This window comes from Amblyomma maculatum, chromosome 8, assembly GCF_055883805.1.
Source record: "Amblyomma maculatum isolate TAMU_Amacu chromosome 8, ASM5588380v1, whole genome shotgun sequence".
Taxonomy (NCBI): Eukaryota; Metazoa; Arthropoda; class Arachnida; order Ixodida; family Ixodidae; genus Amblyomma; species Amblyomma maculatum.
In genome coordinates this window covers 44900905-44972993 of record NC_139351.1, presented here as the reverse complement: position 1 = coordinate 44972993, position 72089 = coordinate 44900905, and positions in this window count along the sequence as shown.

Genomic DNA, 72089 nt, shown 5'->3' with positions numbered 1-72089 from the left:
CGAAATTAGATATTCTTTTGAAGACAAACTATGTATATAATAGTAAGTATATTAGAGCGTAAGCTCTTCCGCTCGAGGACGAGAAAAAACCTTTAACACATATTATCCCTATCTTCCTGAGCCGGCAGTCCAGTACCCCATGTGCCGCTACGATCCTGCAGACTCGCCAGTGGAGCGAGTCTGTGCTGTCAGACCGGTGTCAGGAAGAAATGCGAACGCTTAGCCCATAGCCTCTTTGACCACAACTTTCTCAACCCAATTGATCAGTCGGCTTTTATTCGTCGTCTCCGCGCTCGCAAATGCCTCTTCAATAGAAGAGAGAGAGCGCGAAAAGGTATGGATGATGCACCGGGAGGTGGTGCTGTGCACGCCCAAACTGAAAAGCTCTGTGTGAAAATTAGTGAAATTAGTGAAAATTAGTGTGCTGTGCTCTTGAAAGCTGGACAATTTCGCTAGGTAGACGGTGGGCACGAACAAGGTTACGATACGTGTTTGAATTAGACGCCATGTCAGAGCTTCCACCTTGGTGTTTGTTGGGTGAGGTCGTGACAGTGTTCTTCATTGTGTACGGTAATAATGCGTAATGTCTATGTAAGAGTACAAAGCCACGCAGGCAACTTCTGCGTCAGTTTCGTCTTCCGCCTTCCCCTCATCCGCCTCCTAGATAGCACGTGGAAGGTTGCTCCTCGGGCTAGCTCGTGCACACTCTCATTGCCTGAAAGAAGGTTTGACCGACCGTTGGTCCAAACGACGCTGACGTTCCGGAAAATGACAATATATATCGGTTACAGCCCGCACAAAAGCCGCGTAATATAACGCATTCTTCGCGAAGGTAAGATACACAGCTCTTGAATATCTAAATTTTTCTGTATGTTGGACTGATATGGCACTCATCATGGATGTCCATGTTATAAGAAACGAGTGCTACTGCAATGGGGACCTCCTCAGACGTAAAACAGCGCTCATATCCTGAATAGAGCCTGCAATCCTAATCTAGCCATTTGCGTCTCTAACGGCTAACCCCGTGGCGTCCACGTCAACATACAGGTCATTTTTCTGAGAGGCACACTGACGCAGGAGGACCTTGGCTCTTACTGTCCTACTACCAGCATGTAACGCGATAAGAATCTTTTTTAAAGTTGCCCGACTATGCCCTTAGACGCCAGTTTGAGTCACATGGCGTCGTACCACAACTGTAACGTAGAAGTCTGCTTTCGGTAGCCTATAGAAGGTGACACAGAACAGCCGGGCCCACTCTAGTTTCTCGAAGGCGAGTCAGCTGGCCTATCCTTTAGGCTCTCTTCAGCTCTTCTGCCGTGTTGTGCGACAGAGCTGAGCAGTTGGTGTGTCAGGATCTAGGAAGGCAGGCCGAGGGCTCTCTTTACCGCAGTTCCTAAATGGGTATTCAGGTGGTTCATTTCGCTTCAAATTAGTCGTTTATATGCTGCATTAAGCGTCATATGGCTCATTAACGGCCCTTTCGCGATTCGAATGGTGTCACCTTTCTTAAACCCTGTCTGTTGAAAGTGCGGTGAATCATGTAGGCTCTCTGCGCAAATTGAGTTTTGAGAAGCTTATAGCGTACGTCGCTCGGCCGTTAGACTATAGGTACAAGAAAAACACCTTCAGCCTGTACACTCTAAGGTTAGGAGTTCCTCCGAAATGTAACTGTAATTGCGGTCGACTATTTGGAGCTTCGCCCGCGTGTATATAACAAGCAATTCGGACTTCTGAGTCGCGTTAAGACCACTCGCAATCACGTAACGTTGAGTGACCTCTTTGGCTTCCTGAACACTGTTTTCGTTGTTGCCTTCTTCGTCTTCCTTCATCCATATCATGATGTCATCGGCGTAGAGGATATAGTGCACATCTGGAATGCTAGAAAGAGGCAGGGGAGTCCAGCCATCGCCACATTGATCAAAGTGAGCTAGAGCACCGAACCCTATGGAGTGGCTGGTCTTGTAAGAGGGGTTAGCCGAAAGCGCAAATCTCTGGCTCCCAGGCTGGCAGTTCAACAAGAGAAGAAGACCCCACATAATCACAAGAGCGCCGGCCAGAATGTGACCTCGCTAGCCCGACCCAGATGGCATCCTATGATATATTGTCAAAAACGCCTTCAAATGTAATGCCAAGACAGCAACCGCCCGGATCCTGCTGGGATGATCGACCATTTCTTTTCTGAGTTGAAGATGCAAGTCTGGTGTCGAGAGATGCGGCCAGAACTAGAGTCAGGGAAGATATTCGTTTCAAAATGTCGGTGGAGCCTCTTAGGCACGAGTGCCACGGGCTTTCTGATTCACAAAGACAGTGATATCGGGCAAAGATTCTGGAGGGAGAGCGGCTTGCCTGTTTAAAAATTAGGCTTATGATAGCCTAGCGCCATTCTCAAAGCAGTTCATCTGTCCTCCACACTTTGTTGTAATAATCTGCCGGGCAGTAGTTCAGCAACAGTCAAGGTTCTGGAGCACCATGTACAAAATGATGTCTGCTCAATTTGCTGTACTCTGCCTCAGGCTCACTAGCACCGCTCTAACTTCCGGTTCCGTGATGTTGTCTAGAGGGGTAGCGTTCGTTCTTATAGGAAATGCTCTTATACTACGGTCCAGAACCCATCAGTACGTAGCAGGCCCCCAGTGCAGGTAGCAGTGATGCGGTCTTTTACTTTCATGTGTAGGAGCTTGAGTACCACTTTAGAGACTTTAGAGCTCGGTGCACGGAACCCAGCCACGAGACATGAAGCAATACACGACGCTCTTCAGGGCAACATATTACGGGCCTAGTTAGGATCTCACAAAACACTAATGAGCTCATGCATTTTCGTGACATCCCTCAAAGAAAACAGACGCGTTCTCGTTTTGTAGCTTCGGGAGGTGAAGATAAAGTGGATTAAATATCCATCGACAAATACTGCTTCTTTACCGGAAAACTCAATAACTAAATACAAAAACACTGTCAAACTCGTTGCCGGTCTGTCAATGCCAAAACACCAACCGAATATACGTAAAACGGAACGTAGGAATTCTTTTGGGTGTTAATAATCGGTTTAGACGGAGTTATGATCCCGGGTAATTTCGCTCCATCGACAGGGTGCTGCTGCCATAAGCTGGCATCGTATCATTAGTGCTAAAGTTGTCACAAACACACACTAGCTATTTCAAATCTTAGGCAGTATATGTCCAGTTGCCTCTGATACATCACGATTTCGCCGCTTTTATTTGGTTCTATAATTTCCCCTGTGGCCACCTTCGCTTACCGGCGTTTAAGTGGCACACAAAATATTCAAAACTTGACTATGCTTTCTGATACTCAAAAATATTTGTTTCACTGGTCCGCTCAGAAACAGACGGCGCTTCCCTTTCCGAAAAATCAAATATCGTAGCACAAAACAGGTTCTGAATCTTACTAGGCTATCAAAATTTCTAATCGACGCACATTATTCGGAAGACTATATATAAGTTCCTCTAGTACGCACCTTAAATGGATCAACCATTACGTCGTCGTCCATCTTAAGGATCCACTTGACGGTGGGACAGTGGTCGGCTACCCAGCGCATGCCTCCCAGGAACTTGGGCGTTATGTTGAATTTCCCGTCTTCAATCGGAAACACCACCAGGTCTCCTGTCATGTCCGCCTCCAGATCGAGCCATGCGTCCAGATCCGTTTTATTGGTACGCCGTCCTACGAAGAACACTCCCGCCATGCTTAAATTACGCGCTATCGCCTCTTCGAACAGCGTGTCCCGTAGCGCTGCCCTGCGTCCCCACTCGTATGCGCAGGCGTGCACGAAAACAAGCAGGTCTAGCGGTCGGCGACAGCGCTGCGCCACGGCCCAGCCTCCTCGGTGCGCTAAAAGCGGCTCGGTCCAATTGTCGTCTTGGATGACACCCCCGGCATTGTACATCCAACCCATTCCGAAGCGTCTGAACATCTCGGCCGAGAAGGGGCTTGGAAACATCGCTGGTGAACATACCATGAACACGTAGAAGAACACTCCGCACGCCAGAACTCCCAGTGTTGTCGCCCTCAAAGAGCGCAAGCGTATCAACTTCGCCACGCCATCCTTTTCTGTAGTCATGGTAGCAATGACCAGAGTCACCAGTAATGACGCATAAACTGCCGTTGCAGAAAAAAAGCTTGACTTTTTATCAAGGTAGACTTCTTCTTCGTGTAACTGAACGAGCGGTGCGCGAGGAGAAGCGCGTGCAGCAGAGCAGCACCGGTCTCTGTGTGGCCTATAGTTTTTGGAAGCTTTGGATAGTTTTCGTGAAAAATTACTTAGGAAATTCTTATCTTAAACTTGGATAATCGACTCGCAAATCTCCACATAAAAATATTAGTAAACACCAGTTGCATTCCATGATGATATGGAGAGAAGGTATACCGCAAAACGTTTTAAGATTTAACTGGAGAAAAAGTTGCCGACGATTAAGATACTTTCTAATGCGAAATTTGAGTGTACCTCATCAGCAGTTTTACCTTTAAATAGACTGAGACAAAGATTCGAGCAAGACATGCATGTACGATACTGTCACTTTTAATGTTTCACACATATTCCTTGAAGAAATACTACACTAACAGTTCTTGACTTCATGAAGGAAGCTTTTTGTTGCTCCCATGTCCGCTGCCTCGTGCGGACGTGGGAGGAAATAGAGAAGAAGGAAGAAGAATAGGGAGAGAAAGACGCGCGTCGTTTTCAACAGGCAGATTCCTATCCTAGGTAGGACTTCGTTATTTTTCTTTTCCTTTTTTATTTTTTCAGGTTCTAGTTAAACACCCATGTGAACCATATATATATTTACAATGTACAATGTATCCTGGCCAATCCCCTGCCGGGGGTATATGCAATTTTGTTTGAGGTCATCATCATCATCATCAGCCGTCATCCGAAAACTAAACGGTAGTGGGTGCAATGACGGTCCACGACAGATAAAAATATGGACGCAAGCTAGCCCCCGCCGCAAGCGGTAGTGACCTACCAGTCCCAGACCCGTAGGGCCAGGAGCAGCCACACTCCCTGAAGGAGGCTTTGAGATCGTCGAAGCCTTCCACTAGGCTACTTCTTTCTCTATTTTTAATGCGAAAACATTACTTCGCTATGTTCTCAGATTTGTGTCCACGGACCGTGTCCGCAGACAGTGTCCGCAAATTGTGTCCGCAAATTGTGTCCGCAAATCATGTCCACAGGCCTTGTCCGCAGAACGTGTCCGCAGAACGTGTCTGCAAAATTGTGTCCGCAGCCGTTATAATTGAGAAGTGGTAGAGGTTAATCAGTGACGTCAATGGATAGAGGGTTACTTATTGTTGCTGAAAAACTAAAAAGGCCAATTAGGTAATTAGGTAATTAATTAGAATAACTGGATCGTAGGAAAGGAAAGCCGCCATATTTGCCACACTTGTTCTGCGGACACCTGAATCGCGCATATAGGAAGGGAGGAAGGTGGGAGTGAAAGCGGAAAGAGGGAAAGGGGTGCCGCAGTGGATATAACGTCAAGGATCTGACATCACGCAACCGGAAGTAGAGCCTAAAAAAGGGGATATGGAGGAATTGGCGCGCAATTCGAAAGCACCAAAGACTAAAATGGGCAAACAAGAAGTGAATTAAGCAACTAGAAGCAACCAGAAGCAACCAGAAGCAGTATCCGTGCTTTCGCATTATTTCAACGCAGAATCTGCAGTGCTCTTATTTTTTGACTGCCCCCTTTCTACTTTTTTTACAGCTTGATGAAGATGTCCGCGCAGAATTGTGGCAGATCCAACGCCTTTTTTTTTTACATCAACCAAATTTAAGAGAGAGAGAGAGAAACAACTTTATTTGCCCCAGATGTCGTGAATTAGGGCAGATGGGCCCTGTGTGTCCCCAGGTGGAGGCGACATCCTGGGCCACTGCAAGTTATGTGTTCTTGCCTGGCTTGGTAAGTAGGTGGTGCCAGCTTTCTGCAGAGGGAGTTGTCAGGAGGGCCTTTGCGGGGGGGTATTTTCGCATCCCCAGAGGATGTGCGCCTGAGTGACGGGTTCTCCGTTGTTGAAATTTGGACATGCGGGGTCGTATTCCCCGTTAGTAATTAATGATAGCCTGGAGTGACTAAGAATTGAGTTTGTCTGTAATCTGCGGAGGAGGGTGGCTTGTGCTTGGCCGAGATCGGGGTGGGGTGGAGGAAAAAGGCGTCGCGTTACTTTGTGAAAAATGGTAATTTCGGTGAAAGTCGGGGGGGGGGGGGGGGGGGGGGGCTACAGCGAGTGCGTCTGGATGCGTGAGACCAACCGCCCGGGTTAATCCTCGGGCAAGTTGGTCGGCCCCATCGCTTCGAGAGTTGCCCGCGTGGGCGGGTACCCAGACTAGGTTAATTTTGTGGTCCGGAGTGCAGCAGCGCAGGATGTGTGCAGAAGGAAGACAAATGTACCCTGCCGAGAAATTTCGAATTGCCCATTTTGAGTCACTGAGGACGTAAGCGTACGCGGGTGAGCGATGGCCAACGCTATCGCTGTTTCCTCCGCTGCGGTGGGGGAGAAGGCGCGCACCATGGCGGCGGAGATAAGGACAGATTGCGGTGTGGTAGCACAGGCCGCATACGTTGTTGCATCTTGCCTTGCCGCGTCCAAGTATGTTGCGTGTTCGTCGGTATGGTAGGTGTCATTGAATGCTCTGGCTTAGTGCTGACGGCGCGAGTCGTGCCGGCTAGGGAGCCTGTTTTTTGGTAGTGGTTTGACAACGAGGCGGCTGTGTACACATGTCGGGAGGCGTCTGTGGGATGGGGTTTGCCTATTGTGTTGACGTTTAACCGGTCAAGGATGAGACGGCCGTGATTTGTCCTCTAGAGGGGATGAATGTGGGTTGAATTGATAATTTCGGAGATAGTGTTGTAAATGCCCAGTTGGAGGTTTTGCCGAGGCCGACAAGCACGTTGCACGTATCCCGACTGTATCACATACATTTACGCACTTAATACGTGCCCGCCATGCCGGGGGCATGATGTTGGCTTTGACTGACAGGAAACCTCAGGCGAAACCAGTGAATTTTGAAAGGCTGGGAGTTAAACTCGCGACGGACATAGTGGGGGCCGTAGCACCGTGAGACATCACTTCGACCTGCGAAAAATGTCAGCGTGACGATCGTAGCGTTTCAGCGTCATTTTAGACTGCCGACAAATCTATTACGCTGGATGTGCGACGAACTAACGACGACTTAGATCTCCGAAGCCTACGTGGCAGGCATCATACGGAGTGGAAGAACGAGTCCTCTGTTTTCCATGCCTGTGTACGACCGTTATATTACGGAAACTTAGCACAAACCGGTGCATTAGGGACCACCAACCCACTGAACTCCACAGTACAAGTGACGTTTATAAACAACTCATTGACGACATTGCGCAGAAGCGGTGGTGCACTCAGTTTGCAGACTCCTGGCCGAGTATGCTTGTACTAAGCAGCTTCCTTTCTACCTGTAACACGGCGGAATTTCTCAGACGTGTGGACAGTACATGAATATTACTACAAACCTTTTTTTAGATATAAACAATAAAAAGACCAATGAAATATCCGGGTTTCCATATGTGACATAGGAAGATAATTGAGAGTGGAGCAGCCATGCAAGTTGAAGCACTAATTATTTGAAAGAAGCGTAGATGTAGAACCAAATTAACAAAAATTATTACAATGACGAAGGTTTTTATAAACCATATACAACCTACCGCCTACTAAGGTTTCGAATAGATCATCCTAAACATGAGGAGCTTTTCAACACCGAAGATGACTTTAGACACATAATAAACAAAAGGGTGTTTAAAACAGCCTAGCTTCCTACCTTTGCTCTGAACCCGTAAAGCAGATGTGCATTCACCCCTGCTCCGCCACCAAAATGGACGGTACGCAGAGTGGTACACACTTGACAGCGGAAGGCGAAACTTCAAAGCAATCGTTTCATTAAAATACGCACGCAGTCTGCAGGCCACGTAGCCAGGAGAGGTACCGCCTCCTGTAGAATTTTTGCGTAAAATGAAAGGCTGCTATCTGGTCACGCAGTCTCAGCGTTCTCTTGCGGCACAAACCAAGTTGAAATAAGTTAGATTATTCTGAACCGCATTCAGGGCATACCTTGAACAGTATAAAATAAATACAAGCTATCATAAAGAGCGTACTAAACATGCGTTAAATACATTTCTAAAATTCACTTCCCCAAATCACGCACTCTGTGGAACGATCATTATCATCGCCATCACTATCCTCAGCCTGAATATACCCACTGCAGGGTGAAGGCCTCCCCCATATTCCTCCAATTAACCCGGTCCTGTGCGAGCTGCATCCACTTGACACCTGTGAACTTAACCTCATCCGCCCACCTAACTTTCTGCCGTCCCCTGCTACGCTTTCCTTCCCTTGGAATCCAGTTTGTTACCCTAAGCGACTATCGGTTATCCTCTCTTCGCATTACATGTCCTGTCCATGTCCATTTCTTCTCAATTTGATTTAGAATGTCGGTAAATTCATTTATTTCTCTGACCCACTCTGCACATTTTCTATCTCTTAACGTTATCCCTACCATTTTTCTTTCCATAGCCCTGTGCGTTGTCCTCAACTTAAGAAGAAGCCTCTGGTTATGCTCCACGTTTCAGCTCCATAGGTGAGTACCGGTAAAGTGCAACTGTGGAGCGATACACACGTGAAAGAATGCACTAAAGGCGTAGCCACGCACATCATCCCTCACAAAGCCTATGAGACACGTTCAAGTAATGATGCGCAAATAGTGACAATAGATGAACTAATGAAACTGCAAAAGCGTGCTCATAGCATTGAATTTTACGTCTTGATACTTATATTTCACTCTTCTGATGGCGTCGCCAGAGCTCGCAGAGATCCCGTATTAAGCCACACCCATGGCACCCCGCATGAACCTCTGTTCACTCTCGCTTATTTTTTCAAATAACTCACTGGCTCCTTGTTATTAGTACTGTGTGAGTGGGGCATACAAATGAAATAACAAAATGTAAGAGCAAATACAACAAATAAAACAAAATGTTACACAATGGTTACCCGAAAGTATTGAACACAAGACACTAATCGGAAAGAAACAGTTTTACAAAGTTTAAAATAAGGCTACAGAGGACAAAACACGATTATTAGTTGAAGCTAACGAGAGGGTAATAATGTGGATTTTGTACAATGTCAAAATATTATTATTCTAGACGTACTTTTTTGATGATCGCGTTAAATGTGTCGTTGCCTGCCACTGCTCAATTGCTGTAAAAGGAGCTGTCATTTTATCCTCACTAATTCAATCAACTCACGGCGACGGAAAAAAAAATAGTTATTCCAATCAGCTTCTTGACCAGCCTGATTACACCCATTGCAGGACCCATACTTTTACAGTCAATCCGTTCCCGTGTCAGAAGCATTCATTTGGTCCCCGCAAACATTCTCATATTATCCGCCGACCTAGCTTTCTGCCGATGCCTGCTACGCTTTTCTTGCCTCAGAACCCTGTTGGTTACCCTTACCGACCAATGGTTATCGCCTACAGTTTACCTGTTCTTCCCCTTATCATTGTTAAATCCTTATTTCAACTAGATTGTCATTTGTTCACTGACGGATTTGGCGTTCTTCGTTTCTCTTAAAGTGGTGACACCCGGACAGTGAATGAATGCATGACGCAGTGCTGACTATAACTGGCTATTTTGTTGTGACGCGACGCATTATATATAATATATATATATATATATATATATATATATATATATATATATATATATATATATAAAAAAAAATTTGTGGCAAAGAATGAGGAACAGCTGCTAGATTTGCACGCGTAACAAAGATAACAAAGGTGAAAAAGATAGGAGATACAAATGCTGACATGGGAACAAATAAAAGGAAGAGGGAATCAAAATATGACCCCATAAGCAGTAAATACGCAACAAACGACAATATGCGATGACAAAATCCAAAAAGCGGCGATAGAAAGCTAAAAATGGCTTTAAAAGAGGAATGAAAATTAAAAGCAACATAATAGCCAAAAGGCCATTAACAGCAGAACTGAAACTATCAATACCAAAATGCAAATAAAAGCTGAAGGATGAATTCGGTATTCTTAAACAATAAATTACCGTCTGCCTGGCTCAAATAGCCTAATTCCAATTTTTATAGAACTAGCTAGGAGACAATTGAGTAAACACACCCACGATAGCTCTAACAAAATGAGAATAGACTATATGAGCCAGGCACAGTGTAATTTCGTGTTTAGGATCCCCGAATGCATCCTTTACCTCTTTTGGCAATAATTGTTTCGTTCTGATTTTAATGGTCTTTTTGACACTTGTATTCCTTTAAATTTTTATTGTCTTTCTAATGGCCTTTTTAGCCCTCAACAGAATTGTTTTCGCATTGTTATTTCATTGTTATTTGTTAATCTTTTACAACCTATTGCCGTCATCCTTTTATTCGTCCTTCCATTTCTTTTTAATTGTTCCCCGGTACAGCATTGTTATCTCGTTTCATTTTGTTGTCTTTGTTATCTTCCTGTTGCGTGCAAACCCAGCACCTCGTCCCCAAATTTTCCTGTCCAATATTTAAATATTATGTCGCTCTGTAATAAAACAACCAGTTAAAGTCAGCGCTGTTTGTCCTATTTTTCACTGTCCATGTCTTAAGGATGCTCCGTTTCTTCTAGTCTTAAAGTAGCATCTACCATTCCCGTTTCATACCTATGGCATTGTCTAATTTAAGCAGGGCCATTTCCGTCGGCCTCCACATTTCTGTCAAGCAAGTTAGTGCGGGTAAGATACCACTCATATGTACTTTCCTCTTGAGGAGTACTGGTAACTTGGCTTTCATAATCTGATAATACGAAACGCGCTTCCGCCAGAAGGATTTCTTATGTTATCTTTCTCTTACATGGTCCGGATGAGCAGCTATTACCAATCGATAGTAGACGTATATCCCTTCTTGTGCCTGGCTATGTTTTGTAAACTGTTGTTCCTTACGGAGTCTGTTGAGCATTACTTTAGTCTTCCGCGGGTTATTTTAGGCCTACCCTTCTGCTGTGCTCGCTGTGGAAATTCGCCCTTTGCAATTCGTCCTTTCAATTCTTGAGTAATGACACGTAGCGAATACAACATGATGGAAGCGCGACAAAAGGCAATCAATATATTAGGTACGACAAAAAACGGTAGTGATCTGCAACCTTTTTGAAACGCGGGTGATTGAGTACCAGGTGATGAATCCAGGCAGAACTACTTGCATCACCTCTCAATTTATGCACCATGCAATCACGTCCTTCAGATGTCTTCAACATTTATTTTCCAACCAACCAAGAAAGCATATGACTGCGTGATTTTTTTGTGGTGCTCTTGCTGACTTGCTTTGTACTTGGTCCCTTGCGAAGCGCGGCCTTTGTATCATTAAAAATTATTGCGTAAGACGCTGTCGCAAGCCTCGGAGACAGGTCCAGGCGCTGGTGCTTCTTTAGGCCACGTTTCCAGAGTAGCAGCCCCCATAAGCTTCGCCGACCCATACTTACTCCGTATTTGGTATCATCGTGTATGACGAAGCATTTGCCCTCGTAGAGGCAGCTGCTTAGGTTCGGATTAAACACAGCCCTTGGCCAAAAGTTTATATGGCCGACAGCTTGTGCCAACGCCAAGTCCCCGGTAACGAATGCGTCGTCCTGCGAGACCAGGTGGTAATTGTCGAGTGAGAATACATACATTTCCCTCCCATCCTCACAACTCTGCAAAGTCATCGAACAGAAATAGGGCGCTCAATATGTCCAGCTGTGTCCCTTGATACCACATCCAGAGGCAAATGCGCATTAAGATACTTTGGGATCATAAATTTTCCTTATATACGGCCCCATGCAATGATTTCATTGTAGCTGAAAAGATAAATCCATCCCGATAGTAAATTTGATATTGCCACAAATCTCCGAAAGCGCGTACAGTACAAGATACACGACTGAATGCGGTAACTTGTAAGTAGTGCATCCGAATTCCTCATCGTGGTATTTTCGTGAGGAGTGTAGATATTTACCCTTCCTTGCGATAATCGACACACCCACAAACTGCAACAAAATGATGAAAGGAGCATGAACAGCACTCTCCACTCCATAACCTAGAGAAGTCGGCTGTCAACTGAAAAAATCTGTATGCAAACGCTCAAATGTTCGGGTTCTTTTTTTCCCCAGCGCCACCACACGTAATGGGAAAAAGGCAAAGGGGGCATGAACAGTTTACACTAGACGAAGAGTTGGTGGCTGTACCCGAGCCTTTCCTTTCTACCTATCACCCTAAATCCTTTCAATCTTTCTTATCCGCACAGTGCACTGATAACGTACGAAAAACAAGGGTGTAGAAAAACGTGTATCCCATCCGCCACAGCGCAGCAGAGCCTCACAATTCGCAAAAACTCCAGTCCAGTTCCAGCATGAGAGCAAAAGTAGGTTGTTGTTTTGTTTTTTTTAATGGGAATTAACAACAGAAAGCGACTCAAGCTATGAGAGGCGCCGTAGTGGAAACTGGAAACTTCGGCCACCTTAGGTTTTTTAACGTGCACTGAAATCGCAAAGCATTTGATTCAGTTGAATCCTCGGCGGTGGCGCAGGCATTGCGAAATCAGGGGGTAGACGAACCGTACGTGAAAGTGCTGGAAGAGGTATATCGTAGCTGCACAGAAACCACAGTTCTGCATAAAGAAAGTAAAAAATTTCCATAAAGAGAGCTGTTTGGCAGGGAGGCACGATCTCCCCAGTACTATTGACAGCTTGCTTAGAGGAAGTGTTCAGAGACTTGGAATGGGAGCAGTTAGGGATAAGGGTAGGTGGAGAATACCTCAGTAATCTGCGATTTGCTGATGGCATTGCCTTACTAAGTAACTCAGGGGATGAACTGCAAATAATGATTGATGACCTAGAAAGGAAAAGTAGAAAGGTAGGCTATAAAATCAATATACAGAAGACTGAGGTAATGTTCAACAGCCTCGTGAAAGAACAGCAGTTTACGTTAAGTAGCAAAGCACTGGAAGTAGTTGGCGAATATGTCTACTTAGGACAGGATAACCGCCAATACGGGCCATGAAAAGAAAATACCAAGAAGAATAAGATTGGGATGGAGCGCATTTGGCAAGCACTCGCAGATTATGACTAGCAGCTTACCGGTATTGCTCAAGAGGGAATTATACAACAATTGCATCTTACCTGTACTCACCTAAGGGGCTCAAACGTGGAGGCTAACCAAGAGGGCTCTACTTAAGTGGAGGAAAACTGAGATGGCTATGAAACGAAATATGGTAGGGGTAACATTAAGAGATAGGAAGCGTGCAGAGTGGGTCAGAGAAATAACTCTTTTTACTGACATTTTGGTGGAAATTAAGAAGAATAAATGGCCATGGACAGGACATGTAGTGCGAAGAGAGGATAATCGATGGTCGCTGAGGGTAACAAACTGGATTCCAAGGAAAGGAAAGCGTAGCAGGGGGCGGCAGAAAGTTAGGTGGGTGGATGAGAATAAGAAGGTCGCAGGGGTCAAGTGGATGCAGCTAGCACAGAACCGAGTTAAGTGGATAAATATGAGAGAGGCATTTGCCCTGCAGTGGGTATAGTCAGGCTAATTATGAAGATGATGAAATCAGAGTATAAGGCCATCTTGTTTTTCGGCTCCATCCAAAAGCGGCCTTTGCGGCCCGGATTCGATCCCGCATCCTTCCGTACAGCAGTGGAGCGGCCTAAATATCGAGCAAGCGGCGGGCGGAATCTCAAGGGTCTAAACGGAAATCGCACAGTGAGAAGTCGTTCTGGCTCCGATGACGCAAACGTTAAAGGTGGCATGCTCTCAACTATTTCTGCACCTCCTGTACGGCACATCTAGCCGCTCATCGCCCCCTGATTCTGATTTCGGCCAATAAAGTCTGCGGTAATTATCGCCTGTCCTCTCTTTCTCTCTCTCTCTCCTACTGAAAAACCATAAGTTCTACGGGGCAATAACCTCATAAAATCTCATTGAATCGCATGGAGTCTGGTACGGTGCACATCATTATCATAAAATATCGTACATAGTTTATGATAAAGTACAAGAAAGTATGAGAACCTATGCAATTATTGCGACTTGTACGTGATTTCTTATGTGAAGTGAGTGAGATTGTGTGAGAAAATGTGAGGTTATTCCCCTTACAGTTTTTTCAGTATTTTCGATAAGTACGCACTTACCTTTCATAAACACTCACTCTCGCCTGAGGAATTTTATTGCTGCAATGACACTTCCTATTTCTACTTTTTCCGCGAGCTGTGACCAAATGAAATTCAATTCATAATTCGGTAGTAATCAAGCCTATAATCCAGAAATTTCTGGAACTTGACTAATTTCCTACATTACCGCCCAATACGCGCTAAAGCGTGGTAACACATCGTTTCTATTGCATCAAAGTTATCCTGAACATTGTCGTCCTTGCACCCGATTCTTCTAGAGTCACCCTTTACATTTTGTAACTGCTTACCATTCCTTAACAGTCACATCCGAAATCTGCCTTTCTTGCACGCTCCGCTGTAAAATCCCGTTAGGTTTACAGCAAGCAGCAATAAAATTATTAAAAAAAGAACCCAGCGAGCAAAACCTTCAACTTAGAGTCGTGAAACAGCTTGGTAAAGAAATGACACCTATTTCCTTGCCCGTAAGTTAGATGCCATCTTACGTACACTTAATCAGTAGAATACCCATGTCGCTAGTTGTGCAGCTAACTGGCTCCGTGAGTATAATATTTGCATATTGAGCAACATTCTGGAAGTCATGTCTTTCACGTTTTTAGCCGTTGGGCATGTGCCCCAGCTGATATAGTGACGGCTGACGCCCTCGGCTGAGAATTGAAGCGGACAAGATCACCAATGCCATCCATCCATATACAAAAGCGCTTAAATCTTTTTTCGTGGAGCCTCTCACTAAACATGGAAATGCCGGCTCACCAAGATTGCCGTGAATAAGTAAGTGCACCATAAAGGCCGGTGTGGGCGCTGTATGCAATTAGTTTTTCGATGTCTTTCAGATAAAAACAATTCTGTTTAATGGCGTTAATTCTCTCCTCAAAAAAAAAAAGAACTATATTGGTGTTAACCACATAACAGAACTTCTCCTTTTCTAGGATATATCTACGGTTCTATTACACCCCGCCGGATTGGCGCAGTGGTTACGGCGCTCAACTGCTGTTCCCAAGGACGCAGGATCGAATCCCGGCCTCGGCGGCCGCTTTTCAATGGAAGCGAAAAGCAAGGCTCCCTCCCGTGTGCTGCGCGATGTCAGTGCACGTTAAAGAACCCCCAGGTGGTCTAACCTTCCAGAGTCCTTCACTACGGCGTCTCTCATAGCATGAGTAGCTTTGGGACGTTAAACCCCGCAAACCAAACCACACTACAGGTTAACAAAACCATTTTAGATGAACAAATATGGTTTTAATGTTCTTGCTATTCCAGACATGGCATGGGGGGGGGGGGGGGGGGGGGGTCGTTTTAGAAAATATGCCTAAATTGAGCGCTTTCTGAACTTAATTTTAAAAAATGCTCGTCTTCCTCGCGGTGGTCGGGTTCGAACCCGGGAACTCTGGCACAGTAGACGGGCGTCTTACCAATGCGCCACCCCCGTGGGGCTTATGAATGTAGTCAATGTTGCATTTATGACAACGGGGCTGAGAAAAATACCATAAGGCGTCTGCAGTTCTCACCGTTGGGTGGGTGTGAATCACATAGGCTGCCCTTAGAAGGTCCCGCATGACTTCAAAGGTCATTAGGACAGACAAGCCGGAACAGTACACGAAGTATCTGTCTCCTGGGAAGTCCTTTATGGGCACGTAGTAACGGCTGTTTGGTTCCCGGATCACATTTCCACCCATGATATTACAGTGGAGAGATCGTGACTGCGGTTCCACCGTTGTCTCGAAGTAGCTCAGAACCTGGAATAATAATAATAATAATTGGTTCGCAGGAAGGGAAAAGCGCAGTGTCTGTCACCATTGCTTCTGTGGGCACCTGAAGCACGCCCTAAGGGAAGGAAGGAAGGTGGGAGTAAAAGGTGAAAGAGAGAAAGAGGAGCCATAGTGGAGGGCTTCGGAGTAATTTCGACCACCTGGGGATCTTTAACGTGCGCTCACGGAGGCTGGGACAGTAGGACACCGCCGCTTTGATTAGTGACCTGTTTGATTAACGCAATACATAGGTCAAACCCACAGTCCCATCAGAATCAGATTCAATAAACACAGCACACACATCAAGTCACTACCTAACCTTCCTCTATCCAAACACACTAACAAAAACAGATCATAAATTTGAAAAACTAAAAGTTACTCCACTATAAAGCAGCTTCAGTACTAATTGTAAGCGGAAGCAATGGGAGTCGTATTTTATTGACAACTTTAACGCAGTGGAGTGCGGCAGAAATGTACAACCGGAAAACCTTTCGGCCTTTGAGGGTCACTAACCCACTGCATTCCAAATAACAAATTCACTGTGAAGGTAACCTTAGACCTGTGCACCTGCGCTTACTTAACTGCCTTCACAAAGAGATACAGCTGACGCAGTCCTCTGAGATCATACCAAAAGTGTTTTGTCAACTTTTATCACCAATCCTTCACTCCCATTATTCTCCTACCCGCACCGCGTTTGTTATCTTTTCTTCACTTTTCTCTTTTCTCTTCTTTTTTGCTACTCTGCATGCGCTCTCTTTCCCGGTTTTCCCTCTTTCCTCGCATTAAACAGATCCCCATTGTCCTTTTCTTTTTCTTCTCTTTTAAACTTTCTGTCAAACTTGCAATTTTCAAACCTTTAAAACAGAAATTCAAGCAATATAACCACAGTCTTGCGAAAGACCGGACTGTCCTCTTGCACGCAGTTCTTAACGCAGTTCTCTTGCACCTGTTTTCTTCATCACTTTGTTGTTGAGTGTTTACATCACTTATTCGTCGCGCAGTTGCTCCCTTTTGAATGCATATTTTTCATTCTGCATTATCACTTGTGTCCCGTTATTTTCTTCATTTTTATCTACTTTTATTGTACTTCTGGCCTTTCTAGCAATGTTATTTGTCATCTGCGCCCCTGCAAAAATGCTTTGGGTAGTGGAATGTTCTTAGAAAAACAAATAATTCTGGGTATTTTTGGTCAATAACAATAAATTAATCCTAATTGAATCACAGAAAAGGAAAGGCGCAGTATTTCTCACATTACTACTGTGGACGACTTACCCGCGCCGTACGGCAAGGAAGGTGAGAGTGAAAGCGGAAAGAAAGGGGTTCTGCAGTGGATTAATCCGGAGTAATTTCGACCACCTGTTGATCTTTAACGTGCACTGATATCGCACAGCACATGGACACCACTTCGTTTGCTGTACGACGTCAGTGCACATTAAAGATCCCCAAGCGGTCGAAATTAGATATTCTTTTGAAGACAAACTATGTATATACTAATAGTAAGTATATTAGAGCGTAAGCTCTTCCGCTCGAGGACAAGAAAAAAACCTTTAACGCGTATTATCCCTATCTTCCTGAGTGGAGCCAGCAGTCCAGTACCCCATGTGCCGCTACCATCCTGCAGGTTCGCCAGTGGAGCTGTTTCTGGTGTTGCGGGTCTGTGCTGTCAGACCGGTGTCAGGAAGAAATGCGAACGCTTAGCCCATAGCCCCTTTGACCACAGGTTTCTCAGCCCAATTGATCAGTCGGCTTTTATTCGTCGTCTCCATGCTCGCCAATGCCTCTTCAATAGAAGAGAGAGTGCGAAAAGGTATGTATGATGCACCGGCAGGTGGTGCTGTGCACGACCAAATTGAAAAGCTGTGTGTGAGAATTAGTGAAATTAGTGAAAATTAGTGTGTTGTGCTCTTGAAAGCTGGACAATTTCGCTAGGTAGACGGTGGGCACGAACAAGGTTACGATACGTGTTTGAATTAGACGCCATGTCAGAGCTTCCACCTTGGTGTTTGTTGGGTGAGGTCGTGGCAGTGTTCTTCATTGTGTACGGTAATAATGCGTAATGTCTATGTAAGAGTACAAAGCCACGCAGGCACCTTCTGTGTCAGTTTCTTCTTCCGCCTTCCCCTCATCCGCCTCCTATATAGCACGTGGAAGGTTGCTGCTCGGGCTAGCGCGCGCACACTCTCATTGCCTGAAAGAAGGCTTGACCGACCGTTGGTCCAAACGACGCTGACGTTGCGGAATATGTCAACATATATTGGTTACAGCCCGCAAAAAAGCCGCGCAATATAACGCATTCTTCGCGAAGGTAAAATACACAGCTCCTGAATATCTAAATTTTGTGTATGTTGGACTGATATGGCACTCGCCATGGGTGTCCATGTTATAAGAAACGAGTGCTACTGCAATGAGGATCTCCTCAGACGTAAAACAGCGCTCATATCCTGGATAGAACCTGCAATCTTAATCTAGCCATTTGCGTCTCTAACGGCTAACCCCGTGGCGTCCACGTCAACATACAGGTCATTTTTCTGAGAGGCGCACTGACGCAGGAGGACCTTGGCTCTTACTGTCCTACGACCAGCATGTAACGCGAGAAGCATCGTTTTGAAAGTTGCCCGACTATGACCTTAGACGCCAGTTTGGGTCACATGGCGTCGTACCACAACTGTAACGTAGAAGTCTGTTTTCGGTAGCCTATAGAAGGTGACACAGAACAGCCCGGCCCACTCTAGTTTCTCGAAGGCGAGTCAGCTGGCCTATCCTTTGGGCTTTCTTCAGCTCTTCTGCCGTGTTGTGCGACAGAGCTGAGCAGTTGGTGTGTCAGGGTGTAGGGAGGCAGCCCGAAAGCTCTCTTTACCGCAGTTCCTAAATGGGTATTTAGGTGGTTCATTTCGATTCAAATTAGTCGTTCATATGCTGCATTAAGCGTCATATGGCTCATTAACGGCCCTTTCGTGATTCGAATGGTGTCACCTTTCTTAAACCCATTGTCTGTTGAAAGTGCGGTAAATCATGTAGGCTGTCTGCGCAAATTGCGTTTGGAGGAGCTTATAGCGTACGTCGCTCGGCCGTTAGACTACAGGTACAAGAAAAGCACCTTCAGCCTGGTCACTCTAAGGTTAGGAGTTCCTCCGAAATGTAACTGTAATTCCGGTCGACTATTTGGGGCTTCGCCCGCGTGCTCATAACAAGCAATTCGGACTTCTGAGGCGCGTATTTAAGGCCACTCTCAATCACCTAATGTTGAGTGACCTCTTTGGCCTCCTGAACACTGTTTTCGTAGTTGCTATCCACGTCTTTCTTCATCCATATCAAGATGTCATCGGCGTAGAGGATATAGTGCACACCTGGAATGCTAGAAAGAGGCAGGGGAGTCCAGCCATCACCACTTTGATCAAAGTGAGCTAGAACACCGAACCCTATGGAGGGGCTGGTCTTGTAAGAGGGGTTAGCCGAAAGCGCAAATCTCTGGCTCCCAGGCTGGCAGTTCAACACGAGAGGAAGACCCCACATAATCACAAGAGCGCTAGCCAGAATGTGACCTCGCTAGCCCGACCCAAATGGCATCCTATGACATATTGTCAAAACCTCCTTCAGATGTAATGCCAAGACAGCAACCGCCCGGATCCTGCTGGGATGATCGACCACTTCTTTTCTGAGTTGAAGATGCAAGACTGGTGTCGAGAGATGCGGCCAGAACTAGAGTCAGGGAAGATATTCGTTTCAAACTGTCGGTGGAGCCTGTTAGGCACGAGTGCCACGGGCTTTCTGATTCACAAAGACAGCGATATCGGCCAAAGATTCTGGAGGGAGAGCGGCTTGCCTGTTTAAAAATTAGGCTTATGATAGCCTAGAGCCATTCTCACAGCAGTTCATCTGTATTCCACACTTTGGTGTAATAGTCTGCCGGGCAGTAGTTCAGCAATAGTCAAGGTTCTGGAGCACCATGTACAAAATACTGTCTGCTCCATTTGCTGTACTCTACCTCAGGCTCACTAGCACCGTTCTAACTTCCGGTTCCGTTATGTTGTTGTCTAGAGGCGTAGCGTTCGTTCTTATAGGAAATGCTCTTATACTACGGTCCAGAATCCGTCAGTACGTAGCAGGCCCCCAGTGCAGGTAGCAGTGATGCGGTCTTTTACTATCATGTGTAGGAGCTTTAGTACCACTTTAGAAATTTTGTTTCTGGAGTTGGATGGATCATGGTGACAGTAGAGGGATGACCACGTTTTGGCTGTACCGAGTCTTCCCTGCAACGTGGCTCTGAGACAGTGCCACTTGCAACTCATTAGCTCCTCAGTGTAGCGTTACTTCAGCGATGCGTTCGCGTAACTTGCGATTCTGTCGCTGTTTCCGTCCTTTTTGGGCCTCATGGATGAGGAAGAGGGGTGGGTCGATCGCAAAGGCTTTTTGGCGCTATCGGAACTCGAGCTGCGCCGAATCCTACTCCTCCATTTCCAGCAATCATTTCATCTTCATCACTCTCACAGTCCGCTGCAGAAGCCCGACCAATATCAAGGCATCCGCGCCGGTCAGCATGGCCCTGACCTCGCTGGGAACGTCTGTGGAAGGAGCAGGTGTCCCTCAAAGGAAACAATCTCCCCTCTTCCATCACCGTTTCTCTCACAGCAGTCTGTCCTTGGTCATTCTACCGGCTCTTTTGTCACCACAAGTGGTAAAGCGGCAGCATGCGTCTGCCGCTGCGTCGGCAGCTCGGACGCGCACGCACAAAACGCGACCGCGGAGCTCTCTGCTTCTTTTGTCGGAGCTCGGTGCACGGAACCCAACCACGAGACACGAAGCAATGCACGACGCTCTTCAGGGCAATATATTACGGGCTTAGATGAGATCTGAAAGAACATTAATGAGCGCATGCATTTTCGTGACATCCCTCAAAGAAAACAGACGCGTTCTCGTTTTGTAGCTTCGGGAGGTGAAGATAAAGTGGAATAAATATCCATCGACAAATACTGCTTCTTTACCGTAAAACTCAATAACTAAATAAAAAAAAACACTATCAAACTCGTTGCCATTCTGTCAATGCCAAAACACCAAGCGAATCTACGTAAAACGGAACGTACGAATTCTTTTGGGTGTTATAATCGGTTTAGACGGAGTTACAATCCCAGGTAATTTCGCTCCATCGACAGGGTGCTGCTGCCATAATCTGGCATCGTGTCATTAGTGCTAAAGTTGTCACAAACACACACTAGATATTTCAAATCTTAGGCAGTATAGCTGTACCTAAGCTTCAGCCAAAATGTTTCAATATTCGCGTGGTTGTGTCGTTTCAATGAAGGCAGAACTCAAGACAACGTTTGCGCTCAGCAGTCACCACAAGTTGAAAAAACCCCTAGGTCCAAGTTGCCTCTGATACATCACTATTTCGCCGCTTTTATTTGGTTCTATAATTTCACCTGTGGCCACTTCGCTTACCGATGTTTAAGTGGCACACAAAAATTTCAAAACTTGACTATGCTTTCCGATACTCAAAAATATTTGTTTCACTTTTCCGCTCAGAAACAGACGGCGCTTCCCTTTCCGAAAAATCAAATATCGTAGCACGAAGCAGATACTGAATCTTACTACGCTCTCAAAAATTTCTAATCGACGCACACTATTCGGAAGCCTATATATGAAGTTCCTCTAATACGCACCTTAAATGGATCAACCATAACGTCGTCGTCCATCTTAAGGATCCACTTGACGGTGGGACAGTGGTCGGCTACCCAACGCATGCCTCCCAGGAACTTGGGCGTTATGTTGAATTTCCCGTCTTCAATCGGGAACACCACCAGGTCTCCTGTCATGTCCGCCTCCAGATCGAGCCATGCATCCAGATCCGTTTTATTGGTACGCCGTCCCACGAAGAACACTCCCGCCATGCTTAAATTACGCGCTGTCGCCTCTTCGAACAGCGTGTCCCGGAGCGCTGCCCTGCGTCCCCAATCGTACGCGCAGGCGTGGACGAAAACAAGCAGATCTAGCGGTCGGCGACAGCGCTGCGCCACAGCCCAGCCTCCTCGGTGCGCCAAAAGCGGCTCGGTCCAATTGTCGTCTTGGATGACACCCCCGGCATTGTACATCCAACCCATTTCGAAGCGTCTGAACATCTCGGCCGAAAAGGGGCTTGGAAACATCGCTGGCGAACATACCATGAACACGTAGAAGAACACTCCGCACGCAAGAACTCCCAGTGCTGTCGCCTTCAAAGAGCGCAGGCGCATCAACTTCGCCACGCCTTCCTTTTCTGTAGTCATGGTAGCAATGACCAGAGTCATCAGTAATGACGCGTAAACTGCCGTTGCATAAAAAAGCTTGACTTCTCACCAAGGTAGACTTCTTCTTCGTGTCACTGAACGAGCGGTGCGCTAGGAGAAGCGCGTGCAGCAGAGCAGCACCGGTCTCGGTTGCCTAAAGTTTTTGGAAGGTTTGGACAGAGGTTGCGTGGGAAATTACTTTGGAAATTTATATCTTACACTTGTGTAGTCCACTCACAAATCTCCATATAACATTATTAGTAAACACTGGTCGCTATCCCGGTTGATATGGAGAGAGGGTATATCTCAAAACGCTTTAACTGGAGAAAACGTTGCCGACGATTTAGTTACTTTCTAATGCAAAATTTGAGAGCAGCTCATCAGCTGTTTCGACTTTCGATACGCTGGAGCAAAGATTCGAGCAAGACATGAATGTACGATACTGTCTCTTTTAATTTTTCACATATATTCCTTGAAGAAATACTCCACTAACAGTTCTTGACTTCATGAAGGAAGCTTTTTGTTGCTGCGAATGAAGGAAGAAAACGAAAATGCACGAGCCAGCTACTGGCTCGTAGTCGAGCAACTCCCGCTGCCTCGTGCGGACATGGGAGGAAATAGAGAAGAAAGAAGAAGAATAGGGAGAGAAAGACGCGCGTCGTTTTCAACAGGCAGATTCCTATCCTAGGTAAGACTTCAATATTTTTCTTTTCCTTTTTTATTTTTTCAGGTTCTAGTTAAACACCCATATGAACCACATATATATATTTACAATGTGTATCCTGGCCAATCCCCTGCCGGGGGTATATGCAATTTTGTTTGAGGTCATTATCATCATCATCATCAGTCGTCATCCGAAAACGAAACGGTAGTGGGTGCAATGACGGTCCACGACAGATAAAAATATGGAGGCAGGCTAACCTCCGCCGCAAGCGGTAGTGACCTACCAGTCCCAGACCCGTAGGGCCAGGAGCAGCCACACCACCTGAAGGAGGCTTTGAGGTCGTCGAAGCCTTCCACTAGGCTACTTCTTTCTCTCTTTTTAATGCGAAAGCATTACTTCGCTATGTTCACAGATTTTTGTCCACGGACCGTGTCCGCAGACCGTGTCCGCAAATCGTGTCCGCAGGCCTTGTCCGCAGAACGTGTCCGCAGAACGTGTCTGCAAAATTGTTTCCGCAGCAGTTGTAATTGAGAAGTGGTAGAGCTTAATCAGTGGCGTCAATGGATAGAGAGTTACGTAATGTTGTTGCTGAAAAACTAAACAGGCCAATTAGATATTTAGGTAAATAATTAGAATAACTGGGTCTCAAGAAAGGAAAGCCGCAATATCTGCCACACTTGTTCTGCAGACACCTGAATCGCGCATAAAGGACGGGAGGAAGGTGGGAGTGAAAGCGGAAAGAGAGAAAGGGGTGCCGTAGTGGATATGACGTCAAGGATCTGACGTCACGCAGCCGGAAGTAGAGCCTAAAAAAGGGGATAGGAAGGAATTGGCGCGCAATTTGAAAGTACCAAAGACTAAAATGGGCAAACAAGAAGTGAATTAAGCAACTAGAAGCAACCAGCAGCAACCAAAAGCAGTATCCGTGCTTTCGCATTACTCCAACGCAGAATCTGCAGTGCTCTTAATTTTTGACTACCACCTTTCTACTTATTTTTTACAGCTCGATTAAGATGTCCGCGCAGAATTGTGGTAGATCCAACGCCTTTTTTTTTGCCTCAGCCAAATTTGAGAGAGAGAGAGAAACAACTTTATTTGCCCAGATGTCGTGAAATAGGGCAGATGGGCCCTGTGTGGTCCCCAGGTGGGGGCGACATATTGGGCCACTGCAAGTTGTGTGTTCTTGCCTGGCTTGGTAAGTAGGTGGTGCCACCTTTCCGCAGAGGGAGTTGGCAGGAGGGCATTTGCGGGCGGGTTATTTTCGCATCCCCAGAGGATGTGCGCCTCAGTGACCGGTTCTCCGTTGTTGCAATTTGGACATGCGGGGTCATATTCGCCGTTAGTAATTAATGATAGCCTGGTGTGACTAAGAATTGAGTTTGTCTCTAATCTGCGGAGGAGGGTGGCTTGTGCTCGGCCTAGTTCGGGGTGGGGAGAAGGAAAAAGGCGTCGCGTTACTGTGTGAAAATTGTATAAAAAAGTAGAGCCGAACAAGAGTAAATAGGGTACGCCTCAGGTCGCAGATGAGCCAACGTTTCGACAAGTGGACTTGTCTTCGTCTGGGCATAGCGATCATCACTGGCAGGGGTTTAAATACGCTTTTGCTTCCGAAGAAGAAAAGCTGGGGAGGGGAAAGTGGGTGCGAAAGAGTGGGGAGGAGAGGATGGGTGAGAATAAAGTGGGTCATGAAGTGGGGAAAATAAAAAAAATACATTTTGAGTATGTACTTATCAGCCATGGAACCAGGAATTCTGTAGCCTGCAAAAGAAGTAAAAGCGGCAGTACCAGGAAAAAAAAAAGACTACTATGCCGGTTAGGTGATTAGTCACCACTAAAGACGGTTTGGTGAAGATACACCTTACAAAGGGAGGCTATGCAAAGGGCCCTGATAAGGCATATATCTAAGGGGACAATTCTTGGGGGGACAAATTACAAAATTGGTAATTTAGGTGAAAGTCGGGGGGGGGCTTCAGCGAGTGCGTCTGGGTGCATGAGACCGACCGCCCGGGTTGTTAATCCTCGGGCAAGTTGGTCGGCCCCATCGTTTCTAAGGTTGCTCGCGTGGACGGGTATCTAGGTTAATTTTGTGGTCGGCAGTGCAGCCGCGCAATATGCGTGCAGCAGATGTACCCTGCCGAGAAATTTAGAATTGCTCTTTTTGAGTCACTGAAGACTGTACGCGTACGCCGGCCAGCGAAGGCCAGCGCTATCGATGTTTCTTCGGCTGCGGTGGGGGAAGAGGCGCGCACCGTAGCAGCGGAGATAAGGGTAGACTTCGGCGTAGTAACACAGGTCACATAGGTTGTTGCATCTTGCCTTGCCACGTCCACGTATGCTGCGGGTTCGTCGGTATGGTAGGTGTCATCGAGTGCTCTGGCTTAGTGCTGACGGCGCGCGTCGTGCCGGCTAGGAGGCCTGTTTTTTGGTAGCGGTTTGACAACGAGGCGGCTGTGTACACATGTCGGGAGGCGGCTGTGTGATGGGGTTCGCCTATTTTGTTGACGTTTAACCGGCCAAGGATGAGACGGCCGTGATTTGTCCTTGAGAAGGGATGAATGTGGGTTGTCTTATGTGATAAGTTCGGAAAGAGTGTTGTAAATGCCCAGTTTGAGGTTTTGCCGAAGCCGGCAAGCACGTTGCACGTATCCCGACTGTATCACATACATTTACGCACTTAATATGTGCCCGCCATGCCCGGGGCATGCGTATTGGCTTCGACTGACAGGAAACCTCAGGTGAAACCCGTGAATTTTGATAGGCTGTGAGTTAAACTCGCGACGGACATAGTGGGCGCAGTAGCACCGTGAGACATCACTTCGACCTGCGAAAAATGTCAGCGTGACGATCGTAGTGTTTCAGCGTCATTTTAGACTGCCGACAAATCTATTACGCTGGATGTGCGACGAACTAGACGACGACTTAGATCTCCGAAACCTTCGTGGCAGGCATCATTCGGAGTGGAAGAACGAGTCCTCTGTTTTCTATGCCTGTGTACGACCGTTATATTACGGAAACTGTTAGCACAAACCGGTGCATTAGGAACCACCAACCCACTGAGCTCCAGAGTACAAGTGACGTTTATAAACCGCTCATTGACGACATTGCGCAGAAGCGGTGGTGCGCTCAGTTTGCAGACTCCTGGCCGAATATGCTTGTACTAAGCAGTTTCCTTTATACCTGTAACACAGCGGAATTTCTCAGACGTGTGGACAGTACATGAATATTACTACAGACCTTTTTTTAGATATAAACAATAAAAAGGCCAATGAAATATCCGAGTTTCCATATGTGACATAGGAAGATAATTGAGAGTGAAGCAGCCATGCAAATTGAAGCGCGAATTATTTGAAAGAAGCGTAGATGTAGAACCAAATTAACAAAAATTATTACAATGACGAAGCTTTTCATAAACCATGTACAACCTACCGCCTACTAAGGTTTCGAATAGATCATTCTAAACACGAGGAGCTTTTCAACACCGAAGATGACTTTAGACACATAATAAACAAAGGTGGGTTTAAAACAGCCTAGCTTCCTACCTTTGCTTTGAACCTGTAAAGCAGATGTGCATTCACCGCTGCTCCGCCACCGAAATAGACGGTACGCAGAGTAGTACACACTTGACAGCGGAAAGCGACACTTCAAAGCAATCGCTTCATTAAAATACGCGCGCAGTCTGCAGGCCACGTAGCAAGGAGAGGCTCCGCCTCCTGTAGACTTTTTACGTAAAATGAAAGCCTACTATCTGGTCACGCAGTCTCAGCGTTCTCTTGCGGCACAAACCAAGTTGAAATAAGTTACAGATTATTCTGAACCGCATTCAGTGCATAGCTTGAACAGAATAAAATAAATACAAGCTATCATAAAGAGCGTACTAAAATGCGTTAAATACATTTCTAAAATTCCCTTCCCCAAGTCACGCACTCTGTGGAACAATCATTATCATCGCTATCGCCATCCTCAGCCTCACCATACCCACTGCAGGGTGAAGGCCTTCCCATATTACTCCAATTAACCCGGTCCTGTGCGAACTGCATCCACTTGACCCCTGTGAACTTGACCTCATCCGCCCACTTAACTTTCTGCCATACCCTGCTACGCTTTCCTTCCCTTGGAATCCAGTTTGTTACCCTAAGCGACTATCGGTTATCCTCTCTTCGCATTACATGTCCTGCTCATGTCCATTTCTTCTTAATTTGCTTTAGAATGTCGGTAACTTCATTTATTTCCCTGACCCACTCTGCACGTTTTCTATCTCTTAACGTTATCCCTACCATTTTTCTTTCCATAGCCCTGTGCGTTGTCCTCAACTTAAGAAGAAGCCTCTGGTTATGCTCCACGTTTCAGCTCCATAGGTGAGTACCGGTAAGATGCAACTGTGGAGCGATACACACGTGAAAGAATGCACAAAAGGCGTAGCCACGTACATCATCCCTCACAAAGCCCATGAGACACGTTCAAGTAATGATGCGCAAATAGTGACAATAGATGAACCAATGAAACTGCAAAAGCGTGCTCATAGCATTGAATCTTACGTCTTGAAACTTATATGTCACTCTTTTAATGGCGTCGCCAGAGCTCGAAGAGATCCCGTATTAAGCCAAACCCAGGGCACCCCGCATGAACCTCTGTTCACTCTCACTTATTTTTTCAAATAACTCGGAGTACTGTGTGAGTGGGGCATACAAATGAAATAACAAAATATAAGAGCAAATACAACAAATAAAACAAAATGCTACACAATGGTTACCCGAAAGTATTGAACACAAGGCACTAATCGGAAAGAAACAGTTTTACAAAGTTTAAAATAAGGCTGCAGAGGACAAAACACGATTATTAGTTGAAGCTAACGAGAGGGTAATAATGTGGATTTTATACAATGTCAAAATATTATTATTCTAGACGTACTTTTTTTGATGATCGCGTTAAATGTGTCGTCGCCTGCCACTGCTCAATTGCTGTAAAAGGAGCTGTCATTTTATCCTCACTAACTCAATCAACTCACGGTGATGGAAAGAAAATAGTTATTCCAATCGGCTTCTTGACCAGCCTGATTACACCCATTGCAGGACCCATACTTCTACAGTTAATCCGTTCCCGTGTCAGAAGCATTCAATTGGTCCCCGCAAACATTCTCATATTAAACGCCGACCTAGCTTTCTGCCGATGCCTGCTACGCTTTTCTTGCCTCAGAACCCTGTTGGTTACCCTTACCGACCAATGGTTATCGCCTACAGTTTACCTGTTCTTCCCCTTATCATTGTTTAATCCTAATTTCAACTAGATTGTCATTTGTTCACTGACGGATTCGGCGTTCTTCGTTTCTCTTAGCGTGGTGACACCCGAACAGTGAATGAATGCATGACGCAGTGCTGACTATAACTGGCTATTTTGTTGTGACGCGACGCATTATATATGATATATATATATATATATATATATATATATATATATATATATATATATATATATATATATATATATAAAATTTTTTTGGCAAAGAATGAGGAACAGCTGCTAGATTTGCACGCGTAAGAAAGATAACAAAGGTGAAAAAGATAGGAGATACAAATGCTGACATGAGAACAAATAAAAGGGAGAGCGAATCAAAATATGGTGTCCCTCAAGGTTCGGTAATAGGCCCGCTTTTATTCCTAATATACATTAATGATATAACTGATAATATTACTTCTACAGTTCGGCTTTTTGCCGATGATTGTATAATCTACAGAGATATAAGCAGCCCTAACGACACATTTACTTTGCAATCTGACTTAGACAAGCTAACGGCATGGTGCTGCAACTGGCAGATGCAAATTAATGCAGAAAAGACTAAACATATAAAGTTTTCCATAGGTTCAAAGTCTTCTCCTAATATCTACACTATAAATAATGGTTTAATAGACTCGGTCTCCTCGATTAAATACCTTGGCGTCTACCTAAATTCTACATTAACATCGACTGACCACATAGAGCAAATTACGTCTAAAGCACAAAAGAAACTTGGCTATCTCAAGCGTCAGTTATATCTCGCCGACAGGGACACCAGACTTGAAGCTTATAATTTCCTTGTATGTCCTTCTCTGGAATATGCATCAATAATTTGGCACCCTTATCAAATCACCCTAACTAACATTCTTGAATCCGTCCAAAATAAAGCTGCTCGATTCATCTTCGTCATCCTATTCACGATATCAAAGCGTTTCATCTCTGAAGGAAACACTCAACATGCCATCCCTATTAGTGCGCAGAAAAATCACCTCTTTATTGTATTTTCATACACTTTATCATAATAGCACTCCGTTCACCCGGTCTCATATTTCTGCAGCCCCTCATACGTCACATCGCGTTGATCATGCCCATAATGTTAAACCCAGTTTTGCCCGGACGGAAAAGTACAAACATTCACCATTAATCTTATCAATAAAAGAATGGAATGAGCTGCCACCCAGAATCGCCACGATAACAGAATCATCTTTATTTCAGTCAGTATTGAAAACCTACCTTGAATCATTACACTCACGGTAAATGTTTTGAACCACTCTGCCGTCTCTTTTCCTACCATCTTTTGCATGAATTTTCCCCGCGATTGCATTAAACTCAGTTTCTAGGATATAATGCTATGTTATCTCTGGGTGTGTTGTTTATGAGTGCTACTTCACCATCTCGATTGCTCTGTTTGTTCTTTTTTGTTGTTTGTTTGTTTGATTGATTATTTCTTTAACAACGAATTGTATACTGGCTTATGTCCCCCCCCCCCCTATGTAATGCCCCCAGCGGGCCTTTAGGGTATCTGAATAAATAAATAAATAAATAAAATATGACCCCATAAGCAGTAAATACGCAACAAACGACAATATGCGATGACAACATCCAAAAAGCGATAAAAAGCTAAAAATGGCTTTAAAAGAGGAATGAAAATTAAAAGCAACAAAATAGCCAAAAGGCCATTAAAAGCAGAACTGAAACTATCAATACCGAAATGCAAATAAAAGCTGAAGGATGAATTCGGTATTCTTAAACAATAAATTACCGTCTGCCTGGCTCAAATAGCCTAATTCCAATTTTTATAGAACTAGCTAGGAGACAATTGAGTAAACACACCCACGATAGCTCTAACAAAATGAGAATAGATATATGAGCCAGGCACATTGTAATTTTGTGTTTAGGATCCCTGAATTCATCCTCTACCTCTTTTGGCAATAATTGTTTCGTTCTGATTTTAGTGGTCTTTTTGACACTTGTATTATTTAAATTTTTATTGTCTTTCTAATGGCCATTTTAGCCCTCAACAGAGTTGTTTTCGCATTGTTATTTCATTGTTATTTGTTAATCTTTTACAACCTATGGCCGTCATCCTTTTATTCGTCCTTCCATTTCTTTTTAATTGTTCCCCGGTACAGCATTGTTATCTCGTTTCATTTTGTAATCATTGTTATCTTCCTGTTGCGTGGAAACCCAGCACCTCGTCCCCAAATTTTCCTGTCCAATATTTATATATTATGTCACTCTGTAATAAAACGACCAGTTAAAGTCAGCGCTGTGTTGTCCTATTTTTCACTGTCCATGTCTTAAGGATGCTCCGTTTCTTCTAGTCTTAAAGTAGCATCTACCATTCCCGTTCCATACCTATGGCATTGTCCTTTAATTTAAGCAGGACCATTTCCGTCGGCCTCCACATTTTTGTCACGCAAGTCAGTGCGGGTAAGATACCACTCATATGTACTTTCCTCTTGAGGAGTACTGGTAACTTGCCTTTCATAATCTGATAATACCAAACGCGCTTCCGCCAGAAGGATTTCTTATGTTGTCTTTAACTTACATGGTCCGGATGAGCAGCTATTACCAGTCGTTAGTAGACGTATATCCCTTCTTGTGCCTGGCTATGTTTTGTAAACTGTTGTTCCTTACGGAGTCTGTTGGACATTACTTTAGTCTTCCGCGGGTTATTTTAGGCCTATACCCTACTGCTGCGCTCACTGTGGAAATTCGCCCTTTGCACTTCGTCCTTTCAATTCTTGAGTAATGACACGTAGCGAATACAACATGATGGAAGCGCGACAAAAGGCAATCAATATATTAGGTAAGAGAAAAAACGGGAGTGATTTGCAACCTTTTTGAAATACGCGTGATTGAGTACCAGGTGGTGAATCCAGGCAGAACTACTTGCATCATCTCTCAATTTATGCACCATGCAATCACGTCCTTCAGATCTCTTCAACATTTATTTTCCAACCAACCAAGAAAGCATATGACTGCGTGATGTTTTTGTGGTGGTTTTGCTGACTTGCTTTGTACTTGGTCCCTTGCGAAGAGCGGCCTTCGTCGCATTAAAAATTATTGCATAAGACGCTGTCGCAATCCTCGGAGACAAGTCCAGGCGCTGGTGCTTCTTTAGGCCACGGTTCCAGAGTAGCAGCCCCCATAAGCTTCGCCGACCCGTACTTACTCCGTATTTGGTATCATCGTGTATGACGAAGCATTTGCCCTCGTAGAGGCAGCTGCTTAGGTTCGGATTAAACATGACCCGCGGCCAAAAGTTTTTATGGCCGACAGCTTGTGCCAACGCCAAGTCCCCGGTAACGAATGCGTCGTCCTGCGAGACCAGGTGGTAATTGTCGAGTGAGAATACATACACTTCGCTCCCATCCTCACAACTCTGCAAAGTCATCGAACACAAATAGGGCGCTCAATATGTCCAGCTGTGTCCACTTGATACCACATCCAGAGGCAAATGCGCATTAAGATACTTTGGGATCATAAATGTTCCTTATATACGGCCCCATCCAATGATTTCATTGTAGCTGAAAAGATAAATCCATCCCGATAGTAAATTTGATATTGTCATAAATGTCCGAAAGCGCGTACAGTACAAGATACACGACTGAATGCGTTAACCTGTACGTAGTGCATCCGAATTCCTCATCATGATATTTTCGTGAGGAGTGTAGATATTTACCCTTCCTTGCGATAATCGACACACCCACAAATTGCAACAAAATGATGAAATGAGCATGAACAGCACTCTCCACTCCATAACCTAGAGAAGTCGATTGTCAACTGAAAAAATCTGTATGCAAACGCTCAAATGTTCGGTTTTTTTTTTCTCCCCAGCGCCACCACACGTAATGGGAAAAAGGCAAAGGGGCATGAGCAGTTTACACTAGACGAAGAGTTGGTAGCTGTACCCGAGCCTTTCCTTTCTACCTATCACCCTAAATCCTTTCAATCTTTTTTATCCGCACAGTGCACTGATAACGTACGAAAAAACAAGGGTGTAGAAAAACGTGTATCCCCTCCGCCACTCCGCAGCAGAGCCTCACAATTCGCAAAAACTCCAGTCCAGTTCCAGCATGAGAGCAAAAGTAGGTTGTTGTTTTTTTTTTTTTAATGGGAATTAACATCAGAAAGCGACTCAAGCTATGAGAGGCACCGTAGTGGAAACTGGAAACTTCGGCCACCTTAGGTTTTTTAACGTGTACTGAAATCGCAAAGCATTTGATTCAGTTGAAACCTCGGCGGTAGTGCAGGCATTGCGAAATCAGGGGGTAGACGAACCGTACGAGAAAGTGCTGGAAGATATGTATAGTGGCTGCACAGCAACCATAGTTCTGCATAAAGAAAGCAACAAAATTCCCATAAAGAAAGGTGTGAGGCAAGGAGACACAATCTCCCCAGTACTATTCACAGCTTGCTTAGAGGAGGTATTCAGAGACTTGGAATGGGAGCAGTTAGGGATAAGGGTAGATGGAGAATACATCAGTAATCTGCGATTTTCTGATGACATTGCCTTGCTAAGCAACTCGGGGGATAAACTGATAATAATAATTGATGACCTAGAAAGGAAAAGTAGAATGGTAGGCTTAAAAATCAATATACAGAAGACTGAGGTAATGTTCAACAGCCTCGGGAAGGAACAGCAGTTTACGTTAAGTAGCGAAGCACTGGAAGTAGTTGGCGAATATGTCTACTTAGGACAGGATAACCGCCAATATGGGCCATGAAAAGAAAATAACAAGAAGAATAAGATTGGGATGGAGCGCATTTGGCAAGCACTCGCAGATTATGACTAGCAGCTTACCGGTATTGTTCAAGAGGGAATTATACAACAATTGCATCTTACCTGTACTCACCTAAGGGGCTGAAACGTGGAGGCTAACCAAGAGGACTCCACTTAAGTCGAGGAAAACTGAGAGGGCTATGGAACGAAATATGGTAGGGGTAACATTAAGAGATAGGAAGCGTGCAGAGTGGGTCAGAGAAATAACTCTATTTACTGACATTTTGGTGGAAATTAAGAAGAATAAATGGGCATGGGCAGGACATGTAGTGCGAAGAGAGGATAACTGATGGTCGCTGAGGGTAACAAACTGGATTCCAAGGAAAGGAAAGCGTAACAGGGGGCGGCAGAACGTTAGAGGGGCGGATGAGGTTAAGAAGTTCGCAGGGGTCAAGTGGATTCAGCTAACACAGAGCCGAGTTAATTGGAAAATTATATGAGAGGCCTTTGCCCTGCAGTGGGTATATTCAGGCTAATTATGAAGATGATGAAATCAGAGTATACGGCCATCTTGTTTTTCGGCTCCATCCAAAAGCGGCCTTTGCGGCCCGGATTCGATCCCGCATCCTTCCGTACAGCAGTGGAGCGGCCTAAATATCGAGGAAGCGGCGGGCGGAAGCTCAAGGGTCTAAACGGAAATCGCACAGTGAGAAGTCGTTCTGGCTCCGATGACGCAAACGTTAAAGGTGGCATGCTCTCAACTATTTCTGCACCTCCTGTACGGCACATCTAGCCGCTCATCGCCCCTGATTCTGATTTCAGCTAATAAAGCCTGCGGTAATTATCGCCTGTCCTCTCTCTCTCTCTCTCTCTCTCTCTCTCTCTCTCTCTCTCTCTCTCTCTCTCTCCTTTCTTCGCATAATATTGTATAGGCAATTGCTTTTTAGATAAGTACGCACTTACCTTTCATAAACACTCACTCTCGCCTGAGGAATTTTATTGCTGCAATGACACTTCCTATTTCTACTTTTTCCGCGAACTGTGACCGAATGAAATTCAATTCATAATTCGGTAGTAATCAAGCCTATAATCCAGAAATTTCTGGAACTTAATTAATTTGCTACATTACCGCCCAATACGCGCTAAAGCGTGGTAAAACATCGTTTCTATTGCGTCAAAAAGGGAAGGGAGGAAGGTGGGAGTGAAAGGGGAAAGAGAAAGGGGAGCCATAGTGGAGGGCTACGGAGTAATTTCGACCACCTGGGGATCTTTAACGTGCGCTGACATCGCACAGCACACGGACGCTACTTCGTTCTCCTCCATCGAAACGCAGCAGCCGTAGTCGGGTTGGAACCCGGGAACTCCGGCACAGTAGTCGGGAGTCTTACCAATGCGCCACCCCGGTGGGGCTTATGAATGTAGTCAATGTTGCATTTATGACAACGGGGCTGAGAAAAACTCTCTCCCCTGATGGGGCTGGTACAGGTGGGTCACCGCCGCTAGCAGGGGCAGGGGCTAGCCTGGCACCGGATTTTTTCTGTTGTATGCCGTCATTGCACACGCCACCGCTGGTGGTGGAAGACGGCTGTTGTTGCGGCGCGCGTCTCTTTCCCTCTTCCTTTTCTTTCTTCTCTATATTCTTTTCTATCTGCACGAGGCAGCGGAGGTGGCTCAGCTACAGAGCCAGTAGCAGGCCAGTGCATTTTCTTTTCCTTCTTCCTACAGCCACATCAACATCAACATCAATACCATAAGACGTCTACAGTTCTCACCGTTGGGTGGGTGTGAATCACATAGGCTGCCCTTAGAAGGTCCCGCATGACTTCAAAAGTCATTAGGACAGACAAGCCGGAACAGTACACGAAATATCTCTCTCCTGGGAAGTATTTTATGGGCACGTAGTAGCGGCTCTTTGGTTCCCGGATCACATTTCCGCTCATGTCATTACAGTGGAGAGACCGTGACTGCGGTTCCACCGTTGTCTCGAAGTAGCTCAGAACCTGCAATAATAATAATAATAATAATTGGTTCACAGGAAGGGAAAAGCGCAGTGTCTGTCACCATTGCTTCTGTGGGCACCTGAAGCACACCTTAAGGGAAGGAAGGAAGGAAGGTGGGAGTAAAAGGGGAAAGAGAGAAAGAGGAGCCATAGTGGAAGGCTACGGAGTAATTTCGACCACTTGGGGATCTTTAACGTGCGCTCACGGGGGTTGGGACGGTAGGGCACCGCCGCTGTGATTAGTGACCTGTTTGATTAGCGTGTTTGGATAGAGGAAGGTTAGGCAGTGGCTTGGTGTGTGCGTGGTGGTTATTGAATCTGATTCTGAAGAGAGTGTGGGTTTTAGCTTGTATTGCATATGGCAGTGGCCACATTCCAGTAGGTATACAACGTTGCCCATGTCGCAGTTAAGGTTGTATTTAATATCATTTTTGAAATTGAAATGTGCGCTGTCAACCTGTTTTGCTGTCTGCATCTTTTTGCACAGCTCGCATCGACTTTTGCTACAAGGTAGGCAACCTGCGGGAGCCGGTTTATTTACTATAGTGTGGACTACGTAATTTTGAAATTTTTTGGCCGTCTGTACGTTACTCGTGGAGAATGTGGGAGAATATTGGAGAGTCCGTGATTCTGCTCAGTAATAATAAAGTACTTCTTAAAATTTTATTCATGTTAAGGACGTTATTCGTAAAGGTTAATATCAGCTTTAAGGGATGAGGATTCGTAGGCGCAACATGACGTTTGCTGACAATATTCTCGCGACTTAATTTGGTAACCTTATTACCAGCGTCGTTAAATATATAAGCCGGATAGTGTTGGCTCTTAGGGAACCGCAGCAAATGCTCTAAAGGACCTGGGAGTAGGGAATGGATGGTTTGCACTGTCGTTGATGACAGCTTTTAATATGAAGGTATTGTTGTCTGTCAGCGCGTGTTTTGTAGACGCTAGTGAGTAGTGTGCCCCCTTCTGCTTGGATCGTGAGGTGCAGAAAGTTTATTTGGTGGGCGGAGTAGAGGTGTGTGTGTGAAATATATAGTTGGATAGGCGTTGTTGAATGCTGCAGTATACTGGTTTAGGTTGTTTTCCGTCTCTGTCCATATCATGAATATGTGGTCGAAGAATTGCTTGTAACACGCAAGCTTCAACGGATTTGAGGAAAGGAAATTTGGCTCGATCTGATGCATAAATATATTGGCGTAATTTGCGGGGTGGGGGGCATTTTAATTCCCATGGCCGTGCCGCTCGTTTGAAGGTAATAGCTATTATTAAATTCGAATGAGCTTAGTTTCAATACTAACTTGGTGAGTATCATGCCGGCTCTCAGGCTACGGGAATCTGCACTGCTGTGTTCTTCGTAAGCTGTGTCTAGAGCCTGGATGCCATCATCGTGTGGAATATTAGTGTAGAGGGAAACCACATCTAGGGTTACAAGTAGCGTGCCTTCGGGAACTTTTACTTTCGATAACTTACTTTCGAGAAAGTGACTGGTATCGCGTATGTGGGACGGTGGAGTGAGGGGTATGTGTTTGATTAGGGAGTCTATGTGCGCAGAGATGGGTTTCGTGAGCGTGCCGATGCCGGAAGATTGGTGGACGTGGGTTTTTTTTTTCATGCACTTTAGACAGCATGTAGAACCGGCCTCGAGAGGGATTGGATACTGTAAGCGCCTTGTCTATTCGAGTTATTATTTCTCCTTCCTGGGTTAGTTGGTTCAGAGTGGTCGTTATAGTATTTTGATGTTCGGCGGTTGGGGTCTACAAGGAGGGATTTGTAAAATTGGATATTGTTAAGTTGGCAGTTTCCTTCCTGTATGTATTTTTATATACAAAATTACTATGCCCCCTCTTTTGTTCGCAGGGTTGATACCAACATCGTTTCGTTTGTTCGAAGGATCTAAGGCATAACGTTAGCTTTTGAGAGGTTTGGGGCTCCGTGCGGTTGTTTTGAGAAAGCGTGAAATATATCTTGTTCTACAGTAATTAAAGCACCTCCCACAGGTTGCCGACTTGTGGCGAAAGTCGATGCCAGTTGTGCAAACACATGCAGACAACAAAACAGGCTAACAGCGCACATTTCTCTTTCAAACATGACATTAAAGAAAACCTCAACTGCAACTCGGGCAACATTGTATACCTACTGGAATGTGGCCACTGCCTGAAGCAATACATAGGTCAAACCCACAGTCCCATCAGAATCAGATTCAATAAATACCGCACACACAAGTCACTACCTAAACTTCCTCTATCCAAAAACACTAAAGAAACATATCATAAATTTGAAAAACTAAAAGTTACTCCACTATAAAGCAACTTTCGAACTAATTGTGAGCGGAAGCAACGGGAGTCATATTTTATTCACAAATTTAACGCAGTGGAGTGCGGCAGAAATGTACAACCGGGAAACCTTTCGGCCTTTGAGGGTCACTAACCCATTGATACAATCCAAATAACAAATTCACTGTGAAGGTAACCTTAGACCTGTGCACCTGCGTTTACTTAACTGCCTTCACAAAGAGATACAGCTGGCGCAGTCCTCTGAGATCATACCAAAAGTGTTTTGTCCACTTTTATCACCAATCCTTCACTCCCATTATTCTCCTACCCGCACTGCGTTTGTTATCTTTTCTTCACTTTTTTCTGTTTTCTTCGTTTTTGCTACTCTGCATGCCCTCTCTTTCCCGGTTTTCCCTCTTTCCTCGCATTAAACAGATCCCCAATGTCCTTTTCTTTTTCTTCTCTTTTAAACTTTCTGTCAAACTTGCAATTTTCAAACCTTTAAAGCAGAAAATCAAGCAATATAACCACAGTCTTGCGAAAGACCGGACAGTCGATCCTCTTGCACGCAGTTCTTAACGCAGTTTTCTTGCACCTGTTTTCTTCATCACTGTGTTGTTGAGTGTTTACACCACTTATTCGTCGCGCAGTTGCTCCCTTTTCAATGCATATTTTTCATTCTGCATTACACTTATGTCCCGTTATTTTCTTCATTTTTATGTACTTTTATTGTACTTCTGGCCTTTCTAGCAATGTTATTTGTCATCTCCGCCCCTGCAATGATGCTTTCGGGTAGTAGAATGTTCTTAGAAAAACAAATAATACTGGGTATTTTTGGTCAATAATAATGAATTAAACGCAATTGAATCACAGAAAAGGAAAGGCGCAGTATTTTTCACACTACTACTGTGGACGACTTACCCGCGCCGTACGGGAAGGAAGGTGGGAATGAAAGCGGAAAGAAAGGGGTTCTGCAATGGATTAATCCGCATTAATTTGGACCACCTGTTGATCTTTAACGTGCACTGATATCGCACAGCACATGGACACCACTTCGTGTGCTGTATGAAGTATACATTAAAGATCCCCAGGTGGTCGAAATTAGATATTCTTTTGAAGACAAACTATGTATACAATAGTAAGTATAATAGAGCGTAAGCTCTATCGCTCGAGGACGACAAAAACCTTTAACACATATTATCCCTATCTTCCTGAGTGGAGCCAGCAGTCCAGTACCCCATGTGCTGCTACGATCCTGCAGACTCGCCAGTGGAGCGAGTCTGTGCTGTCAGACCGGTGTCAGGAAGAAATGCGAACGCTTAGCCCATAGCCTCTTTGACCACAACTTTCTCAGCCCAATTGATCAGTCGGCTTTTATTCGTCGTCTCCGTGCTCGCCAATGCCTCCTCAATAAAAGAGAGAGTGCGAAAACGTATGGATGATGCACCGGCAGGTGGTGCTGTGCACGCCCAAACTGAAAAGCTGTGTGTGAAAATTAGTGAAATTAGTGAAAATTAGTGTGTTGTGCCCTTGAAAGCTGGACACTTTTGCTAGGTAGACGGAGAGGCATGAACAAGGTTACGATACGTGTTTAATTAAACGCCATGTCAGAGCTTCCACCTTGGTGTTTGTTGGGTGAGGTCGTGGCAGTGTTCTTCATTGTGTACGGTAATAATGCGTAATGTATATGTAAGAGTACAAAGCCACGCAGGCCCCCTCTGCGTCAGTTTCTTCTTCCGCCTTCCCCTCATCCGCCTCCTATATAGCACGTGGAAGGTTGCTGCTCGGGCTAGCGCGCGCACACTCTCTTTGCCTGAAAGACCGACCATTGGTCTAAACGACGCTGACGTTGCGGAATATGTCAATATATATTGGTTACAGCCCGCACAAAAGCCGCGCAATATAACGCATTCTTCGCGAAGGTAAGATACACAGCTTCTGAATATCTAAATTTTGTGTATGTTGGACTGATATGGCACTCATCATGGGTGTCCATGTTATAAGAAACGAGTGCTACTGCAATGGGGATCTCCTCAGACGTAAAACAGCGCTCATATCCTGAATAGAACCTGCAATCCTAATCTAGCCATTTGCGTCTCTAACGGCTAACCCCGTGGCGTCCACGTCAACATACAGGTCATTTTTCTGAAAGGCGCACTGACGCAGGAGGACCTTCGCTCTTACTGTCCTACGGCCAGCATGTAACGCGAGAAGCATCTTTTTGAAAGTTGCCCGACTATGACCTTAGACGCCAGTTTGGGTCACATGGCGTCGTACCATAACTGTAACGTAGAAGTCTGCTGTCGGTAGCCTATAGGAGGTGACACAGAACAGCCGGGCCCATTCTAGTTTCTCGAAGGCGAGTCAGCTGGCCTATCCTTCGAGCTTTCTTCAGATCTTCTGCTGTGTTGTGCGACAGAACTGAGCAATTGGTGTGTCAGGGTGTAGGGAGGCAGCCCGAGGGCTCTCTTTACCGCAGTTCCTAAATGGGTATTCAGGTGGTTCATTTCGCTTCAAATTAGTCGTTTATATGCTGCATTAAGCGTCATATGGCTCATCAACGGCCCTTTCGCAATTCGAATGATGTCACCTTTCTTAAACCCATTGTCTGTTGAAAGTGCGGTGAATCATGTAGGCTGTCTGCGCAAATTGCGTTTGGAGAAGCTTATAGCGTACGTCGCTCGGCCGTTAGACTATAGGTACAAGAAAAGCACCTTCAGCCTGTTCACTCTAAGGTTAGCAGTTCCTCCGAAATGTAGCTGTAATTCCGGTCGACTATTTGGGGCTTCGCCCGCCTGCACATAACAAGCCCTTCGGACTTCTGAGGCGCGTATTTAGGACCACTCTCAATCACGTAATGTTCAGTGACCTCTTTGGCATCCTGAACACTGTTTTCGTTCTTGCCTCCCTCGTCTTTCTTCATCCATATCATGATGTCATTGGCGTAGAGAATATGGTGCACATCTGGAATGCTAGAAAGAGGCAGGGGAGTCCATCCATCGCCACTTTGATCAAAGTGAGCTAGAGCACCGAACCCTATGGAGTGGCTGGTCTTGTAAGAGGGGTTAGCCGAAAGCGCAAATCTCTGGCTCCCAGGCTGGCAGTTCAACAAGAGAGGAAGACCCCACATAATCACAAGAGCGCTGGCCAGAATGTGACCTCGCTAGCCCGACCCAGATGGCATCCTATGACATATTGTCAAAAACCCCTTCAAATGTAATGCCAAGACAGCAACCGCCCGGATCCTGCTGGGATGATCGACCACTTCTTTTCTGAGTTGAAGATGCAAGACTGGTGTCGAGAGACGCGGCCAGAACTAGAGTCAGGGACGATATTCGTTTCTAAATGTCGGTGGAGCCTGTTAGGCACGAGTGCCACGGGCTTTCCGATTCACAAAGACAGTGATATCGGCCAAAGATTCTGGAGGGAGAGCGGCTTGCATGTTTAAAAATTAGGCTTATGATAGCCTAGCGCCATTCTCAAAGCAGTTCATCTGTCCTCCACACTTTGTTGTAATAATCTGCCGGGCAGTAGTTGAGCAATAGTCAAGGTTCTGGAGCACCATGTACAAAATGCTGTCTGCTCCATTTGCTGTACTCTGCCTCAGGCTCACTAGCACCGCTCTAACTACCAGTTCCGTGATGTTGTCTGGAGGGGTAGCGTTCGTTCTTATAGAAAATGCTCTTATACTACGGTCCAGAACCCGTCAGTACGTAGCAGGCCCCCAGTGCAGGTAGCGGTGTAGAAGCTTGAGTACCACTTTAGAGGTTTTTTTCTGGAGTTGGATGGATCATGGTGACAGTAGAGGGATGACCACGTTTTGACTGTACCGAGTCTTCCCTGCAACGTGGCTCTGAGACAGTGCCACTTGCAACTCATCAGCTCCTCAGTGTAGCGTAACTTCAGCGATGCGTTCGCGTAACTTGCGATTCTGTCGCTGTTTCCGTCCTTTTTGGGCCTCATGGATGGGGAAGAGGGGTGGGTCGATCGCAAAGGCTTTTTGGCGCTATCGGAATTCGAGCTGCGCCAAATCCTAATCCTCCATTTCCAGCAATCATTTCATCTTCATCACTCTCACAGTCCGCTGCAGAAGCCCGACCAATATCAAGGCATCCGCGACGGTCAGCATGGCCCTGACCTCGCTGGGAACGTCTGCGGAAGGAGCAGGTGTCCCTCAAAGGGAAAACTCTCCTTCTGCCATCGCCGTTTCTCTCACAGGAGTCTGTCCTTGGTCATTCTACTGGCTCTTTCGTCAGCAAAAGTGGTAAAGCGGCAGCATGCGTCTGCCGCTGCGTCGGCAGCTCAGACGCGCACGCACAAAACGCGACCGCGGAGCTCTCTGCTTCTTTTGTCGGAGCTCGGTGCACGGAACCCAACCACGAGACATGAAGCAATACACGACGCTCTTCAGGGCAATATATTAGGGGCGTAGATGGGATCTAAAAGAACACTAATGAGCGCATGCATTTTCGTGACATCCCTCAAAGAAAACAGACTCGTTCTCGTTTTGTAGCTTCGGGAGGTGAAGATAAAGTGGATAAAATATCCACTGACAAATACTGTTCCTTTACCGGGAAAGTCAATAACTAAATAAAAAAAACGTTGTCAAACTTGTTGCCAGTCCGTCAACGCCAAAACACCAAGCGAATCTACGTAAAACGGAACGTACGAATTATTTTGGGTGTTATAATGGGTTTACAAGGAGTTATAATCCCGGGTAATTTCGCTTCGTCGACAGGGTGCTGCTGCCATAATCTGGCATCGTGTCATCAGTGCTAAAGTTGTCACAAACACACACTATTTCAAATCTTAGGCAGTATAGCTGTACCTAAGCTTCAGCCAAAATGTTTCAATATTCGCGTGGTTGTGTCGTTTCAATGAAGGCAGAACTCAAGACACGTTTGCGCTCAGCAGTCACCACAAGTTGAAAAAACCACTAGGTCGAAGTTGCCTCTGATACATCACTATTTCGCCGCTTTTGTTTGGTTCTATAATTTCACCTGTGGCCACTTCGCTTACCGGCATTTAAGTGGCACACAAAAAATTCAAAACTTGACTATGCTTTCCGATACTCAAAAATAATTGTTTCACTGGTCCGCTCAGAAACAGACGGCGCTTCCCTTTCCGAAAAATCAAATATCGTAGCACGAAGCAGATACTGAATCTTACTAGGCTCTCAAAATTTCTAATCAACGCACACTATTCAGAAGCCTATATACGAAGTTCCTCTAATACGCACCTTAAATGGATCAACCATAACGTCGTCGTCCATCTTAAGGATCCACTTGACGGTGGGACAGTGATCGGCTACCCAACGCATGCCTCCCAGGAACTTGGGCGTTATGTTGAATTTCACGTCTTCAATCGGGAACACCACCAGGTCTCCTGTCATGTCCGCCTCCAGATCGAGCCATGCGTCCAGATCCGTTTTAGTGGTACGCCGTCCTACGAAGAACACTCCCGCCATGCTTAAATTACTCGCTGTCGCCTCTTCGAACAGCGTATCCCGTAGCGCTGCCCGGCGTCCCCACTCGTACGCGCAGGCGTGCACGAAAACAAGCAGGTCTAGCGGTCGGCGACAGCGCTGCGCCACGGCCCAGCCTCCTCGGTGCGCCAAAAGCGGCTCGGTCCAATTGTCGTCTTGGATGACACCCCCAGCATTGTACATCCAACCCATTCCGAAGCGTCTGAACATCTCGGCCGAAAAGGGGCTTGGAAACATCGCTGGCGAACATACCATGAACACGTAGAAGAACACTCCGCACGCCAGAGCTCCCAGTGCTGTCGCCTTCAAAGAGCGCAAGCGCATTAACTTCGCCACGCCATCCTTTTCTGTAGTCATGGTAGCAATGACCAGAGTCCCCAGTTATGACGCATAAACTGCCGTTGCAGAAAAAAGCTTGACTTCTCTTCAAGGTAGACTTCTTCTTCGTGTAACTGAACGAGCGGTGCGCGAGGAGAAGCGCGTGCAGCAGAGCAGCACCGGTCTCTGTGTGGCCTATAGTTTTTGGAAGCTTTGGACAGTTTTCGTGAAAAATTATTTAGAAAACTCTTATCTTAAACTTTTATAATCGACTCGCAAATCTCCACATAAAAATATTAGTAAACACCAGTTGCATTCCATGATGATATGGAGAGAAGGTATACCGCAAAACGTTTTAAGATTTAACTGGACAAAAAGTTGCCGACGATTAAGTTACTTTCTAATGCGAAATTTGAGTGCAGCTCATCAGCTGTTTTATCTTTAAATAGACTGAGGCAAAGATTCGAGCAAGACATGCATGTACGATACTGTCTCTTTTATTTTTCACACATATTCCTTGAAGAAATACTCCACTAACAGTTCTTGACTTCATGAAGGAAGCTTTTTGTTGCTGCGACTGAAGGAAGAAGAAAACGAAAATGCACGAGCCTGCTACTGGCTCTGTAGTGGAGCCACTTCCGCTGCCTCGTGCGGACATGGGAGGAAATAGAGAAGAAAGAGGAAGAATAGGGAGCGAAAGACACGCTTCGTTTTCAACAGGCAGATTCCTATCCTAGGTAGGAATTCATTATTTTTCTTTTCCTTTTTTATTTTTTCAGGTTCTAGTTAAACACCCTTGTGAACCATATATATATTTACAATGTACAATGTATCCTGGCCAATCCCCTGCAGGGGGCATATGCAATTTTGTTTGAGGTCATCATCATCATCATCAGCCGTCATCCGAAAACGAAACGGTAGTGGGTGCAATGACGGTCCACGACAGATAAAAATATGGAGGCAGGCTAGCCCCCGCCGCAAGCGGTAGTGACCTACCAGTCCCAGACCCGTAGGGCCACGAGCAGCCACACTCCCTGAAGGAGGCTTTGAGGTCGTCGAAGCCTTCCACTAGGCTACTTCTTTCTCTATTTTTAATGCGAAAGCATTACTTCGCTATGTTTACAGATTTCTGTCCACGGACCGTGTCCGCAGACAGTGTCCGCAAATTGTGTCCGCAAATCGTGTCCGCAAATCGTGTCCACAGGCCTTGTCCGCAGAACGTGTCCGCAGAACGTGTCTGCAAAATTGTGTCCGCAGCAGTTATAATTGAGAAGTGGTAGAGGTTAATCAGTGGCGTCAATGAATAGAGGGTTACTTAATGTTGTTGCTGAAAAACTAAAGAGGCCAATTAGTTAATTAGGTAATTCATTAGAATAACTGGATCGTAGGAAAGGAAAGCCGCAGTATCTGCCACACTTGTTCTGCGGACACCTGAATCGTGCATAAAGGAAGGGAGGAAGGTGGGAGTGAAAGCGGAAAGAGGGAAAGGGGTACCGCAGTAGATATAACGTCAAGGATCTGACGTCATGCAACCGGAAGTAGAGCCTAAAAAAGGGGATGAAGGAATTGGCGCGCAATTTGAAAGTACCAAAGACTAAAATGGCCAAACAAGAAGTGAATTGAGCAACTAGAAGCAACCAGAAGCAACCAAATGCAGTATCCGTGCTTTCGCATTACTCCAACGCAGAATCTGCAGTGCTCTTATTTTTTGACACCACCTTTCTACTTTTTTTACATCTCGATTAAGATGTCCGCGCAGAATTGTGGCAGATCCAACGCCTTTTTTTTTTTTTGACCTCAACCAAATTTAAGAGAGAGAGAGAGAGAAAGTACTTTATTTCCCCAGATGTCGTGAATTAGGGCAGATGGGCCCTGTGTGTCCCCAGGTGGGGGCGACATCCTGGGTTACTGCAAGTTGTGTGTTCTTGCCTGGCTTGGTAAGTAGGTGGTGCCAGCTTTCTGCAGAGGGAGTTGTCAGGAGGGCCTTTGCGGGCGGGTTATTTTCGCATCCCCAGAGGATGTGCGCATGAGTGACGGGTTCTCCGTTGCAATTTGGACATGCGGGGTCGTATTCCCCGTTAGTAATTAATGATAGCCTGGAGTGACTAAGAATTGAGTTTGTCTGTAATCTGCGGAGGAGGGTGGCTTGTGCTCGGCCGAGATCGGGGTGGGGTGGAGGAAAAAGGCGTCGCGTTACTTTGTGAAAAATGGTAATTTCGGTGAAAGTCGGGGGGGCTACAGCGAGTGCGTCTGGATGCGTGAGACCAACCGCCCGGGTTGTTAATCCTCGGGCAATTTGGTCGGCCCTATCGCTTCGAGAGTTGCCCGCGTGGGCGGGTACCCAGACTTGGTTAATTTTGTGGTCCGGAGTGCAGCAGCGCAGGATGTGTGCAGAAGGAAGACAAATGTACCCTGCCGAGAAATTTCGAATTGCCCATTTTGAGTCACTGAGGACGTAAGCGTACGCGGGTCAGCGATGGCCAACGCTATCGCTGTTTCCTCCGCTGCGGTGGGGGAGAAGGCGCGCACCATGGCGGCGGAGATAAGGATAGATTGCGGTGTGGTAGCACAGGCCGCATACGTTGTTGCATCTTGCCTTGCCGCGTCCAAGTATGTTGCGTGTTCGTCGGTATGGTAGGTGTCATTGAATGCTCTGGCTTTGTGCTGACGGCGCGCGTCGTGTCGGCTAGGGAGCTTGTTTTTTGGTCGCGGTTTGACAACGAGGCGGCTGCGTACACATGTCGGGAGGCGGCTGTGGGATGGGGTTTGCCTATTGTGTTGACGTTTAACCGGTCAAGGATGAGACAGCCATGATTTGTCCTCTAAAGGGGATGAATGTGGGTTGTCATATGTGATAAGTTCGGAGAGTGTTGTAAATGCCCAGTTGGAGGTTTTGCCGAAGTCGGCAAGCACGTTTCACGTATCCCGACTGTATCACATACATTTACGCACTTAATATGTGCCAGCCATGCCCGGGACATGAGTGTTGGCTTTGACTGACAGGAAACCTCAGGCGAAACCCGTGAATTTTGAAAGGCTGTGAGTTATCTCGCGAGTGACATAGTGGCGGCAGTAGTACCGTGAGACATCACTTCGACCTGCGAAAAATGTCAGCGTGACGATCGTAGTGTTTCAGCGTCATTGCAGACTGCCGACAAATCTATTACGCTGGATGTGCGACGAACACGAACTAGACGACGACTTAGATCTCCGAAGCCTACGTGGCAGGCATCATTCGGAGTGGAAGAACGAGTCCTTGTGTACGACCGTTATATTACGGAAACTTACCACAGACCGGTGCATTAGGGACCACCAACCCACTGATCTCCACAGTACAAGTGACGTTTATAAACCGCTCATTGACGACATTGCGCAGAAGCGGTGGTGGGCTCAGTTTGCAGACTCCTGGCCGAGTATGCTTGTACTAAGCAGTTTCCTTTATACCTGTAGCACAGGGAATTTCTCAGACGTGTGGACAGTACATGACTATTACTACAGACCTTTTTTTAGATATAAACAATGAAAAGGCCAATGAAATATCCGGGATTCCACATGTGACATAGGAAGATAATTGAGACTAGAGCAGCCATGCAAGTTGAAGCACTAATTATTTGAAAGAAGCGTAGATGTAGAACCAAATTAACAAAAACTATTACAATGGCGAAGCTTTTTATAAACCATATACAGCCTACCGCCCACTAAGGTTTCGAATGGATCATCCTAAACACGAGGAGCTTTTCAACACCGAAGATGACTTTAGACACATAATAAACAAAGGTGTGTTTAAAACAGCCTAGCTTCCTACCTTTGCTCTGAATCCGTAAAGCAGATTTGCATTCACCCCTGCTCTGCCACCGAAATAGACGGTACGCAGAGTGGTACACACTTGACAGCGGAAAGCGACACTTCAAAGCAATCGCTTCATTAAAATACGCGCGCAGTCTCCAGGCCACGTAGCCAGGAGAGGCACCGCCTCCTGTAGAATTTTTGCATAAAATGAAAGGCTGCTATTTGGTCACGCAGTCTCAGCGTTCTCTAGCGGCACAAACCAAGTTGAAATAAGTTACAGGTCATTCTGAACAGCATTCGGGGCATACCTTGAACAGTATAAAATAAATACAAGCTATCATAAAGCGCGTATTAAACATGCGTTAAATACATTTCTAAAATTTACTTCCCCAAGTCACGCACTCTGTGCAACGATCATTATCAACGCTATCACCATCCTCAGCCTGACTATACCCACTGCAGGGTGAAGGCCTTCCCATATTCCTCCAATTAACCCCGTCCTGTGCGAGCTGCATCCACTTGACCCCTGTGAACTTAACCTCATCCACCCACCTAACTTTCTGCCGTCCCCTGCTACGCTTTCCTTCGCTTGGAATCCAGTTTGTTGCCCTAAGCGACTATCGGTTATCCTCTTTTCGCATTACATGTCCTGCCCATGTCCATTTCTTCTTAATTTGCTTTAGAATGTCGGTAACTTCATTTATTTCTCTGACCCACTCTGCACGTTTTCTATCTCTTAACGTTATCCCTACCATTTTTCTTTCCATAGCCCTGTGCGTTGTCCTCAACTTAAGAAGAAGCCTCTGGTTATGCTCCACGTTTCAGCTCCATTGGTGAGTACCGGTAAAGTGCAACTGTGGAGCGATACACACGTGAAAGAATGCACTAAAGGCGTAGCCACGCACATCATCCCTCACAAAGCCCATGTTGACACGTTCAAGTAATGATGCGCAAATAGTGACAATAGATGAACCAATGGAACTGCAAAAGCGTGCACATAGCATTGAATTTCACGTCTTGATACTTATATTTCGCTCTTTTGATGGCGTCCGTCGCCAGAGCTCGAAGAGATCCCGTATTAAGCCAAACCCAGGGCACCCCGCATGAACCTCTGTTCACTCTCACCTATTTTTTCAAATAACTCACTGGCTCCTTGTTAGGAGTACTGTGTGAGTGGGGCATACAAATGAAATTACAAAATGTAAGAGCAAATACAACAAATAAAACAAAATGTTACACAATGGTTACCCGAAAGTATTGAACACAAGGCACTAATCGGAAAGAAACAGTTTTACAAAGTTTAAAATAAGGCTACAGAGGACAAAACACGATTATTAGTTGAAGCTAACAAGAGGGTAATAATGTGGATTTTGTACAATGTCAAAATATTATTATTCTAGACGTACTTTTTTGATGATCGCGTTAAATGTGTCGTTGCCTGCCACTGCTCAATTGCTGTAAAAGGAGCTGTCATTTTATCCTCACTAACTCAATCAACTCACGGTGATGGAAAGAAAATAGTTATTCCAATCAGCTTCTTGACCAGCCTGATTACACCCATTGCAGGACCCATACTTTTACAGTTGATCCGTTCCCGTGTCAGAAGCATTCATTTGGTCTCCGCAAACATTCTCGTATTATCCGCCAACCTAGCTTTCTGCCGATGCCTGCTACCCTTTTCTTGCCTCAGAACCCTGTTCGTTACCCTTACCGACCAATGGTTATAGCCTACGCTTTCTCTGTTCTTCCCCTTATCAATGTTTAATCCTAATTTCAACTACATTGTCATTTGTTCACTGACGGATTCGGCGTTCTTCGTTTCTCTTAACGTGGTGACACCCGGACAGTGAATGAATGCATGACGCAGTGCTGACTATAACTGGCTATTTTGTTGTGACGCGACGCATTATATATGATATATATATATATATATATAAAAAATTTTTTTGGCAAAGAATGAGGAACAGCTGCTAGATTTGCACGCGTAAGAAAGATAACAAAGGTGAAAAAGATAGGAGATACAAATGCTGACATGGGAACAAATAAAAGGGAGAGCGAATCAAAATATGGTGTCCCTCAAGGTTCGGTAATAGGCCCGCTTTTATTCTTAATATACATTAATGATATAACTGATAATATTACTTCTACAGTTCGGCTTTTTGCCGATTATTGTATAATCTACAGAGATACAAGCAGCCCTAACGACACATTTACTTTGCAATCTGACTTAGACAAGCTAACGGCATGGTGCTCCAACTGGCAGATGCAAATTAATGCAGAAAAGACTAAACATATCAAATTTTCCATAGGTTCAAAGTCTTCTCCTAATATCTACACTATAAATAATGGTTTAATAGACTCGGTCTCCTCGATTAAATACCTTGGCGTCTACCAAAATTCTACATTAACATGGACTGACCACATAGAGCAAATTACGTCTAAAGCACAAAAGAAACTTGGCTATCTCAAGCGTCGCTTATATCTCGCCGACAGGGACACCAGACTTGAAGCTTATAATTTCCTTGTACGTCCTTCTCTGGAATATGCATCAATAATTTGGCACCCTTATCAAATCACCCTAACTAACATTCTTGAATCCGTCCAAAATAAAGCTGCTCGATTCATCTTGTCATCCTATTCACGATATCAAAGCGTTTCATCTCTGAAGGAAACACTCAACATGCCATCCCTATCAGTGCGCAGAAAAATCATCCGTTTATTGTATTTTGATACACTTTATCATAATAGCACTCCGTTCACCCGGTCTCATATTTCTCCAGCCCCTCATACGTCACATCGCGTTGATCATGCCCATAAAGTTAAACCCATTTTTGCCCGTACGGAAAAGTACAAACATTCACCATTAATCTTATCAATAAAAGAATGGAATGAACTGCCGCCCAGAATCGCCACGATAACACAGTCATCTCTATTTCAGTCAGCATTGAAAACCTACCTTGAATCATTACACTCACGGTAATTGTTTTGGACCACTCTGCCGTCTCTTTTCCTACCGCTGTCTTCTTCTTTTGCATGAATTTTCCCCGCGATTGCATTAAACTTAGTTTCTAGGATATAATGCTATTTTATCTCTGGGTGTGTTGTTTATGAGTGCTACTTCACCATCTCCATTGCTCTGTTTGTTCTTTTTGTTGTTTGTTTGTTTGAAAATTTTTTTAACAATGAATTGTATACTGGCTTATGTCCCCCCCCCCCCTATGTAATGCCCCCAGCGGGCCTTTAGGGTACCTGAATAAATAAATAAATTAATAAAATATGACCCCATAAGCAGTAAATACGCAACAAACGACAATATGCGATGACAACATCCAAAAAGCGATAAAAAGCTAAAAATGGCTTTAAAAGAGGAATGAAAATTAAAAGCAACAAATTAGCCAAAAGGCCATTAAAAGCAGAACTGAAACTATCAATACCGAAATGCAAATAAAAGCTGAAGGATGAATTCGGTATTCTTAAACAATAAATTACCGTCTTCCTGGCTCCAATAGCCTAATTCCAATTTTTATAGAACTAGCCAGGAGAGCTCTAACAAAACGAGAATAGGCTATATGAGCCAGGCACAGTGTAATTTTGTGTCTAGGATCCCTGAATTCATCCTCTACCTCTTTTGGCAATAATTGTTTCGTTCTGATTTTAGTGGTCTTTTTGACACTTGTATTCCTTTAAATTTTTATTGTCTTTCTAATGGCCTTTTTAGCCCTCAACAGAATTGATTTCGCATTGTTATTTCATTGTTATTTGTTAATCTTTTACAACTTATTGCCGTCATCCTTTTATTCGTCCTTTCATTTCTTTTTAATTGTTCCCCGGTACAGCAATGTTATCTCGTGTCATTTTCACACCTTTTTTATCTTCCTGTTGCGTGCAAACCAAGCACCTCATCCCCAAATTTTCCTGTCCAATATTTAAATATTATGTCGCTCTGTAATAAAACGACCAGTTAAAGTCAGAGCTGTGTTGTCCTATTTTTCACTGTCCATGTCTTAAGGATGCTTCGTTTCTTCTAGTCTTAAAGTAGCATCTACCATTCCCGTTCCATACCTATGGCATTGTCCTTTAATTTAAGCAGGACCATTTCCGTCGGCCTCCACATTTTTGTCACGCAAGTCAGTGCGGGTAAGATACCACTCATATGTACTTTCCTCTTGAGGAGTACTGGTAACTTGCCTTTCATAATCTGATAATACCAAACGCGCTTCCGCCAGAAGGATTTCTTATGTTATCTTTCCCTTACATGGTCCGGATGAGCAGCTATTACCAATCGTTAGTAGACGTATATCCCTTCTTGTGCCTGGCTATGTTTTGTAAACTGTTGTTCCTTGCGGAGTCTGTTCGACATTACTTTAGTCTTCCGCGGGTTATTTTAGGCCTACCCATCTGCTGCGCTCGCTGTGGAAATTCGCCCTTTGCAATTCGTCCTTTCAATTCTTGAGTAATGACACGTAGCGAATACAACATGATGGAAGCGCGACAAAAGGCAATCAATATATTAGGTACGAGAAAAAACGGGAGTGATTTGCAACCTTTTTGAAATACGCGTGATTGAGTACCAGGTGGTGAATCCAGGCAGAACTACTTGCATCATCTCTCAATTTATGCACCATGCAATCACGTCCTTCAGATCTCTTCAACATTTATTTTCCAACCAACCAAGAAAGCATATGGCTGCGTGATGTTTTCTGGCGGCTTTGCTGACTTGCTTTGTACTGCGTGATGTTTTTGTGTTGGTTTTGCTGACTTGCTTTGTACTTGGTCCCTTGCGAAGCGCGGCCTTCGTCGCATTAAACATCATTGCGTATGACGCTGTCGCAAGCCTCGGAGACAGGTCCAGGCGCTGGTGCTTCTTTAGGCCACGGTTCCAGAGAAGCAGGCCCCATAAGCTTCGCCGACCTATACTCAGTCCGTATTTGGAATCATCGTGTACGACGAAGCATTTGCCCTCGTAGAGGCAGTTGCTTAGTTTCCGATTAAACATGGCCCGCGGCCAAAAGTTTTTATGGCCAATGGCTTGTGCCAACGCCAAGTCCCCAGCCACGAATGCGTCGTCCTGCGAGACCACGTAGTAAATGTCCAGTGACAATACACACCTTTTCCTCGCCACCTCTACAAAATTCTCAACGAGAAGTAGTGCCTACAATATGTCCAGCTGTGTCACGGGGTACCACACCCAGACACAAGCGTGCATTAAGATAGTTTAGAGATCATACGTTTTCATTATACATGGCCACGTGCAATGCTTTTATTGCAGCTGCAAGGATAGATTCCGGGAGTGAATTTAGTATGGTGATAAATGTCTGAAAGCATGCACTGTACAAACTGCATGAACGAAGTGTATACCGCTATCACGTGAACAGTGTATTCGTGTTCATCATCATGGTCTTTTGCTAAGTAGTGTGGATATTTACCCTCTCTTGCGATAATAGACACACCTACAAATTGCAGTAAAATGATGACAGGAGCATGAATAACGCTCTCCAGTCAATAGCCGAGAGATATAATCGTCAGCTGGAAAGGATCTGTATGTATACGCTCAAATGTTCCGGTTCGATTTCCCCCTCATCAGCCCAGCACTTATGCCATAAAACTCACATAGGGAACATGGCCAGTTTACGCTAAACAAAAAGTTGCATAAAATCTTTTCAGAGGTTTTCAAAACATGTAAGATAACGTCTGGAGACAGACAACCCGAAAATAAGGTGAATTACATTCCTTTGCCTCACTGATTACTAGAAAACTGTCTCACATGTTTATTTATTTATTTATTTATTTATTTATTTATTTATTTATTTATTTATTTATTTATTTATTTATTTATTTATTTATTTATTTATTTATTTATTTATTTATTTATTTATTTATTTATTTATTTATTTATTTATTTATTTATTTATTTATTTATTTATTTATTTATTTATTTATAACCTCAAGGCCAGGGGCATTTCAGAGGGGAGTGGTTACAAAAATAATAGAACAGAGGTTAAAGAACAAAATTGAAAAATAGAAGCGTCATGTCCCTGGTTATACTATTTTATCTGATATAGTAAGAATATAGTTGCAAGTGCAAGGCAAAAATAACATTGGTAATTGTAAAAGCAATGACTACAATTGTTAAGAGCCTGAGTATACAATGTTAGCTAAGCTGGCACGGATTTGCAGGCTATCTTGAATGCTGGCTGTCGATCTTTGCGGTTTGTGTTGTTATGCAGAAATAAGCAGCATAATAACATAACATTAGGGTGGCATACGAGGCCAGTGTTATTAGAACGATCTGGGTTTAGCAGCTCCACCCGGGGAGGTGTCCCCAGTGGCTGTCACGAGAACTAATGGCGCTGTAGTCAACTCTTGTTCCTTGCCGAGAGCGCTGTCTGCTACACGTGGCGCCAAAGCGCGGAACGACTGGCACACACACAGCTATTGCATGCTATCATTGCACTCTACATCGTTGCAGTAAAATTGTAGCTGCATGACGACAGCTTTGGCTTTGAAGCCATGCAATATCTTGGAGAATGCGTTTGTATGATGCGAAATTCACTTATAAATGCGTGAAACAAACGTGACAGCGCCGTCAATTTGCTCACCAGCACCAACGTCCTAGTAACATTTGGCATGAGTCGCTGCGAGTTGCCTGCTCTGCGGCTTTATTTCTTTTTATTACGCGATATCATACGAAGCTCATTCAAGCGCAACGTAGTATCGTCGCCGTAGCCCAGAATTGAGGTAAACGTAACCGAAAAACACGCATGTCCTTTCGTATTAAATTATGACGTCACCATTCATTGCTCTGCGTTCGTGTGGTGCTATGCAATGTCTCTTCACATTTAGCATCCACCTTCTTGTCCAGTTTGAGTATAGTTTGTGACAGGGATTCAAACCGCCAACATCTGTGCCTCCAATTGTATGCTGTTCACTGTAAACGTAATATGTACTCAGAGACGATGCTGTGTCTTTCCCTTGAAACCAGACGAAATAGACGTTTAACGCTTTGCCAAAGTTTGTACATCAGGTCTCGTCAAGCTGGCCTGCATGCCTTTGACCGGAGAGCACCCGCGGCTATCGAAATGATTACTTGGAAGTCCGTCATTTCTTTGGGTAACTAAAAGACCCCCTAGAGGTTAAAGGGTGGACACAGGATCTGCGCACAGAAGAATATATATAACTTGCTATGCAGCGAAGAAAAAAATGCTAGGGGGTCAGATGGGGCACACGCGCTTCACATGAGCTCCTGCTTCGACGCCACATTTTACGCCCAAAAGCTCAACGCTACAGTAAGTGAAATGCTCTATTGACTCCCACTAATCCAGCTGAATCCGCTGATAACAACTTTTCATCCGTAAGTCCAGATTTCCCCATCTTCTGGCCGTTCGCAGATCTGAAGCGCAGAACACCGCACTAAACGCTGCTCAAGCCCACGTGGGAGCCGCCAAGGATGGCTGCTGACAACGCGGCGGCGTCGACCGGAGCCCCGACATCGACTCAAGAGAATACAACACGCGAAGAGAACGCTACCAACCACTCAAAGATGACACTCGACAGCGGAGGATGATTCATTGCAAAATACCACAACTCGAGGCTAACTGCCGTTCCGGAGACTGTGACAGAAGCGGCAGACAAACTACCACAGAGCCAGCCCAAACAAATGGAGAATCCTCTTCGCAGAGACAAGCTACCTCCATTGCCAAAAGCCGATTTCAAAGTCATTTTTAAACCGAAGGATGGACTCAACATCAGTCAGCTGAGCACGTATCAGATGGTCCGGGCTATAACGAAAGCATGTGGAACCCCAGACATATGCAATGAAGGCAGCCTACTCATACGGCTGCCACAACGAATCTAACGTCACCATAATCAGCACACCAAGCAGGGAGACTGCCAACGTTGTACAGAACATTCCGAGTCTACGCTTCGGTGCCAAAGACTACGCTGTGATGGCTTACGTTACCGTGCCGGACAATTCCTGCAAAGGAGTGATTTACGCACTGGACGTCGGGACAACACCTACCGAATTGCTATCCCATCTTAGGGTACATATCCATGCAGTGAAAATCCTTAATGCACGAATGTTTGCAAATCTCAAAGCGCCGTTAAAATAGTCGAATGGGAGATCATCCCTAGCTACGTTTATTACTACGGCGGCGAGACGCGTTTCAACCTCTACAGATCATCGCGGCAAGTTTGCTATATATGCTTCAAGCCTGGGCATAGGGTGGATGTATGCTCGACACCTGACGCCCTTGTCTGCTCGAGGTGCGGTGAGCCAGTCATCAAGGACGGCCATTCGTGTGAGCCCAGTCGTGCGCTGTGCACAAACGCGCATCATACAGGGGCGAAGGAGGGCGAGCAACGCCTAAAAAATACGAGGAGTCCACGGACCAGAACGAAACAGGAGACCGACAGCGGAGCAAAGGGCGATTGCGGCACGGGCAGACACGGCCGGACTCGGGAAGCGCTGGTTAAAATCAGATTCTTCTTCTCCATCAGGGTCTAGATTGACGTCGTGTTCAAGATCAATGGCCAGGGAGCCCCCAGAAGCAAAACAAAGAAGCAGCAGCAGAAGAAAAAGACAAAAAAGGAGGAACAAAGTTGAGCTGGGCACTTCTCCCACTGCTCCAAAGAACACGAACGCGCAGACACAATTCAGTAAAAACGCTAGTGGGCAACCTAACGAAATGAAAGAACTAAGAGAAACCATGACAATCAGGACGGTAAATGCTGAACTGAGAGAGAAACGTAACGACCTTATAGAAGAGCTCAAGGCCCAGAGAGCAGGGCTGACTGACACCAACGCATAAGCAGATGAGACTCAGCCAGCCACCATTGGGCGGCAAGAATTCGCAACTGTCATGACAGCCATGAACAACTCACTAGCGAATCTTAGTAACCTCATTTGTAACATCCAAGCAGAGGCGCGCAGAGATAGAAAACGCCTAGTACAATTCACGAGCTTGAAATCCAGAGGCAAACCCTATAATAGGCATGGCGAGCATGGCGAGGAACCGTAAAAGCTCAGTCAAGTTGGAAACCCTTGAAATATGGCAGTGGAAATGCCGCGGGATACGCAAAAAGCGGGGTTTTATAAAACACATAGCGAATTACACCGTACCATCAGACATGATCGCTCTACAGGAAACCGGCTGCTCACCCACTCTTCCGGGCTACTCAGCATATGAGGGGCAGGGGGAAAGCAAGGTCGCCACGCTGGTTGTTAAAGCTGTCATCGCAAACAGATACGATATCGACGTAACGGACATTGACCACGTTCTTATCGAAGTCATTACCCAAAAGAGAAGCCAAGAAAGCATCTTCCTGCTTAACGTATACAGCCCGCCCAGCCAAAGAAACGCTAGCTTCAGCTACCTGCTGGGCAAGGCAGAACAAGCAGCAGGCAACAGGGGTCTTCTCACCCTGGGAGACTTTATTGCCTGGCATAAAAGCTGAGGCTATGTCACAGAAACTCAGAAAGGCAGGAATCTAGCCAGAGAAGCTGATCGCAGAAGGCTCAGCTTAATCACAGAACACACCCAGCCAACGCGAGCGGGAAATAGCAACAACCGCGATTCGTGCCCAGACTTAGCGTTCGTCACAGGAATAAGGCAGGCAAGATGGGAAAACGACAAGAGACGCTAGGCAGGAACCACTGCATATCGCGCATCGAGATAGAAACCCTCCCGATCAGGAAAAAGTATGGCCAGGCTAGACTCACTCACTGGGAAGATACAGAGAGCACCGATAATAAGGACTGGGTCGCGGGTATGAATCGGACTGAGAAAAAGTGAGTTAGAAGGTCGCTCTCGCCACCAACACGCCTAACATGGATAAAAAACTCTTACAGCTCTAGGATGCTAGACGGGGGTTGCTAAGGAGAAGTAAAAAGCAGAACCACAATAGAACGCTCACACGTAAGATCGCCGAGGTCACAAAGCAAGCCGGAGAGTATGCGACGAAGCCCTCAAAACTGGACTGGGGCCAGAAATGCAACGACCTGCAGGGATCGCTGGGCTTGGCCAAGACAGGGGCTTTGCTAAGGGCTCTCATAGATTCAACTAAGACCAAATTCTAAAATGAAAAGACGATACAAAGAATCGCGCACCAATTCGAAGGTACAGACCAGTGACTGCTAGAAAACATCAAGCACCGATAAATTGGCGACAAAATGGACACCGACTACAGCTCGCCATACACGGGCGAAGCAAATTCCGCTCTAGACGAACCCATTACCATAGAACAAGTCAGACGAGCTGTGCTGTTTGCCGCAAAAGAACACCACCCCAGCAAGGATGGAATTACCAATGCCAATGAAAAGACACCCGGACGAGAAATAAATCAACAGATTTATAGAATTCATCGACACACACTGGGAGTAGGGGACCATCCCGAAAGACTGGTCGCATGCGGAAATAGAAATGATTCCTGAATCCAGAAAACCTCCCAGCCTGGAACATTTACGACCCATTTCGTTAACGTCATGTTTGGGAAAGGTATACGAAAGAACTGTGCTTCAGAGTTTACAGACCGACCTGAAGGACAAAGACCTCGTGCCGCATACTATGTTCTAATTCCGAAAACACCTCTCAGCACAAGCCATCCTCCTGCCATCCTCAAGAAAAATGATCAACACTGTCCCGAAATACGGATAAGACATCTTGGTCGCACTCGACCTTAAAGCGGCATTCAACAATGTCAGTCACAGGGCACTGCTGCACGGGCTCTGTAACTTAGATTGCGGGCAGAGAATACACAGCTACGTGAAAGCCTTCCTGAGTAACAGAACAGTCACCATTGGAATAGGAGGCGTCAGGACAGACGCCTTCCACACCCTCAAAAAGGGAACATCGCAAGGTTTGGTGATATCCCATATGCTCTTCAACATTGCTATGATCGGCTTATCAAAGAAACTCGAAGAAATTGAAGAAGTCAGACATGCTATCTACGGTGACCAGGGGATCCTCAGGAGAAACACAAGACTGTCTGCAGAGAGCAGCAGACACTGTCAACGCATACGCCCGACATTGCGGACTTGAATGTTCCCCGGAGAAATCTGAGGTGCTCAGAGTCCACAGAAAAGGGTACGATCTGTCCAACTCCATAGATGTCCACATATGACGGAATAAGATGCCGGAAGTGTCGCAAATCAAAATCCTAGGCATGCGGATACAAAGCAACTGCCGTATAGATCAACCAATCAGGCAGCTAGCAAACACCACTGCGCAGATCACGCAAATGATCGCAAGAATCTCGAACAGAAGACGAGGCATGTCCGAGGAGGACACATGTAGGCTGGTATAGGCCCTCGTTGCAAATCGCTTTGTATATGGTGTCCCCTACCAAACTGCGCTCGAACAGGAAAAGTAACTGGAGGCAATCCTGAGGAAAGCCTACAAATTCGCTCTTGGACTACCGGTCAACACCTTGACGGGATAATTCTCTAAACTGGGCATAAACAACACAGTGCAAGAGCACATCGAAGCCCACCTCCTCGCGCATAAATAAGACTCATGCAGACGTAAACGGGAAGGAACACGCTGAATATACTGGGCATGAGAGATGCTTGCACAGAAATAGCACGGGGAGCATACCGAAGGAGATAAGAGAGATCGTTAGGGTCAAGCCGATTCCGAAAAACATGCATCCGTAAATACACAGGCCAGAAGAAAGGCAAGATCGGAGGCACACGAAAGAAGCTTCGCGGGAAAAAAAAAGCATAATGTACGTCGACGCGACCCCATACAAAGTACAATACTGAGCGGTAGCCAGCGTGGTTGATCACCAACTTAGGGAAATGTGCTGCGCCTCAATCAGGAACAACAACATTCTCGTGGCTGAGGAAGCGGCAATCGCTCTGGCTATCACCCACCAGGGCGAGGAGACTACTACACAAATAATTACGGACTCGCAAGAAGCATGCAGAAGATATAGCAGCAGACGCATATCCACTGTGGCTATCCGCATACTCAAGGCAAGAAAAATCACCTTTTCAAGATGCTTCATAACCTGGACACCAGGCCATGAGACTACCTACCAAAGGTAGCCTACGTGCCGACGCCAATGCCCGAGCTTACGCCAACCGGGAGGCGCACGACTCGGAACAGGACGCATTAAAGAGTCTTAAGCATTAAAGAGTCTTAAGGAGGACCTACCTTGAGCATTAAAGAGTCTTAAGGAGGACCTACCCGCCAACCCTCGAAGACCTTAATAGAGTGCAGTCGGTTTCCTTGAGACAGCTACAGACTAATGCATACCCCAACCTGGGTCTACTCAGTAAAATCTATCCTACAACATATGAGAATAAAAGACCACAATGCGGGCAATCCCCTACACTCTACCATGTTACATGGAAGTGTTAAAAAACGCAGATAGCGCCAATAAACACCACACACACACCCGAAATAGTGGGAGGCTGCGCTGTCCTGCTCGACACCAGATTACCAGCTCGAACGGATTGACAGAGCGCGCAAGACAGCAAAAGCCACTGGGGCCCTGGAGTGAGAGCCCCACCCACGCCGGGAGAATCACGTTTGTCAAAATATAGTTTTTCATTCATTCATACGCATCAAACAAATTTTTATCTGCATTTAGAAGAGGAAAAATATCAAAATATTCTCGTCATGTAGCTGGTGTAGCGAGGCTCTTTAATTTCTTGCTGCTACATACTTCAAACACAGAAAGTATGACCCAAGAAAAAGCAATCATATAATTTTCTTGCCCAGCATGTTTCCATAGCATTGCCGGAAGAGAACTTAGAACTGACTCCAAGGGCCTATTAGTGTACGTAGCGCAGATCGGACAGCTGAGCTGCAAAATTGCTTTTAATCCGGATCATTTTTATTTTGTAGCAATACCAGATTCGACAAAATTTGAGTATTTGGCAATGACGAGACAGACAACCAATGACGGCAAGGAAATTTGCTTATTGAGAATACATTTATAAATACATTGATCCTTGTTGAGAGGTTGTCAAGGCAACGCTTATAAGTTGTGAGTTCTCATATCATCTAAATTTAGCGGTGGCTACGTACAAGCTCTCCTCAAGCAGGTCAATGAAATAGTATTTTGCGTGGGGGTGACAACACGGAGTTAATACAAAGAGAGCAGACATCATAATGACTGCAGAGAAATTCGACAAGCAAGATGATCAAAAATGAAAACATCATAAAAATAACTGTGCATGCGGCGTAAAAAATGTATGCTGCGAACTGCGGCAGCTGAAAGGAAAAAAAAGCAAATATCGCAGTTAAACTAAATGACTTAAAATATCAGAAGAGGATACAGATAAGCGTCTACAATGCCTTCTAGACCTGCAACGGCTGCCAAATCAAGCGCCTGCCTTGACTGAACTAAATGACTTAAAAATATCAGAAGAGGATCTAGATAGGCATCTAAAATGCCTTCTAGACCTGCAACGTCTGGCAAATCAAGCGCCTGCTTGGCCTAAGGTATAATGCCGAATGGCATCATAACAATATGTTTGTAAGGCTGGCAAACACAAAAGTATGGCTTCTCAATGAGCTTAAGATATGCTACCAATCAAGCATATATGAGCTCCTAATTCACGTATTGATGCCCATTACCAGAAACTATGGCTTTTACTGTTGAAGCAATGAAAAATCACATGCAAAAATGATAGCAGGGAAAGTTAGCCACGTATACGCTCATTTTCCATCAAACAGAATAGAGTATTATGCTGCCCACTCAAATATTTCCCAAAGGACGTATAGTGTTCTCCTCTGAATTGCTTGTAATCTTCCGATGTGTGTCTATATTTACGAAATCAAGTTAGGGTTGTTTGCTTCATTTGATTTGCATACATTAGTTTGTTCACACTATTTCATTTTTCTCATTGATTCTTGCAGCTTAATAAATATTGCATTCATGATATTAACTTCTTACACCATTTGCGGCACAGTAGATGCCTTGAAAGTCGTGTGTGAAACCTCCAGTCCAGTGCTAGTTTCAAATTACATTATTTCCCCTACAAGCAGTAAAATTATGCCATTGCAACTTTTCTCTATATCTGTGTGCGTGTGCGTGTGCGTGTGTGTGTGTGTGTGTGTGTGTGTGTGTGTGTGTGTGTGTGTGTGTGTGTGTGTGTGTGTGTGTGTGTGTGTGTGTGTGTGTGTGTGTGTGTGTGTGTGTGTGTGTGTGTGTGTGTGTGTGTGTGTGTGTGTGTGTGTGTGTGTGTGTGTGTGTGTGTGTGTGTGTGTGTGCGCGCGTGTGTGTGTGTGTGTGTGTGTGTGTGTGTGTGTGTGTGTGTGTGTGTGTGTGTGTGTGTGTGTGTGTGTGTGTGTGTGTGTGTGTGTGTGTGTGTGTGTGTGTGTGTGTGTGTGTGTGTGTGTGTGTGTGTGTGTGTGTGTGTGTGTGTGTGTGTGTGTGTGTGTGTGTGTGTGTGTGTGTGTGTGTGTGTGTGTGTGTGTGTGTGTGTGTGTGTGTGTGTGTGTGTGTGTGTGTGTGTGTGTGTGTGTGTGTGTGTGTGTGTGTGTGTGTGTGTGTGTGTGTGTGTGTGTGTGTGTGTGTGTGTGTGTGTGTGTGTGTGTGTGTGTGTGTGTGTGTGTGTGTGTGTGTGTGTGTGTGTGTGTGTGTGTGTGTGTGTGTGTGTGTGTGTGTGTGTGTGTGTGTGTGTGTGTGTGTGTGTGTGTGTGAAGGGGAGAGGTGCGTCTGTAAAACGCGCGACTCAGAGTAAAATTACAACTTTCTGTGATTAATCGCAATAGTGTTTTGAATAGACTGATGCTTGCTCAGTCATTTCCTTTCCCTTAGTGCGCACGCCTTTTCTCGCTGATCCCTCTTTCAGTAAACTTATTAAATTACTCTACACATCTGATGCTCTTATAGACGAGCCAGCAACAAAACGTTTTTAACATCGCTATATGCGAGAGTGCCGATATGAAGCTGTGTTCTAGGCCTGTCCTCTAAGCAGGATATTAAGAAAATAGATTCTAATTGAACGACGATGGCGGCCCTTTATTCGTATTCTGTGTTCTCTATATCATTTCTCACGAGTAGCCAAACGCCATGCACTGCATGAACAGGCTGCCCAGGCTAGCCGCTTTCTTCATGCTATGAAGGCAATCTGCGCAGCGCAGCAGTAAACGTGACATCCACTGCGTTACCTTCAAACCTTAGTGTGTTCCTATGCCTTGAACATTTGACTAATTTGCTTGCATGACAGGAACTATGCCCTGAAAGAACACACTACAAAACACAAGCGAGAGAGTAATGCAAGAAACACTGCTTATGAGCAAGCCAATGTCACTGTCTAACTTGTTTCACTGCACTGACAAGTGAATTTCGCTTAGCGCAAATGCGTTCTCCAGGCTGATAATCATCATCATCATCATCAGCCTGATTATACCCACTGCAGGGCGAAAGCCTCTCCCATTTTTCTCCAATTAACCCGGTTCTGTGCTAGCTGCATCCACTTCACCCCTGCGACTTCTTAATCTCATCCGCCCACCTAACTTTCTGCCTCCCCCTGCTACGCTTTCCTTCCCTTGGAATCCAGTTTGTTACCCTCAGCGACCATCGGTTATCCTCTCCTCGCACTACATGTCCTGCCCATGTCCATTTCTTCTTCTTAATTTCTACTAGAATGTCGGTAACTTGAGTTATTTCTCTGACCCACTCTGCACGCTTTCTATTTCTTAATGTTACCCCTACCATTTTTCGTTCCATAGCCAGGCTGATGCGTGTCTTCAAAACTAAAGCTGTTGCAATGAAGTTATAACTTTACTGTAGCCATGTAGAGTGCAACGGCAGCACGTAACAGCTAAGTGTGTGCCAGGCACTGCACGCTTCTGCGCCGCGTTTAGCAGACGACGCGCCCGGCAAGAAGCAAGAGTTGACTGCAGTGCCGTTAGATCTCGCCACAGTCACCCGTGACACATTCCTCTATTGGGCGGAATTGTGAGCTATAAAACTTCGTTTCTTCTAGTTGCTTTGCACATGGCTCCGTGCGTACATCCGTGCCATTTCAAAGGCACAGCAAATATTTTGATTACACGAGCACATTTTTAGGCTTGCACCGCTGTTTCCGCGTTGGCGTCTGCAATGTTAGCCCAGTCCATTCCTTCGGGCCTGTTTGATTGCCTTAATTTCTCAGTAAACTTGGGTATAAAAAAAAACATTCTGTAACACTTTGGACCACTAAAGTGCGATAAAGCGAAAGCCTTTGTTTGAAACTTCGCTGATTCCTGTTTTTACTACATCTGCTTCTATAGGCCCTGCTGTGAGGCGTTCGAGGGAAGCGCCAAGTGAAAGGCGTCACACGGACGCCGGAATCGATATGACTAGACACCGTAAGCTACCAGCCAATATATAAAGCCCCGCTTTAACGAAGCCGTATGGGCGTGTCTGCGTGGCCTAGGGATAACATTAACGCAAGGGTCTTGGCAGGCTAATTTTGATAATGTCACCCTCCCATGTCAACGGAGAGGCCCGAGCTGGCAGCGCCTGCCAAACGGTAGTGCCCTGTGATTGATCGAGACCCCTATGACGTCATCCGCACCTCAGCCAATCAGAGCGCCGCAAAAGCGTGACACTTTTGCTTAACCACGCGATAAGCAATTAAAGGCTTTCGCCTTAACAAATTTTTGATACAAAGTGAAAGTGTTGCTCGCCATTATTGCGGGACGCGAAAATGTTGCTTTCCGAGAAGGTTCATTGAAGCTGCTATATTTAGAGCACTCTCCAGTAAAGTTTGGCTGTTGTGGAGACCAAGTGTTTAGTGCGAGTCGCTGCTGAGGCTTCTTTAGATAGAAGGCAACCAAAAACACTTCGTACAAATCATTTCTTGCTCATAACAAACCTGTGAACAAAGCGTATCGCCAAACGTGCCACCACAGGTTTCCCAGTGAGCTTTCTATCTTTAAAAAGGAAAATGGCCGTGTCCACGAATTTCATCCTTCCTTGTCTCTACTAAGCGCGCTATCCACGTTTGAGCTTTGATCCCTTGGACATGGGCTCCAGCGTCCGCGCAGATCACAGCAGGCATCCATCCACAAACAAGAGCAATCAAATAATCTTTCATCGTACATCCTCTCACTCACACATGCAAACATCGGCTCACCACGAGTGCCCTGAACAAGTTATTGCACCGAAAGGGCCGGTGTGGGCTCTGCATGCATTTTCGTTTTCACTATGTTTCAAACAACAAAATGCCTTTAATTGCGGGAAATTACCTCTTAGTAAGCAGAACTCCATTGATGTTAACCACATACCAGAACTTGAGTTTATCTTCTATATGATTTCAATTCCACGATTATGCTACAGCTGTAACAAACAATCTTCGCTGAAAAATTTTTCTCTTTTTTTTTTTGCTGTTGATATTCAAGAAATGGTAGGGTTGTGTTAGAAAATAGAGACTTTTAGTATAGCGTACACGGACACACGCAGAGGAATAGCACACGCCAAAAATATCGTGACGCGCACTGCGCATGCGCTATACGATACCCGGGACCGAGCTCTTTTGTACAATCGGCCAGCGTACGACGAAACTTGAGTTTATCGTGCCCAGCCCTCACGTACGATGGGAGATCAGCGTTGACAAGATGGCGGCGTCTAGGCCGCCCGCTTCAGAGTGAATTTGTCTTCGTTACCGCATTTTAGGGCGCACTGCCGTCTATAAATGGCACACGGTGTCTTCGCTTTGCCTCGTGTAGCATTCCGCTCAAATATTAAGTGAATAATTTGCTTTGTTTTTTTTTTTTTATTTTGAACGGTGGCAGCGCAGTCCCTAAGCCTGACAAGTAGCATTGCTTTGTTGGCATGGCAACGCTATGAAACGGATCGCCTTGGCTTGACTGCTTACACGTGTGTATCCGTAAAAATGTGCTTGGCAGTACGGGGCTGAAAGGAGGTCGGTACTCACCATGACGGCAATACAAGGTAAAAGTATTCAACATGGAAATACCAACGTTGGGGAGTACAACGAAGCTGCCGCAACACAAACTGGTTAAAATCCCGATGCGACTCGGCTAGTTTTGGCTTGGAAGTAAAAACAGAAAGCCTGAATGTGTTTTTTTTTTTTAATTTTAAATCGAGATGTCGCCACCGCAGTTTTCGTTCGCGCTTTCGTACGGCCAACTAAAAGCGGCGATGCAACACACGGAGTAGTGTCCCATAATTTGCTGGCGTTTATCGTACGACAGCGTCCATACGCTATACTAAAAGTCTCCAATACAACGCCCAAAATGAGGGTGATGTGAACCTAACATTTCTAATCATACTCATCTTCGTCTCGGTAAACGCCCAATGCAGAATTCATGCCGTTCAGCATCGAACGGTTATGAATGCCTCAAATGCTGCATGTATAACAACGGGGCTGAGCAAAACCCCATATAAAATATGCAATCCTCACCGTTGGGTGGGCGTGAATCACATAGGCTGCCCTTAGAAGGTCCCGCATGACCTCAAATGTCATTAGCATAGCAAATCCGGAACAGTAAACGAAGTATTTCTCTCTTGGGAAGTCCTTTATCGGCACGTAGAAACGGCTGTGTGGATCCCGGATCACTTTTCCGCTGACGGCATTACAGTGGAGAGACCGCGACTGCCGTTCCACCGTAGTCTCGAAGTAGCTCAGAACCTGTAAAATAGCAGATTAGTTCGAATAGTGACAAAACAATAATTGAACATCGTGTTTTGAATGAAGCATTAAAATACAAACATATAATGCTATATAGCAGCAAGCAGTAAATATATATTCTGCAGTATCAATGTAAATAAAATAAAGAGGCACGATGTAAAACCAGTACCATTTTCTTTACCATTTTCTTTGAAAAAGACTTCTAGGTATATCTGGTTATGCAGATAATGTTTTTTGAAGAAAAACTGCCGATATAATACTCGATAAATTAAAGCGTTAGCTCTTCTACTTTAGAAATAGAAAAACATTCAATGCCTATTGTCCACCAACTAATTAAATTAAATTAATATATAATATTAATTGGTTCACAGGAAATGAAAGGCGTAGTATCTGCCACACTTGTACCGTGGACACCTGCTACGGCGTAAAGGAAGGGGGCAAGCGGAGAGCGAAAGTGAATAGAGAGAAGGAGGATCCGCAGTGCAGGGCTACGGGGTAATTTCGACCACACGGACAGCTCTATGTTTCGTCTCAATCGAAACGCAGCAACCGGTGGTCGAGATCGTACCAGGGTACTTCGGCACAGTACTCTGGCGCCTTACCCTTGCACCTACGCGACGGACGCCTATTGTACCTACATTCCTGTGTGGAGCCATCAGCCTAGGACCCTATGTGCCGCTACGATCATGCAGGCTCGCCCGAGGAGCTGCTGCTTGTCCTGCAGTTTGGTGCTGGTCAGACCGGTCTCAGCAAGAAACGTGAGCTCTCAGTCTATATAGCCCCGTTTCCTACGCTTCCTTCTCAACGCGTTTGATCAGTCGGCTCTGGTTTGTCGCCTCCGTGCTGGCCAATACATCTTCCGTAAAAGAAAAAGTCGGGATGAGTTAAGAGTGACACGCCGCCAGGCATGTCACTCAAGTCTGAGTGGTATCTTGTAGCTCGCTCGGTGTTGCTGACAGCCGGGCATATCTCTACGTAGACGGTGAACAGGAACAAGGTTAGGATACGTGTTAGTTTGAAGTAGATGCCATGCCAGAGCTTCAACCTTTTTGAGTGTTTAGCGAGGTCGTTGCAGTCTTGTTCTTTGCGAACGGTATTATTCCTGTTATCTCTTTCACTGTCTTGATGGGGAGTAGTGAAGTTGCATGTCGTCGGCATGAGGATGTGTTAAAGCAAAGGTCTAACGGGGTCACATATTACAGAACAATCATAACCGAACCATGTCTCGCAGTCAGCTCGCACAACACACGCTCGTAAACACACACGCACCCTGTCCCAAAAGTCGCTCTCCCGTTCGCAAATTCCGTACATGATCCATGACAATGATAGCTCTCTCGACGCGCCACCAGACCGAATTTGTGTCCTCTAATGCCGGAGAGGGAGAGGGAGAAAGTCACTTGCAGGAAATTGTTTAAAAAATAACTAACACTCGGTCCTCCTTACAATACAAACTTAACCAAAAGCAAACGACGACTTTTTCTACCCGCGCCTCTAAATTCTTGCAAGACTTGAGGAAAGTGCTCGATCAATCATATCACTCCAATCTCTTGTTGGAATTAATGTCATCTAAAAAGCACTTCACGATAGTGCCTTTTAGTTGAGCGAGCACTTTGTTCATAAGCCGTTGGAAAGCAGCGGGTGCATTTGCTGCGAAGAATATCATTCGTTCGAACTAACTATAGTCTCATCTGGAGTGATGAACGCTGTTTTCGTCTTGGCTTCTTCTGTCAGGGGCACTTGCAAGTAGCCTTGAGTCAAGTCAAGAACTGTGTAAAAGATAACTCCTGCAAGAGCCTCAAACTGGTCGTCGACGTTCGGAAGAGGGTACTTCTCTTTCACTGTAGCCTACGGTAGTCAACAACGAGCACAGGGCTAGCGGTGTCTAAGTTGGTCTCAGTCACCAAGTAAAGACCATTCAACCCATTACCAATCATTCAATTTGCTTTTCGCCCTCCTGCGTTTGCGTTATGTGGCCACCAGTGAAATAGGGGTGCTGCCCAAAAATTCAACGACTTTCATCTCCACGATTGTCGTGCAGTCCAACTCTGAAGAATACATTTCGAAACACTCTCGGAATCTTCCTTTTTCACAAAATGTGGCGCCCTCTGGGAGTGGTTGAAAATTCGTCTGCTACTGGTTGAAAACGTCCTTGAAAAATGCAGCCGCCAGCAAAATATGTGTGTATCTTGTTGACAGTTACCGCCATCTATTGATTACGCCTGTCACGAGTAATAACTGCACATGGCCACAGAGAAAAGCTACGGCTGCGCCAATCGCGGAGGTCAAAAAGTGCGCATGCGTAGCTTGGGTTGGTAGTTTGTTTTCAACCAGGGGAGCGGCGCGCATGCGCAGAGCGGCTTTGTGAAAAATGCGAATAGTGTTAAAAGAACTACACGTTCTTGATACCGTGAATCGGTCACGGAGGGTCCAACCTTCACTTTCGATCGCAGTATTCGCTGTCGATCAGTTAGCACATGCAGTCCATTTGCAGCGCTATTTTCCTCCTCAGTAACTACTAGCACCGCCACTGGCGATGTTTAACCAAGCAGCTGACCCTTTTGTAAGACAGCCTCGCTGTCACCCGCTAGCTGCATGGGAACACTTACTTCGCCAAGCACAATGCGTGCAGAATATCTTTCCCGCCGTGTCTATAGACTGTGTGAGTTTTAAGCGTTTGCTCAGCAGTCAATGATATCCAGTTCATGGTACCCCATTTTAGCACGGACCCCTCCCAAGCTTTCAAGCGGAAACTTCGTTTTTGTAGGGCTCTACGTGGGCCGAAAGGACAGTCATTTTGAGGCCAAAGCCGAAGAAGGCATCCCACTCTTGCATATGTAGGTAACTCAATAAATGTACACCCAACAAGCATATCTACAGACTGGGCTTTATCATGCGCAACAAGGACTGGGACATCCTTCGCCAAAACACCGTCAACGCTCAAGTCCACGTTGCATCTTCCAATATTCTTGGTCGCATGCGCGGCACTAATTGCAAAACCGTACAGGGCTCCTACCTTGGATACAATGCTGCCGATGCACGCATCAGATAACCAGAGCAACCTGTGTTAATGAGTCCAGCAAGTGTTAAGCCGATCCAATTTCCTTCAGCCCATCAACTGCACATCCTGATATATTGGCTCACTCAGCGTCCTTGCTTCACTGTTTTTCCCAGCTTTTTGCAGTAACACTGCACGTAGTCTGTTCCGTTACACCGAAGGCATTGCATCAGTTCTTTCGGCTGTGGACAGTATCGAGCAATATGTCCATTAGGGTGTAGTTGTAGCATTCTAAAACTCCCTTTCTGTTTGACAGAGGAGGACGTCTGACCTTCGTACTTCTTTCTACGACTGGGGAAGCATGCAATGCGCTAGTGCCATGAACGCGTTGTTCATTTTCGCGGATCTACGGCCACGCCATGACAGCCAAAAATACAGCCTTTATCGTTCTTACGTCTCGAATTTCCGTACGTCGTGCAGTATGTCATCATCTTCATAACGTTTCTAAGAACATCGTGCTAAGGTGTTTTGCACGTAGCTTCATGAACACTTGCTCACGAGTATCCGAAAAATTCAATCTCCCTGCATTCCCGCATCTCGGCGTGGAAGTGAGCAACAGTTGCCTCGATGCGTTGCTGAACGCGTCCATGCATCTTGAACCAACGTTCGGCCATACGCGTCAGACTAACGAATGTCTGCCGAAAACATTGCTTGAAATATTGCCATGTTTTCATTTCAGCTCTTTAGCACGCAGCCAATCTCTCGCAGTCCAGTCAACAGTGATGCTTCGGTCTCTAAAATGAATGACTATTGTCAGATGTACAGCGTCACTGTTAGGGGGAGATTTCCAATGCAACTTATCGCACAGGATGCTTCCTTGCGTCCCTCTAAGCGCAAAACCTTCCCGCAGCCACCAACGTTCCTCTTCTGAGGGCGTCTATCCTTGGCCAGCTAGCCGTCACTCTCGTCAGCACGAATGGTACAGCGGCAGCAGGCGTACGCCGCTGCGTCGGCAGCTGAGACGCAAGCGCGGAGCTCTTTGCTTGTTTGGTCTGAGCTCGGTGCACGGAACCCAACAGCGACACAAAAAGCAATACACGACACTATTTAACAAAATATACAGAATGTTTCTGGAACCCTTTATGTAATTTTGAGACATAGGAGATTCAAAACAGAACAATATTTTCAAGAACACATTTTCTGTCCCAGAGGACATCACTTGCTGCAAAACACCTTTAATTATGAGTACATTTAACAAAATTTTACTAATTAACTTCTTAAATACTGCCGTTTGGATGTTAGTTTCAATAGACAGTTTGATGCCGTGAACCATAAGATACCATATTTGTTTTAAAATAAAGAAAATTTCATTTTCTGTAGCTCTGCACCGCGATGGAACCCTACAGTTTTCCCGCACGCGACCGAAGCTTAGCGCACGAGGAGCACCAGAAATGTGGCGCAAGCGGTACGTCCGCTGGTGATGTGTCGTAATGAATGCAGCGCCCAATTCGAAGCGCGTGTGCTAATTTCCCTGGCTAGTGAGCATAGGCGCTTGAACCTATCCGCCGTTATCGTCTCCTTCGTTACTCGGTGCAAGAAAAGGATAATCACCGCCAGCCGCAAGGACATCGGTTCTGAGAGCCCCGATAGGCTGAGCTGCAGTTTTATTTTTTTGTTCGCCACTTCTGTTATGGCTGTCTGGGGAGCTTGATTTGAGAAGTCATTATGCATTCAGTTACTCATTAGGTTGAGCTTCCAACTTCCTATAATCCCTGCATATGGGGTGAACGGTATTGGAAAAAATGGCTGAGGCTTAGCTTGGTTAAGCCTGGTCAGATGCGAGGCATATTGATGGTTAAACTCGGCTTTCCATGGTTACACTTGGCTAAACTTTTTCCGTAGTTACATCTCCTCTGTCGTGACGTAAGTGTATCACTTGGTGTGACGTCACCATACCACGTGGTCCGCAGGGCGTGAAACCGCAGCCGACGGCTCGAGCCGGTCCCCCGTCTCTCCTCTGTCGTGACGTCGGCGTATCACGTGGTGTGACGTCACCATACCGCGTGGTCCGCACGGCGAGCAATCGCAGCCGACGGCGCGAGCTGGACCCCCGTCTCTCCTCTGTCGTGACGTCAGCGTATCACGTGGTGTGACGTAGCATTCTACATTCTTTGCATGGCGTGTAACCGTCACGAATGGCTGTGGTTTACCTCTAGCAATACGCTTCGCATAAAAGTTTGTCCGCGTGGGGGTTTGCGTGGCATTGGTTATATGCTATCAGACTGTTCTTGCGGTTGTTGTAAGCATGTGTTTCTCAAAACGTTCTCGCGCTTTTTTTAGGTGTGCATGTGACAAGACCATTACAGTGCCAGTGTTTCAAATCATTTCGATGTGTGGAAGTGCCACCCGAGTACAAATAGTCACGTCGTATCAAGTTAAATATGGGAATGGCCACGCCAGTGCAACTCCGAAACTCCACTGTTGAGTAGGTGGATGTTGTGGTCGCTTATTCCAGCGCGGAAATTGATGAGGAGCTGGCATCCAGACTGAATGCTGTCCAACATCCTCGTCGCTGTGTGCCAACTCGTACCAAGATCACATCAATATTTAATCGATTTAAGCATACGCTGAATCAGTACATGTTCAGAAAAGGAAAATGCCAGGGAGTGGAACCGACCATTTTGGCATCTATGTCCTCGCTTACGTTTTAAAAGGCGGAAAGCTTAGCGTCAGGTAAATTTCTAATGGGTCCGGAGCTAGCGCTGCTTAAGTTTTCAGGTCACTTTAAAGACACAGCCGCCAACCTTATAATGTGTGTTTTCACGAGGAACTCTCATCGAATGACTTTGAGAAATGGCTCAGTTTTTAAAATTGTGCATATTTAAATGTGATGAACACCCAGAATTTTTAAGCATAATAATTTGGACAGATGAGGTCCAATTTTGCAGGCACTGGAATGTCATTTTTGCACAATGCCCATTATTGGTGCGACAATATAACCCACATTGGCTACGGCAGCGCAAGAACCGTGTAAGAAGGTCAGAATATGTTTGGTGTGGCATGTGTAGCAGCCGTATTGTTGGTCCCTACTTCACCGATGGAAGCATTAGTTGGAAAAAGAACACACATACTGCGTTCTAAAAGGCGCTGTCTCTGAATTTCCATCGGAACTACCAGTGGTCGATTAAAAAAAACTGAATTTAGCATGGCAGAGCCTCGAAGAGACTTTCTTTTGTCATTCCTGGCAGGCATCTTTCCCATTCAATGGATTGGGCGAGAAGGGGGGGGGGAGCGCAGGCCTCCAATGTCGCACGATTTGTCACTGCTGGATACGCTCTTGGAATATGCTAAGAACGAAGTTTTTTTTAGATAACGTCAGTGAACCCTAAAGAATGGAAGCCGCATCTCGACATAATTGCTGAGGAGATACCCGGAGAGATGCTCATTTCTGCATTGAACTTCTTTAAAGACTGCACTCTTCAGTGTAGCAAAATGAGCAGCAATAAGTTCAAACACGTCCTGTGAAAATCATTTCCTGTCATCCCCAGCGGTATTACTTTCACGGGGTATGCAAGTAGAGCTGCAACGAACTTACTCATTAAAGCTAACCTATTAAGTTTATTCTCATTTGTTATACAGGCAACTAGAAAGTGCATGCTTAACATCGGAAGTCGAAGCCTACCAGTTGGTACAACACGAGACGAGTGTGATCCAGCACACAACAACCGTATCCAACTATCTTGTGCAAAGCAGTGTATAGCGAATATACTGATTTTTT